Source organism: Eschrichtius robustus, chromosome 13 (genome assembly GCF_028021215.1).
Source record: "Eschrichtius robustus isolate mEscRob2 chromosome 13, mEscRob2.pri, whole genome shotgun sequence".
Classification (NCBI taxonomy): Eukaryota; Metazoa; Chordata; class Mammalia; order Artiodactyla; family Eschrichtiidae; genus Eschrichtius; species Eschrichtius robustus.
This window is the reverse complement of record NC_090836.1, coordinates 95,878,692-95,948,827: the sequence shown is the minus strand read 5'-3', so window position 1 is coordinate 95,948,827 and position 70,136 is coordinate 95,878,692. Positions and strand designations below refer to the sequence as shown.

The 70,136-nt window shown below is 54.1% G+C and overlaps 1 protein-coding gene across 1 annotated transcript; it reads right to left on the bottom strand.

The window, feature by feature from the left end:
* Positions 1–25,857: 25,857 nt before the first annotated feature.
* On the bottom strand, positions 25,858–54,078 carry CYTH4 (cytohesin 4). Its single transcript, XM_068560558.1, has 13 exons — positions 54,045–54,078; positions 45,554–45,636; positions 43,552–43,616; positions 42,279–42,345; positions 40,642–40,760; positions 38,886–38,966; positions 37,204–37,316; positions 35,222–35,370; positions 29,361–29,472; positions 27,846–27,922; positions 27,398–27,469; positions 26,733–26,887; positions 25,858–25,930 (listed from the first exon to the last, which is right to left on the bottom strand). Exons 1-13 carry the CDS (start codon positions 54,061–54,063, stop codon positions 25,858–25,860), a joined length of 1,185 nt encoding a protein of 394 aa, XP_068416659.1. The 5' UTR covers positions 54,064–54,078.
* Positions 54,079–70,136: the final 16,058 nt, after the last annotated feature.

Genomic DNA, 70,136 nt, shown 5'->3' with positions numbered 1-70,136 from the left:
GCTTCTGTGAGGGGGTTAGAGCTCCTGCGTGTGTGTGTAGGTGTGTGTGAGTTTGAGGTGTCTGTGGGGTAGTGTGTGTGCGTGTGTGCGCGCGCGCGCGCGCGTGTGGACAGGGCTGCGTGTGTGTGTCTGTGGACGTTTATGCCTGTGTGCCTGTGTGTGTGTGTGAATGTGTGTGTGTGCTGGTGGTGGTAGGTGTGGACGAGATACAGCCAGCCCAGGGCGGGAGGGTCTCTGTCACGCAGAGTCTGCAGAGGGCGGTGAGCCCTGGGGGCCGGGCAGTGGGCGGGCTGACTCTCCGAGCTGCTGGTTCCCTTGGTCTGGTAGACAGGTGGGCAGGTGGGCGAGCAGTGCTCAGCCCCTCCACCCCTTCTCCCCCATCCCCACTGCTCTGCCCCGCCCCCCCCATTTGGGGGAGCCTAAGGGATCCAGAGGCTTGAGGCAGGGGGGCTAGAGGAGACTGGGAATGGCTAGGGGGCAGGAGGGTTGGGGACATCAGGAGGGGTCTGGACAGGGCTGAGGGGCTGGAAGGGTCTGGGGATGGGGGACTAGAAAGGGTGGGGGGCTGGGGAGCTGTGGGGGGCTGGAGGAGACTGGAGACTGGAAGGAGTTGGGGGCCTGCAGGGATCTGGGGGCTTGGAAGGGGGCTGGTGAGGGGCAGAAGAGGGTGGGGCGCTGGAGGTGGAGGGGGGAGTCTGAGTAGGTGGGGACCACAGAGGTTTCTGAGCCACAGTGAAAAGTGCCAGCGAGGCTGCTCTCTGCCGCGCTCCCTCCCTCCCTCCCTGGTTGGCAGCTGGGGTTTTGATCATCTTCACAGCACGGAGCGCGGAGGGAGCACGGGGAGGGGGCAAGGCGGGTTAGCGGCCGGAGGGAAGCCCGCCAAGGTGGAGGTGGAGAAGGCAGGAAACACACACAGCGGAGCCATGGGGGCTGACGGAGAGACAGACAGAGACCTCAGACTGGAGGCGGCCTGGCGGGGGGAGGGAGAGGCGGGCACCTCTCTGTGCCAGGTCCTCACCGCAGGCCAAGGATTCGGCTGGGGTGGTGCCCAGTTTCCCTGGGGAAACTGAGGCTCAGGGAAGGTGGCTAGTCCAGCAACCCTCCAGTCAGAGCTGGGATCCCAGGGCCCACAGGGCTCCTTCCTCATGGCAGGAGGGAGAGTGCAGGGAGAGGGTGTGGGTGTGTGTGGTCTAGACCTTTGGGCTGGAGACGCCAGGGCCTCCCCACTGGGGATTCCTGGATGGAGGAAGGAGGCTGACCTGAGGGCAGGAGCCCTTAGTTCTGCTCTCCGCCCTGCCGGGGCCTCACTGTGTGTCCTTGGCAGGTCCCTGCCCCTCAGTGGAGCTCAGTTTCCCTGTCTGAAATGGAGGAGGCCTTGGACCAGACCATCTGCCATATTTCTTTCAGCTTTTGTGACTTGAACCCCACAAGACTCACCTTGCCAGCATGAATGGGGTGCTGAGTGGGCCCAGCTAAGCTCCCTAGCCAGGACTGTCCCTTAGCTGCTGTGGGACCTTGGGCAACTCTCTCAAGCTTTCTGTGCTTCAGTTTCCCCTTGCTTCAATGGGGGACTTGAAAGGGATCTGTCTGCCCAGCTAGGCACAGAGTAATGGGATGAATGCGGCTCCCTTCGCCTCCCCTCCCCACTCCTCACTCCCCATCTCCTAAAGCCTCTGCAGGGGTTGGTTCTGATGAAAGGTTCATTTTCCTTTCATTGAGCAGGTGACAAATTCTGCCGCCAATAATCACTTGTGAAAAATCAACAGTGAAGCCCAGCGGCTCCCAGGCCCCTGGAGAGATATGAATGGATTTCCAGAGGAGCAGGGTGGAAAAAACCCAGGGGTGGCGCTGGGATTTGGGAGGGGGGGGGGCCGGGGTGGGGCAGCCACACTCAACAGTGTGCCCAGGTCCCCCCTCCCACGCCCCAACCCTTCTTATCACCACCGGGAGCCTTTGCACAGGCTGGTCCCTTCCATCGGCAATGGCCCAAATAAACCAGGGTGGTATGGTGGGCGTGCTCCGAGGATGGGGGTAGGCAGGCCTGGCTGGAGGGGAGGTTAGAGCCAGGGAAGTGATGGTGGGAGAGACAGACAGAAGGGAGGTGGCGTCCTGTTCTGAAGGCCCTGAAAACCCATAGAAGACGGGCTCATTTGGAGGACAAGGAGGAGCCACAGAAAGTTTTGGAGCAGGAGAGACACAGGTGTGTAAAGGAATCTCTGTTTGCCTGTCTCCTCTGCACCCTTTCAGGAGGGGGCCTTCCTGGGAAGACTCAGCCTCCAAGGACCTAAGCCCGCATCCTGGGGAGGGAGATGGGGAGTGCGTGGGGCAATGGGTCAGGGGGAGGGAGGCTGGGGGCAGGCACCCGCCTAACACGGAGGGGACCGTTATCTCAGGGATCCCCACAGGGTGACGCAAGTGCTAAGTGGCTGAGTCTGACTTTGAGCCGAAGTCTATCTGAAAATAGGGCCCCAGCAGGAAGAGGATCCCGGTTGTGCTCTGTCTGGGGGGGAGATTCCCCTAAATGGTCTCGTTTGTGCTTCTTCCTCATTCTGAGGGAGAGGCTCTGCCCTCACTGGCCTATTTTACAGATGAGGAAACCAAGGTTCAGAATTGTTAAGTGTTAGAGGTCACCAAAGAAACCAGTATTTCAGTATTTCCGGTCTTTCTGGACCAGTGCTTGGCACACAGTAGGTGCTTAATGAAAGGACAAGAGTCAGGATCTGGACCCCCTCTCTGGACTCCAGAATCACTGCTCTCCTGATAGCACCAAAGAGCTTTCTCTGAGCTGGCGCTGTTGTCAGCACGAAAGCCCCACAAATAGAACCATCTGAGAAATGTTCAACCATCTTGGAAACATGGCCCAGAGAGGGAAAGTGACGGCCCAAGGCTGTACGGTAGCAGAGCAGGGACCAAGATCCAGGTCTTCAGACTTTCCCCCCGACTCTGGGCCCAGGTGGTGAGCACCCTGGACTCAGCCCTGAGCTGGGCAGGAAAGGCTGCCCAGCTGTGATGACTGCTCCCTGGCTCTGAAGCTGGGCAGGAGGGCCCTGGATGGGCAGGGAGGAAGGGCAAGTGCCATGGCAACCAGCCACAGTGATGGGCAGCAGGTTACAAACTGGACAGCAGTGTGGGAGGAGGCGCTGAGCCCCCTTCAGCTCCTGGGCCCCCCAAGCTAGAGCCCTCAGACGCAGGCCTGGCCAACTCAAGTCCTCCACCTCCACTCAGCACCTAATTTCCATTTATATGGCCGCCCCCATGGCTGTCCGTGAGGACAGTGGATTTCTCTCCTCAAGATCCTTCTTGCTTGATCTTTCTATCTCTCCATTTCTCTCTATCCCTCCCTCTCTCCATTTCTCTTCATCTCTTTCCCTCTCCCCCTCTCTCCCTCGCCCTCTCCATCTGCCCTTGTCTCTCAGACTTCAGCTTCAGACAGATATGGATAACAAGTCCCAGCCCGAGCATTTTTCAGCTGTGTGACCTTCGTGGAGCCATGCCCATCTGACCACTGCCTTGCCCGGGCCTCACTTTTCTCATCTATACAATGGGGTTAATACCCATGGTGCCAGCCTCTCCAGGCTCACCATGTCTACAGAGGCCCCTGAGCATTCAGCAGGTGCTCGCTCTGTGGTAGCTGCCAGACGGTGATGGGGATCTGTGATAAAATTCACTGGACTCTGAGCGCCTCACCGCCTACCCACCACCTGACACCCGCCTTCCACCTCTCCACCACAGCGTGGGAGGGTGGGCAAGCTCCCCACTCCTGCTATTTCTCCTCTGGAGCCTCCCAGGAGGTTAAAAGCAGCTTCTCACTGGGATGTTTGGCTTTTTTCGGAGTGTCCTCTGCCTCTTTCTTTGCTGTGAAGATATTCCCAGGGTGGCTGCGGTGGAAGGAAAGGAGGGGAGACTCGAGGCATTTACCGACTAAGAGGGGCACTTAGGGATGGGAGGGGGTCTGGTCTGGGCAGGACGTGGACCAGGCAGTGCCTGTTTCCAGAATAGCTCCCAGATGCTGGGCTGGGTTTAAATGTAGCAGAAGAGGCTCTGGAGTTGGGTCGAAGGTTCCATTGACCCTAGCCCAGGTTGTTGGACTGTGGAGGGGTCTCTGAGTCTGTTGGGGCCTCAGTCTCCTCTCCTGGAAAATGGGCCTGATGAGCCATGCCCTGCCCCCAGGGAAAGCACAGAGTTTTGCGAGTTGCAGACAGAGGTGCAAACGACGTGCTGCGGTGACAGGGTTGGCTGGCAGAGCACCGAGGAGCTCCCTGGCTTATCACTGGGTCCTTGGGCTCCTGCTCTCCACCCGCCCTGAGCTCAAGGCCGGCCCCAGGCCCGAGGAGGAAGGCAGAGCTCCGAGCAGCCCTTCTGCTGCCCCCGGCTCAACACAGCCCCTCAGAGCTCGTGTTTCCACACCCTTCCCTGGCGGGGGCCCAGCCAGCCCTGCTTGGTAAGGGCTGACCACTTTCTTTGTTTTGCATTTTTTAAAAAATGTGGTAAAATATGTGTAACAAAAAACTTACCAGCTCAACCATGCTAAAGTGTACAGTTCTGTGGCAAGTCCTGTGGCACTAAGTGCATTCATGATGCTACACAGCAATCACCATCATCCATCCCCAGAACTTTTTCACTTTCCAAACAGAAACTCTACCCATTAGACAACACCTCCCCATTGTCCCTCCCTCCCCCAGCCCCTGGTAACCACCCTCTACTTTCTGTCTGTATGAATTCACCTATTTGAGGCACCTCGCATAACTGGAATTAGACAATATTTACCCTTTGGGGTCTGGCTTATTTCACTTAGTGAAATCGGATGGTCTCTTTTAACGGATGAGTAAACTGAGGCACAGGGAGACCATGGGGCTTCCCGAGCTGTGCCCTATCCCATATCCCTTCCGCCGTTTCTTTTCTGTTCCCCCATAGTCCTGTCACTGGCCCAGTTCGCCCGGCATGCCCCCATTTCACAGAGAAAGAGAAACTATGAGCTCCGAGGCCCCAAGGGGCTAAGAACTCCTGGGTTCCAAGTACAGTGCTCAGTCAGGGGAGCCACCCAGCTCTGCCCAGGAGGGGCCAGGGGCTGGTTCAGTCCCAGTGTTTGATGGGGAACATGCCAGGGACTGCCATGTCTCTTTGCAGGTCCCAGCGTCTTTTGTCCTCCCCGAGACTGACCCGGTAACCAGACCCTTCGGGTTGCCTTGGGCTGTGCTGACATCACCCCTCCCTGGGGCTCTCAGGGTAAGGGAGGGGACAGGCTAGCAGAGCAACATGGCCTGAGGGGCCGCCCTAGGCAGGGAAGAGCCTGATCGGGGCTTAGGCCTCCCGGTGACCCCCACGGCCTGACACAGTCCCCTGTGCCTCCTTCTCCAGCCACCCAAGCTCAGTACGTGTGTGCTTGGAAAGGGCCATGGTGGCTGGGAAGCTTTTAAGAATTGGGAAACACATTTACTGTGCTCTCAGTGTGAGCTTGGGGACATAAGCAAGTCAGGCATCTGATGAAGAAAGAGAAGATGGAAAGATGTTCCCCAGGTCCCACTCACCTTCTTAGTCTAACACTTAAGGCCTTTTGTGATCTGGTCCAGCCCATGTGTCCATCTGCAAATCCTGCTATGCACTGACCCTTTCATATATTCATTCATTCGTTCAGCAAGTATTGACTGAGGATGGCTATGTCCAGGTGCAGTATCAGACACTGGGGCCACGGCCACAGCTGTGCAGAAGACAAACATGCCCTACTCGCCTGGAGTTCCTGAGCATGTGGTCCAGTGGCAAAACCCGACATTTAGCAAACAATCAGATGATGTGTAACCACAGGCAGCGTCCAGGGCTTTGAGGCAGAAGGCAGGGCCTCATGAGGGACTAAGAAGCAAGCTGGATTAAGATTGGGAGATGGAGGGGGCCTTCTTTAAGCGGTTGCTGAGCAGAGGGATGGACAGACCAGCCAGGCAAAGAGCTTCAGGAAGAGTGTCCTAGGCAGAGGGAACAGCATATGAAAGGGCCTAGAGGCACCTGGTGAGAGACTGGGGAATCTACCCGAGGTGAGGGAGCAGCAGCCATAGAGAGTGAGAGTGGGGGGCAACGGGGCTGAGGTCTGGACACACAAGACTCACCACAGGGGGCTGCTTACACAGGGTGACTAGAAGAGTTAGAAGGGGACAAGGAGAAGAGATTCCCCTAGGCTAGGGGGACAAAGGAGGGGTAGAATTACTGGAGTTTAAGGGCCTTGGAACCAGGCCGAGCATTTCCAGCAGGAGCTGGAGGCTTGGAGGAGACACAGTCATGCCCAAGGCAGACAGAGAAGGAGAAACACCCCGACTTCTCCCTTCTTCCCATCCTCCAGGCTCCCAGCCATTGACCAAATCCAACTGGAAGCCAGCTGATATGGGACCCCAGGAAACACGGCCTGTGTGGCCTTGAACGAGTCATTTAATCTCTCTTTTTTGGCCTTGCCGCATGGCTTGTGGGGTCTCAGTTCCCCAACCAGGGATTGAACCCTGGCCACGGCAGTGAAAACCCGGAATCCTAACCACTAGGCCACCAGGGAACTCCTCCTTCTCTTAATCTGTCTGAGCCTCAGTTTCTTCATCTGTGAAAGGGGCCCCTTAACACCTGCATTGTGGGTGTCGGCCAGGAGGGAGTGAGGCTGGAGACAGAGAGACTAGTGAGGGGGTTCTTTCTAGGGGATCCCCAGCCCGTCCCACACTGCCTTCCTGGGGCTGCTAGTTGATCCCTTCTCCCCTGCCCTGGAGCCCTGACAGATGCTGCTGCCTGGATTCTGGAAAGGTTCCCAGTTCCTGGACCAGCCCCACCCTGCTGTGGGTTGAGGCCACACTGCCACACCTCAGACTGGGCCCAGGTACTGATTACTTGTTGCCATTTCTGGGTACAATCTTGCCCTTATGGGAAGAGGAGAGGTGGAGGAGGCTGGGGAGGGGAGGGGAGGGGAGGGGGAGCCTGGCCATGAGAAGAGGGACAGCGAGTGGGCCAGGGGCTCTGCAGTGTGCAGCATGATGGGGTCCCCATGATGCTGTGAGAGGCTGGTGGGAGGCGCATCTGTCCCCTTCCCTTCCCCTGGCTCCACTGTCCCTCCACACATCCCTGCTGCCCTCCACCCTCCAAGGAGATAGGCTACGGCGGGAGTGGGTGGGGTGGGCGGCAAGGTGCTTCTTTGGGGAGGAGAAGAGGAGAAGGGGAGGGAGACGAGAAGAGGCAGGGAGGAGGTGGGGGAGAAAAGGAGAACAGAAACTGAGAGCAGGCAAGAGCTCTAGCGAGCGGGCAGTGACAATCAAAATAGGGACGGTTCACTGAAACTTCCCTGTGTCTGTCTGCTTCACACACACACACATCTCACAACACATTCAGGTACCAGTATTATTTCTAAAGTTCAATTTTGTAAATGTTTGCGTTTTATTTAATCTATTCATTGGAATTGCTAATGCATTTATACCTAAGTATTTAAAAGGTAAGTGTGTGTTAGCCGGGTCTCTGTCTTTCCGTCCCTTCCCTCGGAGGACCAGGCTTCTCTTCCTGGAGGCAGCCGGCTATGCCTGCGACTTTGCTTCCCTTCCAGGGTGTCTGCGCCGAGACAAGCAAACACGCAGAGGAAAGCAAATATATACACACACATTTCCCCTTTTCTTAACCCATTAAATGTTGGCATTCCATCACCGGTGTCTTCTAATTTTTTTTCCACTTAAATCTATACCGGAGGCCACTACTAAAGCTCAGAGAGGTTAAGACACTTATCTAAGGTCACACAGCAGGGACACAGAAGTGGGCCGAGACTGCGGTAAACCAGCCGGGTGGGGTTGGGGGCGTGGGAGAGGACCAGTTTCCGGAAAGAGACTGGGGAGGAGGAGGGGAGCTCTCCGTTAGCTGGGAGGCTGGCGGAGGCGCGCGAAGGGGGAGGGGTGGACAGCCGAGCGCGGAGGCGCTAGCTGGGGAGGGAGCGGCGGCGCTGGGGCAGGCGAGGCTCAGTCTCCCGCCGCCTCCGCTCTGGCGGGTGCTGGGGGCGCCTTCCTGGATGTCCTCCTACACCCGCTTCCAAACCCTCTTCTAAGTGCCGGTCGGGTCCTCGCTTCCTCCCCTCATCCCTAGTCTCTCGATGAGGTCTGGCAACTGGGTGGAGAGCAACTTGGTTCTAGTCTTGCTGCCGCCCTAGGAAGAACCACCTGTAAAATGGGTGTGTGGCGTGAGTGGGGGGACGCAGTAATGGGATGACGGAAAGTGGACGTTCTGGGGCTAGTCTCTGTGTTGGCACCGCACCCCGATTTGGTGTCCCCCCCATCCTCCTCCCCCAGTGCACTCGCGCCCTTCCCCCCGCCACCGCCGCCTGGCTTGGAGGAGGGGCGGTCCCCGAGTGTAGGGCACTCTGCCGCCCCGCCTCCTACCCCGCGCCGCCTTCCCAGCTGTTCTCCCGCCAACGCTGCGGGTCTGTGCCGGGAGCGCCTGGGCGGGGTCGCCGTCGGCAGCTTCCGCGTCGCTGAGCTTTAATGAAGGCCCCCGGGGCGCCCTGCTAACTAGCTTGGGGCCCGGGGTACGCGCCGCCCCGCCCCGTCTTCCGTGCACCGCCGGGTCCTAGAGCGCTGCCTCCACTGACTGAAACTGGGTTCGAATTTGGCCAGAGCCGATTCTCCCAGCTTGATCTGCTGTGAAAGATCCCTCCCTGAGCCTCACTTTGCTACTCTCTAAGGGTTGGCGGGGGCAGGGGGAGGGTGGAGAAAAAGAGAACACCTCTTAGATGGTTGAAAGGATAGACAAATCCATGCCGATCGCTTAGTTCAGTGCCTGGACTTAGTAAATGCTCAATAAATGTCTGCCGGGGGGTGGGGGGTGGGGGGGAGGAGGAGGAGGAGGAGGAGGATGATTCCAGCTGGCCTGACTGCAGGACTCTGGAGCCAGAATGGACTTTGGAGAGACATCATGCGAATCCCCAGCCCCCTCTACATTCAGCGATGGAGGAGTGACTTGCTCAGGATCACAAACAACACTGGGGAGGGAAAGTGGTTCCAAGCGGAAATCTGAGTGTTCTCAGTTCTGGACCCCTTGGCAACACTTCCTCTCCCTGGCAGTGGGTGCCGCACCTGAGCCCCATTCACTCTGTCTTTGCCACCTTCTTTGAAGTGTTTAAACTGGAAGGGCTGTTAGGTCATCTGGCCTAACCCTCTGGTTTGCTGTGTGACCCTGAGCTAGACACTCACCCTCTCTGGGCCCACATTCACACCTGTCAACTGAGGGGGCTGGACTAGCCTGGCAGTTTCCAAATGCCCCAGCAGCATATTAGAGTCTTTTGGAGAACTTAAAAAAAAAAAAAAGTCAGCTCCTGGACCCCTTTTAAGACCTGGTGAGCCAGCATCTCCAGGATTTGAGCTAGTGAATGTGCAGCCAGCTGAATCCTGGTCCCTGATCTGTTCCTGGGAGGCACAGACCGAAGAGCCTTCTAGCTTTTGACTCTGCCCCTCCCCTGTCTCTTCTTGAGACAGATGAGGACCCTGAGACCCAGAGAGGGGAGGTTGGCTGCCCTCCTCCCAGTCTCTTCTCTCACTGGGCCCACTGTCCAGCCTTCTCCCCATTCTCTTGGGCTGAGCTGAAGCATCTAAGGACCAGACTGACCTGGTGGGAGTGGCGGGAGCATCTGCGACCCTGCCTGTGGCTGACCCTCCTTGTGCCCCTGTCATCTGGTTATTTCCTCAGCGCTGAGAGCCCTGCCTCACTTTTCTGAACCCCCAACTGTAGGAATCTCTTGGGTGGTACCTGGAAAGGACAGATGTGGTGCTGGTGGGGGAGGGGGAGGACAGGCATGTAGGAAGTAGGTTCATCTGTCTGTGGCCTTGAGGAGCTTGTGTTCTGGTCCTGGCTCCTCTTAGGAGGGATGGTTTGGGAGAGGAGCTGATTGAAATGTACTTTTCGTTTCGGGAAATTAAAGTCCTCAATTTGAGAGCATGGTGGCAATTAGCGTTTAATCATGGGACGGTAGAGCATAGGGGAACGTTCCCAGCGCATGGATGGGTGGGCTGATTATCAGCCATGCTTCCTCCTGGGGGGGCTGAGGCTCATCCCTCCCCTTCCCCAGAACAGATTAAAGGTGTAGTTTGATGAATCAATTTGTTTTCTGGAGGAGGGAAGAGGGAAGCAGAAATATGATAATAACTCGAATCGCGTTGCTCCATCCTGCCCTACAGGAGTCATTAGGAAGGGGGGCAGGGAAAAGAGGCCGATCCAAAGGACGGGGCCCTGGGGTCTTCCTAGGTATTTGCACTGCTGTGTCGGCCTTTGAAGTCTCACAGACCTGATTTCAAATCCTGGTTCTGGCCTGTATCAGCTGCGTGACCTTGAGAAATCCACTTCACCTCTGTGTGCCTCCATTTCCTCATCTCCAAGAGAGGGACAGCTCAGCAGGGTGGCTGGACTAACATTTGTAAATGTGCCTCATGCAGTCTCTGGCACATAGTAGGTGCTCAGGAAAGGTGACAAGAGAGAGATCACTGGGTTTGGAGTCCAGCTGGCAGGAAGGAGAAGGAAGCTGGAATCAGGTTGGGTGGGACTGAGACAACTGGTGCCTACAGCTGGGCCTGCAGTGCTGGGCCAGATGGCTCTCTCTGCAGCACATTTTGGGTTCCAGCAGACAGAGCACAGTGATGGGGGACTTCTAGGCAGAGGGCAAACAATCCAAACAGTGGGTAGCAGGAGCAGCTTGTGTGATGCTACTCCCAGCCTGAGGAGTGAAAATAACCCCTTCCTTCCTCCCAGAAGTCTCCCCATCACACTAAACCAGGTCTGGTCCCCCAGCGCATCTCAGCATCCCCCTGACTTCCCTTCTGTAGCTCTGTGAGTTTTGGTGGGCGCCTAGTGAGCTCGGCACACAGCAGGTCCTCAATCAGTGTTGAACACTGGGGAGAGCTGGGCAGCAGTGGCACAGGGTGATGGGCTCTGGCTGCAGGTGGACTGGCCAGGAGAGGCTGGGCTGCAGCAGAGAGGGCTCAGGTCTTAATCGGACAGACCTGGGTTCGAATCTTGCCTCTTCCTTGTTGCGTCGGGGGCGGGGCAAGTTGCTTCTCTTTTCTAAATCTCATCTGTCGCTTACATTTTTCTGGGTTGGTTATTAATAACGGTAGCATTTGCCTCCTGTCTCCTCCTAGAGAGGGTACCCTAGAGGAGCCTTAGCTCAGCTCCAAGGGGCCCTCTCTCCACTTACTGAGTACAAGCCACATACCAGGCTCTGTCCTAAGGTCTATACACCCTTTGTTTGACTCCACCACTCCCCTGTAAGACAGGAATAATTATCCCCACTTTCCCAACAGAGAAACTGAGGCTCAGAGAGGTTACCTAGCTTGCTGAGGCTCACCAGCAAGGAGCCAGTTGTCAAACGTGGGGCTCACTCTGACTCAGAGTCTGGGCTCTGTCCAACCTGGCTGGCACTGTGTGGAAGATGGGAGATCGGGCTGGAGGCTGTAGCCGGGTGTGGGTGGGCAGCCCGTAGATCTCAGCTAATGGTCCCTGATGGGCCTGGTGCTAATGGCTACTGCAAGTGTCAGGCATAGATTTAGTGGGAAGGTAGGTGCTGGCTGTAGTGGGGTCAAGAGCTCCTCTGCTTCCGCCTTTCCTGCTCCCACTCTTCTGGCCAGGAAGGAGAGGGTTGAAGGTAGGGTCTCAGGGAGGGAATATATGCCCAGTTTCGCCACCGACTCTCCAGCTGGGCCTCGGCTTCCCCTTCTGCCCAGGGGGCTAATGATCCCCACCCCTCAGGCCTGTTCTGAACACTGAGGGCAGTAACATATGGGAATGAAGCTTGTGGAAATCAGGTCAGAAGGAGTGGTCGCTCTGTCCCCCCACTTCCCCCCCCGCCCCGAAAATGCTCTCTCTTTTGGGATCCCTGCGTCTTGAGGATGCAGGCAGGTGCCCGCAGATTATGCCAGGGCCCCCTTGTCTCCCCCAGAGTAGTCCTAGGTGAGGGACCTGCACAGCCTGGCCTGAGTGGGTGGGTGGGTGGCTCTGGCTCAACCGTGAAGTGCCTGCTTCTGATTGGAGGGCTGGTTGCTATGGTGACCGATTGATTGCCTGAGCTGCAGAGACTCAAGGGGAATGAGCAATGGGCCTTTCTCCCAAGCTGGATAGCTCAGGCTTGGGCCGAGAGGCCAAGGCAGCGGAGACACCCACGACTCCTCTCAGGACTGAGGGATCCACTGGGAACAGAAGGGCACCTCAGCTCAGCCCAGGAGCCACTATTGGGCACATGCTCTGTGTGTGTGTGTGTGTGTGTGTGTGTGTGTGTGTGTGTGTGTGTGTGTGTGTGTGTGTGTGTCCTGAGCTACCAATGTGATGGAAGGAGGGGGAGGGACAGCATTTATGAAGCACCTACTGTGTAAAAATGAAGCTGCTGGACAAATGTCATATGATATCACTTATATGTGGAATCTAAAAAGAATGATACAAATGAACTTATTTACAAAACAGGAACAGACTTCGAAAACAAACTTATGGGTACCAAAGGGGAAACGTGGTGGGGGGAGGGATTAATCAGGAGTTTGGAGTTAACATATACACACTACTGTATATAAAGTAGATAATCAACAAGGACCTACTATATAGCACAGGGAACTCTACTCAATATTCTGTAATAACCTATATGGGAAAAGAATCTGAAAAAGAATGGATATATGTATATGCATAACTGAATCACTTTGCTGTGCACCTGAAACTAACACAACATTGTAAATCAACTACGCTCCAATATAAAATAAAAAATTCAAATTAAAAAATGAAGTTGCTGGGACTTGAGCCTGGCCCAGCAGAATCTCAAGCTGTTTGTGAGGACTAAGCACATTTATGGGGGCCCAGCATGTACCTTTGGTCCATCAGAATGTAATCCCAGTAGCATCAAGCTGTAAGGGTGAGGAAGAGACAGTCATTGCTGAGGGAGTTCAGGGCTGGAGTGTCTGAGGGCCGGAAGAGTCAGGGCACACGGACTGGGGATGAGTTGAAGTGTTTGGAGTGGGGGAAATAAAGGCGTCCTTTACAGGGGGTGGGGGCACTGACTTAAGCAAAGGCAGGGAGGTGGGATGAGCAGGGCACGTGGCAGGAATCCGTCCCGCCATCTGTGATGCCGACTTGCATACGCTGAGAGGGATGGCATTGGTCTCTCTGGTTTGTTAGCCCCAGAAGTCTGTGCTGGTCCTACCCTGCCCCCTATCTTAGCCCCTCCCACTCCCCTCCTTCCAGCCTCCTCTCTGGATCTGGAGATAAGCTGGTCTCCACTGTGCTTCCCCTTTGCCAGGGCCCCGGTGAGTCCTTGGCCCTCTCTGGCTGCACTGGTCCCACCTGCCAAGGGAGGAGATTGGCACAGGTGAGACTGTCCCCAGGACTCAAGTGTCAGTGGCTTCCTCCTCTCCTCTCCCTGCTCTCACTCTCCTCTTAGATTCCTTTCCTCTCCACCTCTTTCTCAAACTGCTTTCTTCTCTCCCCTGACCTGGGAGGACCCCTAACTCTCTCACAGTCTCTGTTTCTGCCCCCCTGGTGGTGGCATGATTTTGTCCTGATCCCTGTACCAGCCCCATCTCCCCAGTGAACCCAAACCCTGCTCCAGCCCTTATGGTTCCTGCCCCAGCTCTGCCTCATCCCAGCCCCATTCTGCGCTTCTGCCAGCCCCTGCCCTGCCCTGCCCTGCTCTGCCCGCTCCTATGCAGCCTCTGCCCCATCTTCATCCAGAACTCCTACCCCACCCGCTGCCCCTCTCCTACTCCTGCCTCAGTCCTGCCTCTCTCTGCCTCGTCTTCATTCTGAGGCCCTTTTCCAGCCTCGGGTTCCCAGATACGCTTGCTTAGGTCTTGGCCTCATTGTCATTCTGTCCACCGCAGCATCAGTTGCTGGCTGCAGGCGCTGTCGGGGGTGAGGGAGAGAGGGGAAGAGAGAGGTTGGGGCTGCAGGCTGCGGGGACCTCTAGGTCTGCTCCCTGAGCCCTTTCTCTGGGCAAAAAAGCTCTGACCAGGACTGGAAGAGCTGCTGTTTACTGAACACCTACTGTGTGCCAGAATCTTTAGACCACAGCATCTCTAACCTCCCAGCAGCCCTATGAGGCAAGTGTTATTCTCCGTTTTACTCCAAGAGGTGAAGTGATGTCCCCATAGTAGATGGCAGGATTCACCCTGGACCCAGGTCCTCGTGGTCAGAGCCCCTGCTCACTGGCTTTTGCTGTGGGATCTGGGGAATGTGACAGTAGTTGGCTTCCCTACATCAGGTGCCCCTGGGTCCCTGAAGCCCTGTGAGGTCTCCAAGGTTGGCCTGGGCTCCCATAGGCACAAATGGGGGTGAGTGAAGAAGACATACAGGGAGGGGGAAATGCATGGGCAAATGCTTGGAGGTTAGGGCTGTTTAGGAAAGACAGGCCTGGAGGACCCAGTTCTGTTCCTGCCCGCCCCCACCCCCCCAGGGGCGTATGTGATCAGAGCCACTTCATATAAGGCTTGAAGACCAGGCTGGGTGCCTGGCCTTTATATGGGAGAACTGGGGAGCCACTGAAAGTTGTTGAGCAAGGGAGGGACGAGATCCCATATGTATTAATCCTTTCCTTCCTTCATTGATGCATTTATTAAAAATTTTACTAAGAGCCTTCTCTGGGCCATGCCTTTGCTGGGATTGATGGTACAGAAATACCAGTCACAATCTTGGTCCTCAAGGGGCTCAAGGGCTTACGAGGGGCATGCATATTCATGCATATTCATAACAGCACTGAAATCCCACTGGTGCCAGGATAGCTTTGTATACTGGGGGCAGTGGAGGTGGGTGAGAGATCTGGAAAGTTTTCAGGAGGAGTTGGGGCCTGAACTGAGTCTTGGGGAGGGATCGAGTAGAAGATGCCGGGCACATTGGGTTGGAGGTAAGGAAGAAGATTCCAGGCAAGAGGGAATAGCAGGAGCAACCGCCTGGAGGCTAGATCCAACCTTTTGCGTTCTGGGATGCGCTAGCGGTTTAGATATTTGGTAGGCCTGAATAAGGGCGGTAGGTCAGCTCTTTGTGTGCTGCACTGGGGAGCATGGCCTGAACAGAGACAGCAGTGAAGAGCCAGGGGGGAGGTGTGACACAGGCCGGTCACCCTGTCTGTAGGGTCAGAGATGGAATGGAGAGAGCTCGACGGGGTCAGGGAGACTTGTCAGGAAATGACGGAGGTCAGAGCAGAGAGAATGGAGAAAAGAGAAAGACTGCAAAGTATCCACTCATCCATTTATCTAGACCGTGTTTGCTGAGCACCTACTGTGTGCCAGGGACTGTGCTGGGCGCTGACGGGGAGCCAGCCAGCCTTGGTCACTGATTGGGTAGGGGGCTGGGGGCTCAGTTGATAAGGATGGAATGAGGATGAGCAGGATTAGGCAGTGGGAGGTGGACACTTTGAGTTCAAGGTGCATTCATCCAGGTGGCTGTGTTTTGGGATGGGAGAGGGAGCAAGTGGCAGGGGCTAGGAGAAAACGAAAGGTATTTCCAAGGAGGGGGGTGGGTGGGAAAGAAAGGAGCTAACTTCCTGGTGCTTTGCTGGTCTTTTCATTTAATCCTCATTTAATGTTAGTCCCGTTTGTTCAGATGAGGAAACAGGCTCAGAGACTGCATCACTTGTCCCGTTAGTGCAAGGGTGGGCAAACTTTTTCTGGAAAGGATTTAGGTTGTAAATGTCTTTAGCTTTGAGGGCCATGTCTCTCCATCAAGACGTTTCAACTGGGCCGTTGTAGTGGAAAGCAGCGATTTCAGTAACCAATATTAAAAGGGTATAGCTGTGTTCTAATAAAACTATACGTATGAACATTGAAATTTGGATTTCGTATAATTTTCACACGTCAGGAAATCTTATTCTTCTTTTGATTTTTTTAAATATTAAAAAATGTAAAAACCATGCTTAGTTCCTGGCAGCTTGGTGGACAGAATTTGGTCGGTGGGCTGCAGTTTGCTTACCCCTGCTTGGCAGGTGGTAGAGCTGGGGTTCGAACTCGGCTCTGCAAGCCCGGTGGACTTCCAGACCAGATCAGCTCCAGGTGCCGTGCACAGCCTCGGCGTCCCTCCTGCGGGCTCCGCTCACTCCGTCTCCAAGGTCAGCTCATCTTGGGATGCACGCGCGCAGCCGTGCTCTTGGGAGGAGGCCACGAGCTCTGGATCTTCCAGCCGGGAAGGGGGTCCCTGCTCAGCCCTCATCAGCTGGGAAGACCCGAAACCTCTCCGGGCCCCCCTCTGTTAAGTGGGGCTTAGCAGAGAACCCACTCTCAGGGGCGCTGTGAGAACCTGCCTGGAGACGTGCCTCTGCCCTTATCTGCCTCAGTTTCCCTCCTCTGCTCCTGTCTCTGAGGCTGGTCTATAATCGAGCCTCGGCCTCCCCCCCCCCGCCAACCCCCTTAATGGCGAGAGCGACGTCCCGGGTGTCTCGCAGCTGCCTCCCGAGCCCACGGTATCTCGAAAGCTTTTAAGAGTGAGGCTCCCTCCGGGGTGGCGGGATTGGTCGGGAGAGGGGCGCCCTTCCGCCGGAGCATCCTTGGCGGGCGGCGGCGGCCGCTCCCGGTCTTTTCGGAAGATCTGCGGCTGATTATTATGGAAATCAGGCCCCAGCGGCGCGCCTGGTGGCGGTGACGCGGGAGCGGGGAGGCGCGCGTGGCTCGTCTGCAGGCCGCTCGGCGCGGACTCAGCTGCCCTGGGGAGGTGGGGAGGGGCGCAGCCCCTTCCGCCCTCCCGGCACTACTCTGGCCTCTCCGAGCCCCGGCGCCCCGGCGATGCAGTTCCCGGGCGGGGCTGATGGGCTGAGCTGTCCCTGGAGGGTCTGGGGTCGCGCTCGGAAGCCTGAACGGGCAAGGGCTCTTTGAGGCGTCAAGATTCACTTCTGCGGAGACCTGGGGACTTGGGACCCGCGGTGCTGGGTATTTTCAGTCCAAACAGAGGAAAAGGCTGTGGGACTCATGCCCCCCGCCCTGGGAACAGAATTGGGCATAACGACAAGACCCATTTATTGAGTGCTTACTTTGCACCCAGCAGTGTGCTAAGCGCACTGTGGCTGGTGATCTATTTAAAATTTTCCATTCATGCGGGCATTATCACTCCCATTTTGTAGATGAGAAAATAGAGTCTCAGGCGAATTCACAAGGCAAACACTTGAGAGATCTGAACCCGAGGCTGTCTAAGGTCTATGGCCAGTTCTTACACCCTTGGTCATCCTGTCCCCTTGCATTTCCAGTGGCCCCATCCAACCCTGAACTGCCCAGTGCCTCTCTGGAGGGGGTGCCTGCAGATGGGGAGACAGACAACATGGCTGTGTCTGGGGCAGAGCTGAGGGTGCGGCGTGGTGGGTAGTGCTAAGAGGCCCTGGGTTTCTGCATGTACCCAATACTCTGAGAGAGGGTTTGAGGTGAGCCAGGAGGGCACCCGCTCCCCACTCCCCACCCCCACCCCCAACTGTCAGGGCACACCAAATCCCATCATTTGAAATCCAGTTCCTTTATATTTTTTTCACATTCTGTGGAAGGGAGACAATCTCAGCTTAAAAGTGATAGAGGGAATAAAAATGGAAAAGTCAGATGGATTTGGCCACTCTGTAATATGACCAGAAAAACGAACTCAGTAGAAAGGCAGGCAGCAACCCTGGAAAATTTTTGTAGCAAACAAGACCAGCCATGGGGTCTGTCTGTTATCTTTGCTCTCTAACGAGCTTGGGTAGACCACGAGGAAAGACAGGGAAACCTGTGGGCGAAGGACAGGAGCTGACGATTCGTATTTAAAAGGAAATACAAATGCTTCACCACCGCATGGAAAAAAAAAATCATTCCCACTCAGAGACATAAAAGGCACGAAAACTTTAATAAATGCAATTCTATTCAAATTAACAAATATCTTAAAACATGAAGTTATTTAATCTACCGCTGAATAACTGTAACTATCTTTAACTGAGCTCTTGTGACACGCTTTTAAGAGCTCTCCAAATGTTAGCTGCGCTCATCCTCACAATGGCTCCAATTCACAGATGAGGCAACTGAGGCTGAGAGAGATGTTACGCAGTTTGCCCAAGGTTACACAGCTGGTGAGTAGTTGAGCAGAATCACCTGTCAAATTACAAAGCAGGGGCATTAAACCACTAGGCCAGTGGTTCTCAAAGTGTGGTCCCAGACCAGCATCATCCATCACCTGGGAACTCGTTAGAAACACAAAATCTTGGGCCCACCTCAGGACTACCGAACCAGAAACTCTGGGGGTGGGGCCCAGCAGTCTGTTTCAACAAACCCTCCAGGGGATTCTGCTGCTAATATTGGAGAATGATTGCTCAGGGCTCCGGGTGAGTGTTCAGGAGTGGACCTTGCTTCTGCTGTAGAAGGCAGGTTGTGTTGTTCCAAACTCTTTTGAAATACGAAGGGACGGCGGGTATTCTGAGACTGAAAAATGGCCAGTAATTGCACTTCTGAGAAGCTATATGGACAAGGTTTTATTCATGAAGCTATTAAGATAGTGGATTTATAAACGTGTAAAACTGGAAACAATCTAAGTCTCCAACAATAGGGGATTAGGGAGGAAAACCATGACTCATCTGCTAGATGGACTGCTGTGCAGTCACTGAGAAATGAGTTTGTGAAGAATATATAACATGGTACAGGGAGGGTGAACAACTCATCCTGGTTTGCCCTGGACTTTCTCAGTTATGGCTCTGAGAGTGCATTCCAGGAAAGCCCTTGGTCCTGACAAGTGAGGACAATTGGTCATCCTAATTACAATGGGCATTAGTGCTGCAGTCCAAGTATTTCTATTCTCCCTTCTTGATAAGCAGGTGGTAGAAGGGTAACTCTCTGGCTCCTTGAAGTTAGGTGGCCATGTGACTTGCTTTGGCCAATGAAATGTGAGCAGAAGTGATAACATGTCCAGAGAGTACTCCCAGTGGCCTGTGTCAGGATGGCACCTCCCCAGCCCGGGTCCCTGAGTGACTGTGATAAACAGAGGCCCCTGTCCAACACCCCACTGAACATACAGTGTGAGCAAGGCGTAAACTCTTATGTGTGAAGCTGCTGAGATCTGGGGGTTATTTGTTACCACAGCATAAACTAGCCTGTGCAGACTGGTACACATGGGGAAATATTGATTCCATGGAGTTAAGGACTTGTTACAAACTTGTCTGTGCAGTAGAAGCGTTGCAGAGATGTAACATATAGAGTGTATAGGTGTGCTGGAAAGAATCTGAAATGTTTATGATATCAGGTAGAAGAACTCTTGATCTAAGTTTTTTTTTTTTCTTCTTGATCATTGCATTTTCCAATTTTCTCCAATGAACATGTTTTATTATTTTTTAATAGAGGATATTTTATTCAAAAAATAATTTCTTTGGGTCAAAGCTGGGTCCTTTCTGGGCTCTTTCATTTTACTGAATGAAAATCTTTTGGAGGAAACAGGAAGAGAAGAGAGTTAAGCTTTAGTTTCAAGAGATCAAGGGGATTGTAAAGGTCATGGATTAATCCTCCACTTCTGCCGGAAACTCCCTGCAGGTTCCTGGCTCCTCCTGGCCTCAACAGCTCAACAAAAACAAGTTGATCAGATGCTGCTTCCTGGCCATGTAACTCTGGGCAAGTCACAAACTCACTGAGCCTCCACATCCTCATCTGTTAAATGGGAATAATCCTGTCTCCCTTGTGGGCTACTGGGAGGATAGATGAGATGAAGGATGCTCAATAAATGTTGGTACCTTCTGCCTCTGTCTTCCTCGCGGAGCCTCGTGGTGGGTGACCCCTTAGCACATGTCCTTTGACCTCTGTGAGCCTCAGTTTCCTCATGAAGAAGGGGAAGGATGATTTTACAGGCCAAGGAATTCCTGGATGGAGCTGGAGGTCTCTTTGTGGAAGCAGAGAGATGGGGAGAACGAGGGGGCTTGTGGGCCTTGGAGTCCAGCAGCAGAATCAAATCTCACACCCTCCTTTGAGCCTGGCAGCCCCAGGCTACGAAGCCAGAAGGACTACCTGCAAACAGCCTCCAGCTCCGCCTGTCTCCTGCTGTGACCTCTTCCCCTTCCCCATCCAGATAGTCTAACTGCTCGCTGGCCAGCCTGGTCCCAGCTTCTATTCAACTCCAACTGCTGCTGTTCTAGGCACAGGCCCCCTCTGTGCCCAGTGAACAGTTCACCGCTCCCCAGCCGTGCCACGCTGCTGTGTGAGGGCTCCAGGCATTTCCCTGCACAGCCCTTGCCATGTCCCCCCAACTGCCTGGCAGATGTCCCTCCTCACCCCCGACAGCCCCTCTTCCACTGGTCCTCCCAGGCGCCGCAGGCCCCCTTCCCACACCCCTACTGCAGCCTCCAGCCCTTTGCCCCGCGAGGAGATCATTCCTCCCTCCGCTGTCTGTCCTGCCTCCGGCCTCTGACTCTGATTCATTCTTGTTTCTCCTGGAGCCCAGTACCAGCCTGGAACCTGGTGCTGGAAGAGCATGTTCTCCGGAAATGAGGCCCTGTGGAATCTGGCTTGTCTCCTGGAGGGAAGTTGGTAGATTTCAGGCAGAGGAGGCTGTGCTCACAGCTGTCTGGAAGAAGCCAAATTAGGTAGGAATGACACTGCCAGACAGGGAGAGGGAGGAAGGGCCCTGGCTTGGTGGGCATCTGTCCTCCCTGGTGAACGTGGGACCAGAGAGGGTCAGCCACTTGTCTAAGGCCACGCAGCAATTTGGGGCCAGGCCAGGACTTCGACACAGATCTTTCTCACTCTGAAGCTTCACTCTTCAGCCATTCTGGGGAGGTTTGGTGGGGTGGGGGGCGGGCAGGGGATGCTGGCTGGAGTGGCTAAGTCTCTGCTGCCCCTTGAGGACCAGGCTCTCAGGACAGTTGGTGTGGTCCTTCCATTGCGGAAGGACGGCTCCAGGCTGGCAGAGCCCGGGTGGGAGGAGGCCTGTCTTTGATTATTTGATGCTCACACTTTGTGGACCCCTGGGGAGCGCCTGAGTCATCACTGAGCTGGCAAACATATTTAGCTCCTTTCATCGTCTCTAATAAATCAATTTCTCCAGGTCTCTCACACCTGCCGCTCGACTCCTGGCTGCCTGCCCCCCATTTCCTGGCCCTGGGCATCCGGGCGCAGGGTCCCAGGGCCAGCTCTGTGCTGCCAGGCCAGAAGCGCTCCTACTTCCCAGGCACTGGGCAGGGGTCCCCCTTGCCCCCTCCTGCTCCACCCCAGGCCATCCAGTGCCAAGCTTGTTCTCCCTCCTTCTGTGATGGCCTAGTTCAGCAGCCATGTTACTGGATCCCCAGCCAGAGCTTCATGACAAGGGGCACGATGGCCTTGGAGATGCAAGGGACTGCAGCATCGTGCACACAGCTCAGCCCCTGGCAGGGCCCAGCCCCCCTCAACCTTTCTTCCTCTTGCTTTGGGGGCTTGTTTTGGGGGCTCAAGGCAGTTCCAGAAATACATTGCCTTATCAAGCATCTTTGTTTTGGCTCCTCCCGGCTGGAAGAGCCAGGCCTCCATTTATCTTACCTTTCATGGGCACCTCTGCCAAGAAGCCTACCCAGGGCTTCCCTGGTGGCGCAGTGGTTGAGAATCTGCCTGCCAATGCAGGGGACACGGGTTCGAGCCCTGGTCTGGGAAGATCCCACATGCTGCAGAGCAGCTGGGCCCGTGAGCCACAACTACTGAGCCTGCGCGTCTGGAGCCTGTGCTCCGCAACAAGAGAGGCCGCGATAGTGAGAGGCCCGCGCACCACGATGAAGAGTGGCCCCCACTTGCCGCAACTAGAGAAAGCCCTTGCGCAGAAACGAAGACCCAACACAGCCATAAATAAATAAATAAATAAAATAAAATAAAAATTAAAAAAAAAAAACAAGGTGTTATAGAAGCACTAAAAAAAAAAAAAAAAAAAAAGAAGCCTACCCAGATCTATGACCCCCCAACCCCCCCCTGAATCTTTCCTCCTCCAGTGGTCCAGCCTGTTTTGTATCTCCATAAAAGCATGTACCTAGTTTACCTTGTGATGGATAATAATAGTAGCATGTAACCCTGAGTAGGTACTCAACACTGTTCTAAGTATTTTGCATATATTCTATCATTATCATTTTATAGATGGGAAATCTGAGGCTCAGAGTGCTTAGGAAACTTGCTTAAGACACAGGGTAGAGTTGGGCCTTGAACCCAGGGCCTCTGGATGGCCTCACTACTGCCCCCTGTGGCCTATTACAGTACGTGGCTTTTGTGGCACCTTCTCACTTGACACCCACCCTGCCACACACAACAGTCTCAATTCATCCCAGGGCAGGCGCTGCCTGGTACCTATGTCTGAGACTCCCTTGCACAGAGAAGTCCCCGCTAAAGGTTTGTGTCCTAGAACTCACCTGTCCTAGAACCCTTCAAGGAGGAAGATCACATCTAGAGAGGGTAAGCTACTAGTTCAGGGTCCCACAGCCAGAAAGTCAGAGCCCAGGGTATCCCGACTCCTAGGCTGTGCAGGGCTGACTGCGCCTGGCATGAGGGGAGAGGGAAGGCCCATGCTTATCTGTGCCCATGGGCATCTGGGCCTGCTCGAGCCCGCAGGTCCTAGTCGACCAGGTGCATCCCTCTCCGGGAGGCCCAGTTCAAGGCTCTACTCTGGGTTGAGGCCTCATCCCTGAAAGGGGCAGCCGGTCCCATCTCCGGTCTGGCCGCGTCGTGGAACCTCTCATCCACGGGTGGTGGGAGCCCCCTGCTGCCCAGAGTGAAGAGTGGCAGAAGGGTGGGAAGGTGGGCAGAGGCCACGGGAGCAGGGGAGTCCTGGGCCGGCAAGTCAGAGCTGGACCAGATTGCGATGTGGCCCTGCCCGCCTCTCTAGCCACGCCCCCGCCCCTCACCGCCGCACCACCGTTCCCACAGTTCCCTGCACCCCCAGATATTTGCATTTCCTGATGTGGAGCCCCAGAGGGCCTTTTCAGTTGACTTCAGTCTAATCAAGAATTCTTGTGTAACCTCCTGTGTGCCAGGCACGGAGCAGTGACAGTCTGGCGTGTGAGGAATTTGCAGTCAGTGTGTGTGTGGTGGGGAGGAGCAGACATGAGGTGAGCTCACTGCAACATCAAGTGTGTGTCCTTTCTCCCACCTGATTGCCAACACTCAAGCACAGCTCCTTTGTGAAGCCCCTTGGATTGCATCTCCGGGCAGCCCAGCCCAGCCCAGCCCTCCACCAACCCCTGTGCTCCACTCTATATAACAGGCAAGTGTTGGCCTGGGCTGTCACTGCTCGTTTGCACCTGTCTTCCCCAGCAGACTGAGCTCCCTTTGAGGGCAAGGGCTTTACCTTCATCATCTTTGGATCTCTGGTTCTGTGTGTGGAACCTGGTACATAGTAGGTGCTCCATAAGCCTGGGCCAAATGAAAGCATGTTGATCAGTCCAACACCTTAAGGTCTTCAAGGAGGGGCTCAACGGTGGAATTTCAGGCAGGGGCCACCTCAGTGCCTTACACATCTGAGGGTGCTGCCTAGAGTCCTAAAATTCAGGACCACCAAAATGTAAGCTCCATGCGGACAGGGATTCTGTCTTGTTCCACCAGTGCCTGGAACACTGTAGGTACTTAATAAACATTGTGGAAAGTACAAATAAATGAAGATGACCAAATTCAAGTCCCTCTGTAACACCCTAAGTGATCATTGGAGCCAATCTGTACTTGCATCCTTCTGCAGACAGGGAGCTTATTACCTATCTCCTGAGCAGCATTCTTTCTCTCTTTAGACAGCGCAGCCTATTGGGAAGTTCTTTTGCTTTCCCCCGGCCTTGGCAGAACCAGTGCACTCCTGCCCATGCTCGGAGGGACCTCTGACACAAATCCAGCCCCTGGAGATCTGCCCAATGTGGCAGCCCCAGTGCCCAGAGGATGAGGGTCCAGGGTCCTTGGAGTGTCCACTCTTCCCTGTCTGGCCCTCCTGCACTCTGGCTGGGAAAAGGATGAAGGTGAAGGGGCAGGGTGGGCTCAAGGATGGGAGATGTAGTCACAGGCAGGACAGAGCCCCACTCACGAGTTGAATCATGAGCTTTATTCTCTATTCTGAGTGATTCCCAGAACAGCCACTCATGCCCAGAAAATCCCCTGTTCCACCCTCTCAATGATGGGGGCGGGGGGAAGCTGAGGACCAGAGAGGGGAAGGAAGTGGACTAAGATCACACAGCCAGTGTATAACCAGTGGCAGGAGAGAACCTCAGAGCCCATGACGCCTGGCTGCCCCTTCAGGGGCCAAATGAGGCAGCAGAGGTGGCGCTCAGCTCCCAGGCTGACATGGAGTCTGTGGAAGGCCTCAAACGTCCTGTAAGGCTTCTTCCTGCAGATGCCCAACCAGATCCTCCTCAGTGCAATATCATTACCAGGTTCTTGCACACCTCCAGAGACAGGGGTCTCACCACTGCAAGGCAGCTACTCTATCCTGACACCCTGGAGAGTGTGCATGTGTGTGGGAGGTGGAGGGGAGGAGAGGTTGCCTCCCTTCCCGGGGGGAATCCACCTTGCTCCGGCTTGCCCACGCAGGCTGGGAGTGGGGCAGAGGTAACCCCATATCCTGCTTTCCTGCCAGGGAACTTCCCTCCAGGGACACCCCCAGGGCCTGTGCGACAGGGTGAGAAGTGCTACTGAGAAGAAACCTGTTCGTGGAATCCTCCTCCAGGCTGGAATCTCCCTGGAGAGCTGCCTGCCTGTGGGCTGGGAAGTCAGTTCCACTCTTGATGGTGCTACTCCCGAGGATCTCAGGATGCTGGGACCCTGCTCACCACCACGGGAGCCCTGGGCAGGGGTCCAGCAGGGAAGCTGCAGCTGAGACTCTGCTACAAGCTTCTGTGTCACTCACTGGCGTGGCCGCTGCCTCCAGGCAGCCCTCTTGGTAACCACAGCTCACAAAGCTCTCTTCTTGACTTCTTGGTTGTACCGCCAGTTCCGCCTGAGTACATCTGTCTGGGATGCTGTCTGCCATTTTCTTGAGGAGTCCCACCCGCCCCTTCTCTAAGATGGACATCCTTGAGGATGGAGCCCACTCTGCTCTCTGCCTCCCAGCAGCCTTCAGTCCAGAGCCCCCTCCAGCTCTGGTGCAGACATCTCCAGCCAGAAGCTCCTTGGGAGACCCAGTCCAATCCTGTCCTTCTACCGAGAGGAAGCAGTCTCAGAGGAGGGAGGTGGCCAACTCACGCCCTGCTGGGACCTACCTAAGGCCATTGCTGGCAGGTTGGAGGTTGCAGTGGGGGCGGTGCACAGAGCCAGAAGGGCCAAGACATTTTTCTCCAAACACCGCACTTTTCCAGGAACCAGAGAAGGAGGGTGACTTGGCCGAGGGCACACAGCAAGTTGGAGACAGAGCTGGGACTGAGACTGTGGCATCAGGGCTTCTAGTCCAGTGCTCTCGGGTCTCCCAGAGGTCTTATCGGTGGGTCTGAGATGTGTACTTGTGTCCCTTGGGCAGGGAAGGCCAAGCCCCAGCTGAGGACGGTGGAGGGGCTGGCCGAGAAACGCCCTAAGCAGAGGGAGGAGGCATCACCATGGCAGAGGGTAGGAAGCACGCAGGCCCCTCCTGCTCTGAGGGCTGACAGCATTTCAGAGGGCAAGGAGACGTCTGACAGGAGAGGAAACTGAGCCCCAGAGAGAGGGCAGGGTGCCGGGTTCTGGGCTGCTTTCCTCACCCCTTACTGCGGTGGACTTGGGGCTGGGGCGGGGCCTTTCCTGGGTGTCCAAGGCCAGCGGCCTCATGGTCGGGCTTTGAGCCCTCGGTGGTTCCCACCCACCCTCTTTCTTGAGCCCTTCCTCCCCTCTGCTGTCAGTTTGAAGTGAAGGGGGTTGAGGGAGGACGTCTGCGGGCCAGGAAAGGGTGCCCTGGGGTGGGAGGTAGGTCTCCAGGTACCACAGGTCACGGGGTTCCCAGGACGCCGGGCACCACCTCCCAGGAAGCTCACTGCTTGCTGGCAATCTTCTTCTTCCGAGCAGAGACCAGGTCGTAGAAGGGGACACGGGTGATGCTGGCTCTGGAGTGAGAGTAGGTGAAAAGATCTCAGGGCTGGGCAGGCTGACTTAAAAGAGTCTCATATCCCAGGGAGGGGTCGGCCTGCCCTGCCTCAGGGGAAAAGCCAGATGACCCCAGCAAGGACCAAGCCAGGGTGTGTCCAGCTTTGCGGGCCTAGCCCAGAGTCCCACGGGCGGGGCCGGAGCAGGTGAGGCTGAGACCTGAGAGCCTTGGGAATTCTGCCCCCAAATGTCTTTGGACCCCTCTCCAGGCTCCCATCAGACTCTCAGAAGGAGGTGACAAGAGCCCAGGTGGAACCAGCAGAACTGCTTGCTGGTCCCAGCTCTGCCCCTCACTGGCTGTGTGGCCCTGGGCAAGTCCCTCCCCTCTCTGGGCCTCAGTCCTCATCCGTAAAACGGAGGTGAGCGTGGCTTTGGCCTGACGTGCCCTCTTGTTTTTGCCTGCACTGCTCATTCCACCTAGAAAGGCCTCCCCTCCACCTCCACCAGGTCTTTCCAGGGCCACTTTGGATCCTGATGTTAACAGGCGCTGGGCAAAGAGCTTTACATGCAACATCTCCCGTGATCCTCCACCATCCCTGTGAAGTCGGTGCCTCTCTCCCCTGTGTCCTGGACCTGGCACTGTGCCGGCCCAGAGGGGATGCTCACAGAAGGGATATGTGTGGAAGGGATTTGCATGCCAGAAACGGGAGGGAGATTCTAGAGTTAGCCCTCTTTACAGACAAGGAAACTGGGCTCCAAGAGAAGCAAGTGCTTCTGGAAGGTAACAGGAGACACCTCCCCGCCAGTCCGGCCACCCATTACCGAATGGCCTTGATCCATTGGTCCCGCTCCTCAGCGCTGGAGGCTGAGATCCGGTAGGACTCGTGCTTGCCCTCTACCACTTTGCCGTCGCCATCTGTCTTGCAGGCCTTTATCTTCTGGCCCCGGCAGCTGGGGTTGTAGAGCTCCAGGCAGAACTGTGGGGAAGTGGCCAGGTGAAGGCAGGGCAGGGGTGAGAGGAAAGGGCTGCTATACTGGGCTCTCCGGGAGGCTCAGAGAGGCCTAGACACTTGGGCAAGACCAGTGCTTGGATGAGCGGCAGGACATACCCGACCCCCGAGCCTTCCTGTGAGAGGCAAAGGGGCAGAAGCTGCAGCTCCTCACGTTGAGAACTTATTACGTGCCTGGCTCGACCTAAATCCATGATTCTTCTTAAAATCCCCAGTTGACAGATGGGGAAACTGAGGCTCAGAAATGAGCAGAGACTTACTGAACGTCCCTGAGCCAGCGTCAGGAGGAGGCTCTGAGAGTCAGCGAGGCCAGGCCCCCTTGATGCCATTGACCTGCCCCCAGGATCCACAGCCCCAGGAGGGAGACTGAGGCAACCCTGAGCCACCCGGAAGGTGTGATGGGCACGCCCTCTCCTCCCACCCTGTTTTGGAAGTTCCGCAGCCGCTCTGGCCTCGGGCCTCCGTACCGATACCTACTGGCTTCTTGGGGTCATCCACCTTCTGCACTGAGAGGTTCTCAAGGGGTATGATTCCCCGGGGCTCCTTGTCCTGCAGGGGAACGGGAGACAAGGTCAGGATCTGCAAATGGAGCTTCAAAGCCAAGGGCAGGGAGTGACCTTGGGGGCTCCCTAGACCCAGAGAGAACTGTGCCCATCTCCCCAGACTCTGTGCAGTCCTGGAGAGGGCAGGGGAGCAGCACGGGAAGAGCCCCGGCTGGGAGTCAGGAGGCCTGACGTTAAGCCCCGGCTCTGCCTTGCACCTTGGCCCAGCCCCTTCCCTTCTTTGTAGCTCAGTTCTCCCCATCTGTAAAATGGGCATGGAGGAGGTCCGAAAGATCTCAAGGGGCCCCAAGCTCTGTCAATGGACCGCTTAGTGGGAGTCTGGAAAGGGTTTGGGGGGAGGGGCGGGGCAGGGTAAGGCTCACAGTGGTGAACTCAAAGTAGTAGAGGCAGCTGTCCGTCAGGATGAACCAGCGTCGTTTCCACGTCTTCACGCGGCCGCCTGTGAAAGCCAATGGCGGAGTCAGTCAGCCCTCCTCTGCCCTGGGCCACCAGCACTTCCCTCCACGGAAGAGCAGGGCTTCAGATGCTCTCCTCTGGGCCCCGACTTGAGCAGCAAGCCCCCAACCCCTTGCCTGCCGCATCTTCCCCCTTATCTATCCCTTCCCGACTTGAAACCTGAGTGGCTCTATCACCCCCGCACTGCCCCTGAGCTGCCTGACCCAGGCTCCTCCATGATCAGGCCCTGGGGCAGGCTGGTCATTCCCTGCACTTTCCTGCTGCCCTCACCCCTCCGTTCATGCCTTGGCCTCCGTTCAGGCCGCTCCCTGCTTGGCACTGTGCTAAGCCTTTCGTCTTTCATTTGCCAGGCAATGTTCTAGAGATTTCAAAAAACTTTCACTTACTAATCCCTATAACCACCTATGAGGAGGGGACCATTATTAACCCCATTTTACAGATGAGGAGACTGAGGTGCAGAGAGGCTAAGTCATCTGCTTGAGGTCTGGCTGCAGAGCTGGGATTCGAACCCCAGTGTCCCAGCCCCAGAGCCCAAGTGCTTGGCTTCCCACACATTTAACTGTCCCAGGGATGATTATCCCCATTTTGCAGCTGTGGAAGCTCAGGCTGAGGATGGGTGGAGGAGCTGGGGTCTGTGACTTAGAGCCGCCCCGGGACTGAGGACAGTCAGTTGGGCAAGAAAGGAGGCTTCAGTCTGCAGGGGGGTCAACTGGGAGGTGGGTCTGGAGAGATGGAGGGCTTGGATGGGCACCCCAGGCCAGGGTCCCCGCTCCAACACGAGGCATCTGTCCTCCCCTGCTCTGGAAGACCACTGTGCCTGGCTGGGCTGCCCCTGCTGGGGCAGCGCCCAGGAGTGTGTGGGGGTGGCAGGGGCATGCGGCCGGGCCCTGCAGTTCCCCTGCCAGATCCTCCAGCTGCAGCTGTGGCACCCGCCACAGCTCCCCTCTGCAGGCCCGAGGCCCTCCGTGTCCCCTAGTCCCATTGAGGGGCGGCTCCCCGAGCCACATCCTGTCACACTCCCTCCCTCTGTCTTTCAAGGACACCCAGCCCTCTGCCCACCAAAATCCGCCACTGGCTGGCTGTGTGGCCCTGGTCAGATGCCCTAACCTCACTGGGTCTGGGCTTCCTCAGAATCGCTGCAGGAAGAATGACCTGCGGTTGAAGCGTTTATCTATGAATCAGTCAGCTTCCCGTCCCCACTTCCTGCTTACCGTTCCCCTCCCGCACTGTCCCCTCATCCCCAGGACAGACAGATGGACGGATGGGACAGGCAGACCGCTGCTCCAGGGGTCAGGAGACCTGGGGCTGACCTGACTGCACCCCCGAGGCTGCATGTCAAGTGCATGAGTGTGGCAGCCGCGTTGCGTGAGGGTGCAGGCACGTCGGTGCATGTCCCCCAGCGTGCATGAGCACGTTCTCACCCAGCTTGAGCAGCCAGCCCTCGCGGTCGGGGTTGAAGAAGGTGTGAGTGAGGTCGTTGCCGTCGTCCTCGGGGATGGAGAAGGGCTCACTCTTGATGCTGTCGAAGAGGTTCTGCCCCGAGAGAAGGGAAGGAAAGACCCGCTGTGACATTCATCCCAGTCCAGGGCCTGGGTCCAGCCTGTGTGGCCTCGGGCAGGTCACTGGCCCTCTGGGCAAACTCTTTCCCCTCTTGTTAGCTCCTCGTTGGTCCCTGGCTTTCTTGGGGAAACCCTCCCTGGCCCCCCAGGCCCAGTGGTGCTCCCCTGTCCCCAACCCCATGTCATGCCTCCCCCTGTGCTATTGTAGAATGGAGCAGGTGTGGTGAGCCCCGCAGAGAGACTGCGCTGGCTGCCTCACCCATGGTCCCCACGCTGTCAGTATTTTGCTGTCAGTCTGCTTGCTGAGGCTGACTTCCCCAAGTAGATGGGGAGCTCCTCCAGGAAAGGCCTGGGCGTCATAACCCCAGAGCCTCCCCCAGGGCCTGGCCTAAAGCAGGTTAGCAACTGTTTGCTGACCGAGTGGCTGATGGTTCCCATCCCCCACCTTCCCGCTGGAATCCCAGCCAGTGGCAGGAGAACGTGGCGGAACAAGAGCACCTGCTCAGTGTCAGGCCACCTGGGTTGAAATCCCAGCTCGGTCACTTGATGGCTGTGTGACCCTGGGCACATCCCTCAACCTCTCTGAGCTGCTCTGTCTTCATCTGAAAAATGGACAATGCTGACCCCCAGTGTTCTAGGGAGAGTAAATGGACTACACTGGGGTCAGAGCCCCTCCCTGCCCCCAAGTCAAGGGGAAGATGATGAGGAGGAGAAGCCCCCACCTGCACCCTGACCACCCAGCACTGCTTAAGGGTCAGATGAGTGAGTCAGGGTCCATCACCCCCACGTCTGAGAGTGTTGGAGACAGGATGCTTGGCTGGGATGTGTACACCCACACACAGGTTCACCAGTGTGCGTGCATGTGCACGTGCGTGCGTGTGCGTGCACACACACACACACACTCACTCACTCTGGGGCACAGCAGCCAGATTCAGGGCCTCTTTGGACAACATCTAAGGGGGAAGGGGTCTCCTCTTCTCTTAGGTGCAGTAGCTAGACTTCCAGGTGTACCGTGGGTTAGGGGACACAGAGGACCTGCTAGGGAGTTGGAGATTGGCTGCCCATGTTGTGACTCAAGATGGGATGCTGACCTAGGCTCTTAAAGCCCCCTCTCCTAGGCAGAGACCAGAGACCTGTTCTAGGGGGTAGGAATTTTCCAGAAAGCAGATTTTAGTTCTCTATGGAGGACTTTCTAGAAGTTGGAGCTGCTAAAATACGGAAGGAGCAACCTTGTAGGGGTAACGAGTTCCTTGTCACTGGAAGTATGCAAGCCAGGGCGAAGACCTCCCTGTGGGAGAGTTGTGGATATTGGCAACAGATCACCCCTGTGTGTTTTGAACCCCCTGCCGTGGGGCACTGCGTTCCATAGATGACCTGCCCAGATTTCCGAGTGTTTGGAAAAAACATTCTAAATTGTCTAATTCTGCTGATTAAAACCAGACACAATGCTGGGTCTCTATCGTTGAGATAATGAAATCATTTCCTTCTGTTGCGGTTGTCCGTGCTGCTGTTCAGATGCTTTCCTCGAAATTTTAAACGAAAATTTTCCCAAGTACTGTTCGACTCCCCAAAGTTTTAGAAATGGTGTTTTCTGGTTTTTAAAGGTCTTTTCTGACCAGGAGCTTAGCGGTGGCGGAGGGGTAAGAGATGGGGGGAGGAGAGTGCCGGCTGGAAGCAGGTTTTCCTGGGTTTGATGGAGTGGGCTCCGCTGGCTGTGGTGGGGTGAGTGGGGAAGAGCAGGGACCACTTTCTCTGTTTGGAGCCCCTGCATCCCTAGAGCAGCCGGGAAGCCCCGCTTTACCCCTCCTGCCCTGGCCCAGCCTGGCCCTGGGATTCCCCAAGTGGCGGTGGCCGGTTGAACAAGGTCTGTGGTAGCAAGGCCTTGTCAGTAAAGCTGGCAGCACAGACAAATATTCCGAAGGCTCAAGGAGGTGAGCAGGGGGACAGAGAGGGCCTCATCCTTCATGACACCCACAGGGAGCCCCATGGCAGCTTTGGCGGGCGCCCTACAGCCTACACATTCTGCCCCCACAAGGGAAACAGCTCAGTTCACCCACATTTCCTGTAGCTTGTAAACCCCAGGCTCCCCCCGCCCCCGCCCCCTGTACTAAAACATCCTTGCACCTGGACTTTCTGTCCAGGTTGCTCAGGGGTTTGACACTCACTGCCCACCCGCCACGCCCCCAGGCTCCAGGAGACTGCGAATGACTCCCATCTGGCTAATCAGAGCATTTCATCCTACTGGTCACAGTGACGGGTTCAGAGAGTGACCTGTGACCCATGCCAGTCAATAAGCCTTAATTCAATAAGCCTTAATTCCGGGACTCTAGTTTAAAGTATAAAGCAAGATGGAAGCCTGGAGCTGCCCAGGCCATCTTTGCTGCAACTTGGGGAACGCCCATTTAAGAGGGAAGCCGACTTGGAAGAGGAGGTTGCTCAGAGATGGAGAGACCAGACTGCGCTCTTCTGACCTCACTGAGCAACTGGATCTAGCCGAGCCTGAAGCCAACCATCAATCCCCCATCTTTTCCATGATATGAGCTGAGATTCCTCCAGCCAGGAAGAAACTGGAAGCTGGGAAACACGGCCAAGATCTCCATCCCCTAATCTTGCTTTCTGGTCTCTGCAGAGGGAAGGGCTTTGGAGTCAGACAGACATGGGTTTGAATCTGGACTCCTCACAGACTGAGACCCTTGGCCAGTTACCTCTGTTGGAGCTCAGTTTCCTTAGCTGTAAACTGGGGATGGTACCTGCTGCCTAAGGTTGTCGAGATGACTTAATGGGCCCAGTATATGGTCAGTTCTGATGGAGACGCTTGGACAGGAACCCAGGAGGTCCGGCCTTGCCTGCAGCAGAAGATGCCCTGAACTGGGAGACTGTTCCCTTGCCCAGACCTCGGTTTCTCCACCTGTGACACTGGAGAGTGGACAAGCCCTCCTTCTATCCTCTCTGCTTCTTCCCCTCCTCCACCCTGGCTCCCTCTCTGGGCAACCCTGTCAAGGTGAGTGGTGCCAGGTGCTTGAAGTGCTTTGTCTGCTTCTCAGGAGAACAATGTGAGGTCAGTGTCATCAGCCCACTCTGCAGATGGAGAAACTGAGGCTCACACTCAAGGGCACACAACCATAAGGGCAGAGCTGGGATTTGATCTCCCATCTTCTGAGTCTACACCCTGTACCTTTGGGCTGAGTTTCTTAGGCACTCGCCCCGTCCCCATCAGGGTGGCCAGGGCAAGACCCGCTCAACATGCCTGAGCCCCAGCTCCCATCATGCACCTCTTTGAAGCCTTTCCCAGCTGCGCACCCTCATGGTCACGGGGTGACCTCTCTTTAGGTGATGTATCTGTGTCAATTTAATTTCATAAATCAGGTCACTTAAAAATGTTATGTGTCCTGGAGAATCCTTCTGCAAAGCTGCAAACTGAATACCTGAAGGTGCTTAAAGCTGAGTCCTTGCTTAACACATGGGGAAGATGAGACCCCAAGAGAAAGCAAGAGGACCCCCGGTCCTGAGCAGCTTCCTGTGAAAGCCTTGAAGAGCAAGGACCAGGCCACTGTGGTTCACTTTGTGTCCTGGGAAGCTTCTGGATTAATTAGCCAGTCCAACGACATAGGTGCTGTGCTAAACACCTTACTAATCCTATAAGCTTACCTACACTAATCCTATAAACCGGGAGCTCAGAGAGGTCAAGCCACTTACCTAAAGTCACACAACTTGAAAATGGGGGAGCCAGGACTTGGATGTGGCTGTGACTCCAATTCTTTTCCCTGCTCAGTGCCTGCCCCTCTCGGCTGCCCAGGAGGATAATAAAACCCTTCCCAGACCTCCCAGGAAGAGCTTGAAGCTAAATTGAGATAATAGACCGGAAAGCCCTATGAGAAGAAAGTTACAAGCTCTATAAAAATGCGGTGCATTGTTATTAACAACAGGCTTGAATTGGGAAAAATACCTAAGGAGGGAGCTGCTGAAGGAGGCTTTTTGGGGGCTGAAGCAATAAAGTGGCACCTGGGAGATCCAACAGGACTGGTGCTGGCATGTCATTAACTCATTACCTGCTGGACAAGGTGCGCCCAGCTTCCTGCCCCAAGTACCACAATGAGATGCGTTACCAGTTTTCAAATGCTTTTCACGTTTTAGGCATTTTACTAAGGGCTGGGGATTTTAAATTATTATTAATTACTCTTAATAGCGACCTAAGCTACCACTTAGAGCTTGTGCTATGTACCTGGCATGGGCTATGCCCTTTACATTTTTAAAAATTACTACTCACAGCGGCTCTGTGACGCAGGCATCATCATCCCTGTTCTCCTGGTTGAGGAAATGGTGGCTCCGAGAGGGTGAGTCATTATTTAAGGTCACCCAGCAGGCAAATGGGGAGATGGGACTTGACCTGGGCTCTAACCTACTCTCAAGCCCTCATTTTATGTCGTGCCCCCTGCCTACCAGGATAAACTGTCTCTGGGGACCAAGGAGTGGGGTGGGCTAAGGGCGAGGCTGTTCTCAAACACCGAGGGGCACCAGAATCGCTCCAGACTCAGGCTCTCCCCCCACCGACCAGACTTCTGCTGTCGGAGGTACACAGGGTGCTGAGCTGCCAGGGTGGGGTTCACACCGTCTCCTCCCCTCCTGCCGTGCTCTGACCTGGAGGGAACTGAAGCTGTATTGAGCTCTGGGGCGTCTCTGGCCCTAGAAATGAAACGTCAATTCATTTTTGCAGAGCCAGGCTTTGAATCTCACTCCTGTGTTTCTAAAACAGCTCCTGGCTCCACTTTGCCCATAGGAAGTAGGCAAGCTCCTAAGGCTGTCGTTCGAAGCTATGGTCTCTCTGGCCCAACCTTGGTGCCCATCACTGTCGGTATGTATCCAGCTGGCCACTCTGGAAGCCCCTCCCTTTACCAACCAGGTCAGGTGCTGGCCAGTTCCTCTTTCTGGAATGTCCTTTCCCTGCTTCTCCTCTGGGCAAACTCCCACTCAACGTTCAAGGCCCAGTTCAAAAGTCACCTCCTCTGTGGAGTCTTCCAGGATGGCACCCTTCCCCTGTTCCCAGGAGAGTGATAATAGTGTCCTCTGTGTCTCCACAGCCGTGTCTCCTACGGTCAGCGCAGCATGAATCACGCAGGGTTATAATTCACATGTGTATCATCCTCCCACCAGACCCTGAACGTGGGTTTACTCATCCCTGGGTGCCCCATGCCAGGCACAGGGCTCGGTGCAGCGTAGCAGGGGTGGGGGCTGTTTGAGGAGGGGATGGGAGGCCTGGGTTCTCGACTCTCGAGCTGATGTGTAGCCTGTGGAAGACCTGTTCCCTCCTCTCTGAAAGAGGGAGGGGTTTGAGCAGAGTCTGGGGATTTTCAGCCCTGACCCACTGAGAGTCTAAGAATCTGGGATTCCAAAAAATAGACCTAGGCTGCGTGAGGCACCCTTTCTGGAAGGTGTGAATGATGGGTGCCCAGAGTTCCCCAAAGGCTGAGGTCTGGGAGGACCTCCTGGGTGTTCAGTCTTGGACCTCCTTCTTAAGATGGGCCCACTTGGGAAAGCCCTTCTCTGGACCAACCTCTTCTGTGATGGTCCCTATCAAGACAGTTACCAACCTGGGAGGCCCATCTCAGCAGCGCCCTCTCCTGGAGCGACCTATCTTAGAGGAGCCCCTCTTGGGCCATGGACCTAAGGACAGGCTCTTCCTGGATGCCTGGGGATGGGGCTGGGTGGGGCCACACCCTTCTTACCCGCAGCTGCTCCTCAGGCAGGTCACTGCCGTCATTGATGCCACGGTTCATGGACACAAAGCGCTCGAAGGGCGGCCTGTCCCGGACATTGGGGTTGTGGAGGCTGGTGTTGAGCATGATGATGGAGAAGGACAGGACGTAGCAGGTGTCTGCGGGACGGGACAGCGGTCACAGTCTTGGCCCTGGCCACTCCCCCCTCCCCTGCCCCAATCCCTTCCAGGGGCCAAGAATGGGCCGTTTCAATGTCCTGAAGGTCCGCTCTGTCCTCCCGGCTTGGCATTTGACGCCTGGCCTCGCCTCCCACGCTTATGGGGCTCCCTGCTCCAAACAAGCTTCAGTTGTCAGTTCCCGAGCCCCTGTGTGCCTTCCCACCCTGGTACTTCTGCTCCCGCTGGGCCCCCTGCCAGGCACTCCCTCCTCTTCCCTTTCTACCCACTTAAACCCTCCCGCTCTTTGGGCTCGGGCTCCAGCCCTCCTCCCCACCGAGCCCTTCCAGCTCCCCTGCCCACTCTGTTCTCTGCCTTCTTGGAACTCAGAGGATGCTTATTGCTGGCAACACTGTTCAGGGCTTCGTCACGTGTCACTTGGTAATCTTATTAGCATTGTGGGGCTCCCGGAGCCGTGCTCCTGTTCCGTCATTCAGGCTTTCATGTGCTCGGGAGCGAGGCTGGGCTGAGCGTTTGGGAAGGAGGTGATCGCTACTCTATGATGTTTTAAAGCCCTGGGTCCAGAGCCAGGGAAGTCCAGCTGTGTCCCCAACTCTCCGGTTGACCTTGGAAAGTACCTGAGTTCCCAGAGCCTCAGCTTCCCCATCTGCAATATTAGGAGGTTTAACTTTGAAGTAGCTTCATGTTCTAGAACACTGATGCTTCTACCTCTGGTAGCAGTGGCACTAATGTTGGTGCTTGCCCTGTGCTAAGCTCTTTACAGCCCTTGACAACACTATGAGGTAGGCACTGTTACCACCACCATTTTACAGATTAGGAAACTGAGACACAGGGAGAGTGAGTTACATGTCCAAGGTCACAAAATTAAGTAGTGAGACTCTGATTCAAATCTGGTGCTTTAAAATTTCTTCCTTCCTACAAATATTTATTGTGTACTTCCTAAGTGCTACAGAATGGGGATTCACTGGTGAAAAAATCTGTATGGTCCCCACCCTTGTGAGACATTTAGACTTGTGGGGCTGACAGATGACAAACAAGCAAATCCCTAATTTGTATATAACTACAAGGTAGGCAAATGCTCTGTAGGACTTGCCCATGGATATACTGCTGAAAAGCTCCCTTCACATCTCGGAGTCTGTGTTCTGCAGGGATGAGAACACTGATGACCTTGTAGAGTGGATGTAAGGATTACATGACTTTGCATGAGTAAAGCACTTAGCACATGGGGAGTGCTCAATATGTGGACTTGGTTATTGCTATGGTATCTTCAGACCCAGAGAAGAGGCCAGGACAAGCCTGCCATGATGACTTTTCGCCCACCATGTTGGGGGATGTGGAGGACTGAGCTTTGCTGATATCTTTCTATACCCCTTTGCGCCCTGCATCCTGCTCAGGCTGTTTCATGCTTCTGTGCCTTTGCTCAAACTAGAACTCCTGCCCAAAAGGCCATTTCTCCCCTTGACCTCCTGGAGAACTCCTATTCATCCTTCAAAACCCCATTCAGACCTCAGGACCTCCGGGAAGCCAGCCTGGACACGCTGAGTCCCCCATCCCTGCCCTCAGATGAGGCACTGATGCCTTAGCACCCTGTGCCATTATTTCCTGCCTTCTCTCCCAAGGATCATGCCCTGAGGCAGCTCTGCCTGACAAGCACCCAGCAGAGGGCCTGGCACAGAGTTGGCACTCAGTGAGGGTTCATGAGGGGATCTGAGCTCCCAGGGTCTGGATGCTTGGGAGAGACCTGAGGGGGTAGAGAGGCCGAGGTGCCTCGGAAGGCAGATTTGTGTCTGGCAGGGTCCCCTCCCACACTGGCACCTGTGGATTGGAAGACACCTGGGTTGCAGAGGCAGTATCGGGTGGCAAAGGTCTCCATCATGCGGTCGATCTTCTGGGCCTCGCCTGGCAGTCGGAAGCTCCACAAGAATTGTCTGGGGGAAGAACAGAACCCTGGGCAGTGGAGGTGGGGGAGGCTCTCAGAGGGGGCTTAGGGGCTTCCCCATCCCCCCACCCCCTAAGCTGTTCTGTGTCTCCCAGGCTTAGTCTCTTTATCCTGTAAATGAGAGACTCTGCACCTGTCATCTAGGCTCATGGGTGTCGGGGGGGTGGGGGGGGGTCAGTGGAATTTGTTCTTCGAGCACCAAGACTGCAGGAGGGATCCAAGAAATGCTTTATCTTCTAGAATACAGGAGCTGAGCGGGCACACCCCTCTGCCCATCTGAGACCCAGCACCATTTGCGTGCCAGTCCACCTTAGCCCTGTGGATTCCCGGGTTCTGAGGCTCCTCCCCGCCTGGCCACTGGGCCCTGGGATTTGACTGTGGGACCCTGGAGGAGTGTCTTCCCTTGGCTGGGCACCCCTTTCTTAGAAGTGAATGATTTCCACAGCTTCCAACTAAGTTCCCCAAGGGCAAGGGCAGTGCCTGCTCCTCTCACATCTCCTGCTGAGCTGGGACAGCCAGTAACTGCTCAGTAAAGGCTAGCTGAGTGAGTGAAAGAATGAACAGGTGAATAAATGAATGAATGAATGTTGGAGACTCCCAACCTACCCCTCTCCTTTAAAAAGCATGGGAGTCAGAGGGAAGGCCACATTGCTTAGATGGTGGTGGCTTCTTCCTTCTCTGCCTAGCAAACTCCTAATCATCCATCAAAGCCCAGAACAAATGCCCCCACTCACGAGCTGATTTTCCAGGCATCATCTGCAGCAGCAAGACTTACTAAGCACTTACTGTGGACCAATTCTAAGCATTTTCTCATTTAGTCCTCATCACCCTATGAGGTTGGTACTGTTAGTATCCACATTTTACAGATGAAGAAACTGAGGCATGGAGAGGTATTTTTTGTGTGTGTGTGTGTGTGTGAGACTTTCCCAAGGGGTGAGTAGCAGAGGTAGGATATGAACTGAGCAGTCTGGCTCCAGAGCTTGTGCTCCTAACGCATATACTGTAATGCCTCCCATTGTTGTAAAAATGAGTAGCAACAATAATATCCTAATTAGAAAATAATAAGTAATAATAAATGCAGTACACACTAAGCTGCATTAATAAAATAAGTAAAACAAGCACTAATCCAAAGAGCAGTGGGATGGGAATGGCATCATAATAGTAATAATGATTATGATTAAATATTATTATAATAATGATGTAATATGATAACAGTAGTAGTGGTAACGAGCCAGGTGCTCCTCCAGGCAGCCCACACCTATTATCTCATCTAACCTCAGCTCTATGTGGGGGATGATGTCATTAATTAAGTTTATTTATTTATTTATAAAAAAATTTTTTTTTTGGCCGCACCACGCAGCTTGCAGGATTTTAGCTCCCGGACCCTCAGCGATGAAAGCGCTGAGTCCTAACCACTGGACCGCCAGGGAGTTCCCTCATTTATTCATTCTTTCTCCTGATGCCTTGTTTGTGCTGTTAGCCATGTGGAGGGTGATGCCCCAACCCTTCCTGCCGTACCACCCTCGAGGGTCAGGCCCCTGCCCCCTGGACCACTCACCTGAGGGCCTGGACGAGGTTGAGGTTGGCGAACTCGTGGCAATCTACGAAGGCCTGGAGGACCTGCAGGTTGATGGGGTCCCTGGCGAGGAGGCAGAAGGGAGGGCGGGACACACTCGGGCATTTGCTGGCACCCACCTCCTGGGGCCAGTCGAGGTGGGGGAGGCCAAGGAGGGGAGAGATGTCCTCCTTCTGAATCCAGCCACCATCTGGTCTGTTCACATCTGTCTGAGCCCACATCACTGTCCCCCCGCCCCCTCCCACACACAGCAGACGCCCCACCCCCCCGACGGCTCACCAGGACTGTCCTCACCCGGGAAGGGAGCTCTGGTTTCAGAGCAGCCTGCCCTGAGTCAAATCCTTCCTCTGCCACTTCCTTCCTGGGTGACCCCACACGAGCCACTCGACCTCCCCAAGCCCCAGTGTACACATCTGTAAAATGAAGAGAAAATGCCCACCCCCATTTCCTTCCCCTTCCCAGATCTGAAATCAGAAAGCGCTGCCCTTCTTGCCACCTGGGCTCCCTGCTTGCTTAGGAGAAGGAGAGTGTCCTCTGGGGAGCCTGGGGGAAGGGTTCCTGGCTTGCTGGCCCGGCTCCACGCCTGTCCCCTATAGTCTATATGCCACCCAGCAGCCAGAAGGGTCCCCTCAGACCACTCCTCTGCCCAGAACCCTCTCAGGGATCCCCACCTTGTCACCTACTACTTTCTCCCTTCCTCTCTCTCTTCCAGTCTCACTAGCCTGCTGTTCTTTAAGCAGGCTTCTGCCCCAGGGCCTCTGCATGCACTGCTCCCTCTGCCTGAAATGCTCTTCCCCCAGAGCTACACTGCTCACCTCCTTTAAATTTCAGGCAAAGTTCACCTTCTCTGTGAGACCCTTTGTGTCCACACTATTTAAAGTCACAGCCGTCGAAGCATGGTTCCCAGAACTTTCTCATCTCCCTTCACTGCTTTATTTGTATTCCAAAGAATTTATAATTTTCTAACTTATTTTACATATTTTGGGATCTGTCTTCCCCATTAGAATGTACCTCCTTGAGGGCAGGAATTTTTTGATTTTGTTTTGTTTTTGTTTTTGGCCATGACACGTGACTTGCGGGCTCTTAGTTCCCCGACCAGGGCTGAACCCAGGCCCATGGAAGTGAAAGTGCCGAGTCCTAACCACTGGACATCCAGGGAATTCCCAGTAGTTGTTTTTTTTTTTTTTAACTGAAGTATAGTTGATTTACAACAGTGTTATTTTCAGGTGCACAGCAAAGTGATTTGGTTATACATATATATGTATATATCTGTATTCCTTTTTTCAATTCTTTTCCATTATAGTTTATTACAGGATATTGAATATAGTTCCCTGTACTACACAGTAAATCCTTGTTGTTTATCTGTTATATATGGTAGTGTGCATCTGTTAATCCCATACTCCCAATTTAACCCCCCTGCCGGCCCCCCCGACCAGGAGTTTTGCCTATCTTGTTCACTGGTGTAAATCCAGGGCTTGGAACACTGCCTGGTACACGGTAGATACTAAAAATATCTACTTGTTTTCTAAATGAGTGAAGGAAGGAATGAAGGCAGGCAGGCAGGCCTTGGTTCAGGGTCTGGAGGGGCGTGATCAGTTAGCCTGCTCAACCCCAGGAGTTATGACTTTCCTAACATGACTCATTCCCTTACTTACCTGCACACACAACCCCCTCACCCACACCTGTGCACACCTGCACACCCTCATTCTCTGCCTCCCTAAGGCCCCACCCTCCTTACCTCTCCCCCAGGTAGGTGCCGATGGCCGTCTTGTTGAGGCCCTCGCCCTTGTACAAGAACTGGGCGATATCTTGGACATCAGGGGTTAGCAGCTTGTGCTCAGTGAGATACTGGATGCCCTGGAGGTGGTACACAGAGCCCGTGAGTAGCCCCGCCCAGCGGCTGGCCTGGGAGGAGGGAGGGAGGGAGCCCCCGTGGCCAGAGCCCTGGGCCTGGCATTCTAGCATTGGCAGAGCTTGTTCCGGGAAGTTGTGTCCCCTCCATAAAAGAAGTTGCCTTTGTAAGGTGGTGAGTTCCCCATCAGCAGAGGCGTGCAAAGAGAGATGGCGTTCCTGCCTTGAACCAGGTTCATGCCAGGTGCTCCCCAGGGTTCCCTTCAGTCTGACACTCTTTTATGATATGCTTCGGTGATTCTATGAGTTTATAATTTTAAGATTGAATGATTCAGCCCTTCCTTTTGTCCCCCTTAAAATTCATATTATTTAAACATAGTGTTTCATTTTTTCTTACAAGTAATCTATGTCCATTGTATAAAAATTAGAAAAAAACTGCTCAGTCAAAAGGAGAGGAAATTGCTCAGTCCTACCACTTGGAGGTAGATGGTTTCCTGGGTGGTCCTTTCCTCCCTTTTCTGTGTGAAAATGGGAGTGTGCCTCGCCCGATTTTCTGATTTGACAATATCTCAGACATCTCTCCCCACAACCCAACCCAGGCACTTGAAGTCTGTCATCTAATTTTAGGAGTTGGAGGGGTTGGTGTCTGGTTTTCCATGATGATGCCTTCGAGCCCCTATCCCTTTTGGAGAAGAGGCTGCTGGGATAGGGGGGACAGGTTGTGGAGGGCTCTGAGTGACAGGCAGATGGCCCAGGGGACCCCTCAGTGGCCCCTCCCTGAGGGGCGCTCAGGCAGGATCAGGTAGGAAGTGAGTTAGCGCATGCGTGCGTGCGTGCGTGTGTGTGTGTGTGTGTGTGTGTGGTCTGTGTGGTCCCTGTGGATGGGGGCAGGGGTTGATTGCTGTGCCAGTGGGACACGGGAGGCCTGTGATGGGGAAGAGGCAGCCTTCTAAGCGAGAGCAGTAAATTTCCAGGGACCCCTTGGCTTCCCTGACCCCACCTCCGTGTGTCAACTTGTGGCTTCCTCCTGTCTCAGCTCCTACAGGAAAGGAGCCCAGGGCCACCTGGCTGGGCGAGGGGTGGGGACTGGGGGTGCTCTGAGGCCAGTGGGGGTGGGGCCGGGGGTGGGGTTAGAGCGTAGCTGAGCCCTGAGCGCTCAGGGCTCCACGCCAGCGTCCCAGGACTGGCTCCCCCAGCTGAGGGGCTGGAAGACACTTCCGGAGACTGAGCCCCAGAGTTTAAGGGCCCCACTGCCCAAAGTCCAACTCACAGAGCGGGGGACAGACATCACAGACCCCACCCCATCCTCCTGGCTCCCACCTCATGCCCTGGGGCTACTATGCTGTGGGATGGCGGAGCCCCCAGCCATAACAGGCGCAGGATAAGATGCTGAGCCCCGCAGGGCTTCAGTTTCCTCATCTGTAAAGTGGGTAATTGTGTCAGTTGAGGGGAAGAAGAGGACATTGTGGAGGGACCCAGCATGTAGCTCTCCCGGCCCCCTGACTCGGCCCCCGCACTGCCTACCTTCACGGGGTCCATGTTGAATTTCTTGCGCCCGATGCCCAGCTCCTTCTCCTTCTGGGCCATGCGGCTGTAGACAGGAAGACATCAGCCTGGACGCCCCCGGACCCCGGGACACCCCTCCAATCCCCGAGGATGCTTCCCTCAGCTAGAGCCAGTATTCCCTAAGGGCCTCCAAGTGGGGCTGGAATCACCGGGGAAAATGTGAGAAATGCAGGGTCTGGGCCCCTTCCTGAGCTACGAGACGATATTTCCAATGGGCCCAGCTCTGGAGCTGTGGCCTCAGGAGCCAGAGATGCTTCTGGGGGGTGGATTTAGAGGGGCCCCGTGCTTAGAGGGGGAGCAAGATAACAGGGAGGTTGGGGGTGAGAGCACAGGCTCTGGAGCCAGGCTCCTGGTGCAAATCCCACTCATCTCTCTGGGACTCAGTTTCCTCATCTGTAGAATGCGGTGACTCTACCACCTGCCCCCCAAGCATTGTTGAGAGGTTAAAGCATTGAAAATAGCTAGTGTTAGGTGCCGTGTAAACGTTATGTTGTTGTCATCGTTGGGGCTGGAGACACAGGGGCAGTGCACGTGTGTATGCGGGCGTGAGTGCATGCACGTGTCCGGGCTAGGAAGGTGGAGATCAGAGGCATCAGAGAACTGAAGGCTGGCAGGGGCAGGGTGGGGATCTCCTGGGACACCGTACGGAGGAGTCAGTGCCCTGGGGCCCTAGGGGATTATGTAGGGACCAACCTTCTCATCGTACAAGTGGGGAAACTGAGGCCCAGTGAGGGGAGGACCAACCGCAGGTCACAGAGCCAGGGGCAGTCTTCCTATAGAAGGGGTGAGGTTGTGACATCTTATGGGTGGAGTGAGGTGGACCAGCCTTGGCCTTGCCACAGGCCAGGCTCCTGTCCCCGTAAGGCCCCTGGCTTCCTTGTCCTCATCCTTGGGGCTGAAATTCCCCTCTCCCTGGCCCATCCCAGGATGCTCCTGGCCAGCGATTGGTCAGGGGCTGGGTCAGGGTGGGTTAGGAGAGACTTTGGGTGGAGGAGGTGGGAGAACGGGGTTGCTGCTGAAGAGACGGGCTGTTGGAAGCAAGGACCAGACCAGACCACGGGATGGAGTGTCAGGGCCGCCCTGTTCCTATTTCACCCCCCTATGCCTCCCCTCTGGGGGTCCGACCCCTGATTTCACCAGGGCCTGGGCTCATTCACTCTCGCTCATGGCATGTGACATCCTCAGGAAGCCACTGTAGCAGCTTCCCAGGGTCCCCTGCCGGGCCCCTCACCTCTCCTCTGCTGTCTCGAAGCAGTCGATTTGAGCAAACACATCTGCGATCTCGTCCTTCAGCTTCTGTGGGGTGGCGGGGGCAGGGTGGGGAGGTAGAGTCAGGGGGCGGAGCCTGGGACAGAAAGGGCTTCACGACCACCCCCCCCACCCCAAACACAACCATTCCCACTTCCAGGCGTGATTCCCAAACCTCTGTCTTGAGCTGCCACTAAGGGACCCTCCCCCTGGTGGATCCCTTTCCCGAATATCTCATATCCTCAAAATCCCAAGCCAAACTTCTTGCCTCTGTTTATACCTAGTTCTCCCGGGGCTCCTCTCTTGGGGTGAGAGAGTCCCCAGTCCCTAGCCTTTCCCCCACTCTATTTCTGGTCTTCCCATCTCTCACCTCTGCAGCTGAAAAGTGTCCCACCCTTGAGCCAAAACTTCCCGACAGGCCCTCCTCCACCCAGCTGCCATCTTTCTGAAGCACAGCTTGGTGCCAGCCCTTCTTCCGCTCAAACTCCATCCATGGCTCCTTACTGCCTCCCCAGGCAGGAGGTACAAACTCTCACCCAGTGGTCAGGCCCCAGCTCCTCTCTGGTTTCCCTCCATCCATCCATTCACCCTGTCCCGCTCCCTAGACTCTGTGGCCACTACGAGCCAGGTGCTATGGGTCAACAGGGTACAAGATGGCACAGGACCTCTTCTCAGGGACTTTGCAATTCCTGTGAAATTTACAGGACACTGAGGCCCAGAGAGGTGAAGGGACACGTCCAACAACTGACTCCAAGCCTGTGCTTTCCCTGACACCCCCCCAAGCCTTTTCCATCTTGACCTGGCGGGAGGTGCCCAGTGGCAGAGGAGACCCCCTAATTCAGTGGCAGCAGCAAGAGCCCCCAAAGGCACCCCAGCCTTCCCTCACCTCCCTCCAGATCTTTGGGATGGGGGTAGTCCTAATAGGGGTTTGTCCTGGGACCCAGGAGCAGCATGGGGCCTGGAGCCTCTTTCTGAGCCGAGTCAGCTCCTGTCCATGTGAACTTGGCCAAGTCACTGAGTGGCTTCCCCACAAATAAAATGAAGGTTCACTCGTAAGTATTAACTGAGTACCTACTATGCTCTGACTATTGGACTTGGGATATAGTGGTGGGAAACAGACCCAGGCTCTCCTTACATGGAGCTCACCCCACTGGACTTTGGATCATGGGGCAAATGAAATGACCATGCAGAAAATGGTCAGAGTAACGGTCTAGAAAGAGCCTGGCACATGGTAAGTACTTGCTGAGGGAGTTATCTTGTGCCTTCGTCTTTCTCTGGAATCTTAGGTGTACACGTGTTGGGATGGGAGGTGGGGTCCCACCAGCTGCAGCCAGAGTGGACAGGGCGGCCCCTAGAAGGAGAGGCATTTGGGCTGAGAATGAACTAGGAGAAGAAGGAGCCATGAGGAGGGATTAGGAGAGTCTCAGGCAGAGGGGACCGTGAGTGCAAAGGCCAGGGGGCAGGACTGAGCATGGTGGCACATTCCAGGAGCAGAAGCAGGGCCTGTTTCAGAAGGTGGCTGAGAATCAGATGAGCTGATGCCTGAGAAACTGGTGAACTGACAAGTGCCGGGCAGATAATGGTGTTATCTTGACCAAATGGTCTACATTTTCGGGGGGATGAATCTGAGGTCCGGGTTGGAGATGAGACCAGACTGAGGCTATGCAGGCGGGGCTCTGCACATAGTAGGTGCTGAACTGATTGTTCCCTTTCTCTCCCCTGCTCTCCTGGCTCTCTCTGAGCCCTGGCAGCTGAACCCAGGAGTGGGGACTCCCCTGGGAATTCTGTTCTCCCCACTCCTGGGGGCCGAGGCTGAGGCTACATGTGGGCTGGAATCTGGCCCCGCTCTTGGCCCAGGCTGGGTCAGGAGGTGTGCGAACGTGTATGGCTGCTTGCTTGTGGGTATGTGTGGTTTGAGGGTGTGTCAGCACGAACATGTGGGTGGACAGGAGCATGTGTATTTGTGAGCGTGAGTGTGAGCACACCTGGATGTCCTCCAGAAGCTGCTTCCGATGCCATTTGATCCGCTGCAGCTCCTCCGCCTCCCCGCTGCTCAGCTCCCCTGGGTCTGGAGAGGAGAGAAGAACTGGTGGTCCCTGGCTCATTCCCCGCCCTCCCCTCCATCACTCGGCTCCAGCCACCCCAGCTAGCTCTCACTTCCCCAGGGCCCTCTTCCTTCTAGAAACCCATGACTTGCTTGCCCTCTTCATCCAGGCCTTGGCTCAGATGTCACCTCCTCCAAGAGGCCTTCCCGGACTGCCCTGTCTAAAGCAGTCCCTCCCCACACTCCCCTCCTACCAGCTTTATGTTTCTTCTGCCCCTCTGGGTACAGGCTGCCTAAGCCATCTTGTTTACTTGCATCTTTTGTGTTCTACTCATTCCACTCAGCCCCATGAGAATAGGCACGTCAACAATTTTGCTCACTGCTGTATCCTCAGCACCTAGAAAGAGCCTGACACATAGCAGGCGCTCAGTGCAATACTTGCTGAAGGCATTCATCGTTTGCTGCATCTTTACTTCTTCACTGGATCGCGCATCTGTCACTTATTCATTTGTTTGTATGACCAGGAAGTGGTGATCATTTTGCCTCACATCCCATTGGCCAGATGTAGCCACACGGTTACAGCTACCTTCAAGGGAGGCTGGGTAATGAGCCTTTAATAGGGTGGTCCTGATATCCTTACTATGTAAGATGGGGAAACTGAATTTGGGGGGACATTTCACAGTGCCTGCCCCAGACACTCAGGCGCAGAGAAGTGAGGTGACCTGGCCAGGGTCCCAAAGGGGCAAGTTGCTGAGCCAGGGTGGGACTTGGGTTGGGATGACTACGAAGTCTGAGTTCTTTCCTTGTCACCTGGAAATGAATTAAAGGAGACACAGGTGTGCCAATGTTCTGGCAAGGTGCTATGACCATTTCCCCACCTGGGTCAGCTGACCTACCTCTACCCCCCCCCCCCACCCCCCCTTCCTGTCCCATCCATAACACTCTCCTGGTCAAAATCTCCATGGAATCCTTATTCCATAGGGGGAAAAGTCCTCATCCAGCCAGCCTTATCCCCACCATTCTCAACAAGAGCCTGCCAGCCCAGCCTGCCTGCTCCTCACTGCCCCCAAATGGTCTAACCCTCAGTCTTACTTCTCCACCTTTGCCTCTACAGCTCCTCCACCCTGTGATGCCTTTTCCTGTCTGCCCATCCAAATCCTCTCGACTCTCAAGTCCTTGCTTTGGGAAGCACCTGGTCACGTTTCTTAAAGGTTTTGCAAGGACAGATATGATCTCTTCCAAATAAAAGCAGAGAATATCAAGAGGTCCCTTTCCCTACTTCCCCTCCTGTTGACTGAGCAGTCATCTTGGACTTTGAGATGTTAGCTGGGTATTGAGATGGCAGAGCACCAAGCTAGAAGGGGGCTGGGCCCTGGGCAACCATGTGGAGAAGAGTCATCATGTGCACCTCCACCAGCTACCCACTTGGACTTTTCAATGAGAGAGAAATAAGTTTTGAGAATGTCTCAGTCACTGTTATGCTGAGTCTTTTTGTTACATCAGCCACACCTGAAACTCAACTTATACAGTGTCCTTGACTCTGAAGCATGAACCATAACCTAGACGGTGGTTGTCAGGATTAAGAAAATCTGAATTGCGTCAAATGCTCAGTGAGGATCTGACATGCGGTAAGGGTACAACACATGTATAATGGGAGCCATGTTGTGTCACCCAGTTCTCCCCCTCAGGACCAAGGCACCCACTCTCTCAGCTGCTGGGTGTGTGTGTGTGTGTGTGTGTGTGTGTGTGTGCGCGTGTGTGCGTGTGTGTAGCCTCCTGATGACTCACAACTGAGTCCCTCCCCAGGAACTTACCTCAGCCCAAATGGAGCTGCCTTGCCCAAGGATATGCCCCTCCCAAAGGGCAGTCACTACATGAAAAGCCAAGAGCCCTTGCCTGGTTTGTGGACCTGAGCAGGTTTTAGATCCCAGGCCCTATTGACTGAAGGAGAGGCCAGGCCCCCGGAAGGAAGGCTCCTGCAACACTGTGGCAAGTGTAAATGGTAATGATTCCCCTGTCAAGCAGCCAAGATGGGTCTGACCCACCGAGTCATAAAGTCAAGTGGGCCCAACAGCAATCCTTTGTAAGTGGTTCACCCAGGAACAGGTGTGAGCAGAGACAGAGACAGAAGGCTCCAGGAAGCCCCAGGGACAGGTGACCCAGACCCCCGTGTCATCCACTTGCTGTCATTCTGTTGTACCAGGTCCCTCAGCTCATACTATGTCTTTATGGATGGGTCCCTTGTGACCTCATGACAAAGGAGAAAAATGCCTGAACTCGGTTCCAGGATGGGTGGCTCAGTGTTTGTGTACAAGTAAAACTGGACAGCTATTGAACTGCAGACCTGCTCAAGGTGTTCCAGAAAGAGAGTGGTGAGAAGTCCTCCCAGTGAGCAGAGCTTTGGGTAGGGCACCTGGTCATCTATTTCACGTGGAAAGAGAAGCAGCATGAAGTAAGAATATACATGCATTCACGGGCAGTAGAAGATGCCTTGACTTCTCGGTCAGAAAGAAGGAAAGAAGGAAGTTTGGGAACAGAGAGGTCCGGGGAAGAGTCAAGTGGGTGGCCCTATGGGAGTGGGCACAGAGTATGAAGATTTCTGTAAAGCACACTCATGTTCCCCAGGAAACAGCCACCACAGGAGAGGCACTAAATCACCAGGCAGATAGAATGACTCAGCCAGTTGACATCAGCCAGTCTCTGACTGGCTAGCCCAGTGCTGGTACAACGGTACACGAATGAATGTGGCCTCTGTGGAGGTTCTGCGTGGACCCACTCACCCAGGCTCTCCAAGCTACCACCGCTGCTGAATATCAGACCTGCCAGCGACAGAGACCCATTGTTTCTTGAGAAGACCAAACAGCAACTTGGTGGCAAACCGATTACATTGGATCCCTTGTTCTGGATATGGTGGCCTTTCCTGCCCACAGAATCTTGGCCAGCACCACTACCCAAGGGCTTGATCTGCTGACCCAGAACACTGCAACACATCACATTAGACTAAAGGACGACCCTCTTTACAGTACAGGAGGTGTGGGAGGAGCATGTGGCCATGGGATCCAATGGTCCTCTTACACATTTCACCACCAGAGGATGCTGGCCGGATGGAGGGATGGAGCAGCCTATGGAAGGTGCTGCCGAGGTGTCAGCTTGGAGATGATAAACTGCTTGGGTGGAGCATGGTCCTCCAAGATGTACTATACACCCTAAATCCATGACCATTAGATGGCGCTCTTTCCCCAAGAGGTAATCGCCTGGGATTCAGGAACAAGGAAGGAATAGGAGTGGTACTACCTTTCTAGTGACCCACTTGGGAGTTTTCCTTTCTGTCCCTGCAACTATGAGGTCTAGAGATCCTGGTTTCCTGGGGGGTGGGGGGAGGTGGCACTTTCACCAGGGGACAAAGCAAGAGTCTCATCAACCTCGAAATTCAAACACACCTACTCCATGCCAGCAGCTCCATGTAAATTATGTCATTTAATCCTCACAACTCTTTCAAGTGGATCTTTCTCAGTTTAAGACACTGAGGGTCAGAGAGGTGAAGTGACTTGCCCTGGGTCACATAGCCAAGAAGTTGGCAGTGCTGGGATCAAAACATTAGTTTGTCAACACCTAAGCCTCCATCCCAGGAGAGGTGGATTCTGCATGCCTTTGGGGACATGCAGGGACAGAAGGAGCGAGGGGCCATCCTCACCGAGACGGGAGTAGGACCATAGCAAGGGAGGCAGCGTTAGAGGCTGGGACCCGGAACTCCTCTGTCAGGAGTGAAGGGAGGCTGAGTTCCACGGTGGAAAAACCCAATCACCTCTAGTTGACTTTGGGGTGAAAGATCAGACTTTTGTGTTTTGTGTGTTTGCTTTTCGTTGTTTTCCTGTTGGCTGGGGCTTGTGTCCTGAAGGCCTGTTTCTGGCCCAGGGCACACCTGCTGCTGGAGGCCACATGGATTCCAGACAGGCTGCTTGTTGGAGAGAAGCTGGGTGGGAATTCCGTGTTTCTATTGATAATCCCCGATGTGGATCCCATGGCTGGGTCCCAGGCCGACTTCTCCTCTCTCCCCGCGGGGTCTCATTAATCCCCCTCTCCCCTCCTGGGCCAAGGAATCACACACATACCCTCAGCTCCCAGCTTCAGACCCTTCCATCCCCCTGTGTCCTGACCATCAGCCCATTTGTCACTGTGACTGAAACAGAACTAGAATTTCCCGTCAACCTGGCCTTCTTCCTGAGTCCTCAAGCTCTGGGAATGGCTCCCCCAGATACCCCAGCCAGAACCCCAGGAGGCACCTTGACATGCACCCCCTCTCTCAACCTTGTGTCCATCACCAAGCCCTGTCCATCTTCTTTCTGTTTCCATGGCGTCCACCCCCCACACAACCCTGGACTCCGCTGTCTGGATGACTGAGGGCCTCCTGAAGTCTCGCTGCCTCCACTCTGCCCCTCCCATTGTCCTGGGGATAAAGCCCCCAAATCTTACCAGGTCCACCAGACCTGCTGGTGCCCCACCCTCATCTCACATTGGGCCTGCCCCTGCCCCAGGCTTGAGGCCTCCTGGCTGCCCTTCATGTGTTCCAGTGCGCTCTCTCCCTCCACGGGCCTTTGCACATGCTGTTCCCCCGTGTCTGGAATGCCCTTCCTTCTCCTTTCTGCCTAGCGGCTCCTACTCATTGTCTCCATCTCCTCTCAGGGGCCCTCCTGTGCCCTGTCTGGGCACACCCCCTCCCTCACCTCCTTCCCATCCCCGCAGCAGTTCTGAGATCTTGCTCCCGAAACAAGCCAAGCTGTTGGCTAAGGAAAGACATGCTGGTTGAACACCTACTGTGTTTCAGGCCCTGGGGGCTCCAGGCTCTTGCCATCCACTCTCGTGTTTGATCCTGACCACAGCTCTGGAGGAAGGTATTTCTAAATCTCATTCTATAGATGAGGCACTCAAAGCTCAGAGAGGTTAAGTGACCTGCCCGAGGGGACACAGCTGGAAGGGGGCAGAGTTGTGATTCACACTCATCTGGGGCTCCAAGGCCACAACCCTCACATCGATCTTCAGAAGCCAAGTATCTCTGCGCAAATCATCAAAACCCCATCAGGACGCTAAGCTTGGATATTCTGACACAGAAATGTTGACCACGGCTGACCACCAAGGAGAATGAAGACAAGGTGCTGGATGATGTCTACAGTCTGAGCCCCTTTCTCTTTTTGGGTAAGAAATAAAACAAGGCCAACATGGTAGAGCTGGGGAAAGTGCTTTTTTCTTTTTCCTGGAAGAGTGGGTTGGCGTGAGGGTAGACAGGGGTTATTTGCCTTTTTTTTCATGCAGCTCTTTTCGTGGTTTGACAGGCGCATTCCTGAACCCTCTCAGTCCACTGTCCCCTTCTGTCAGGTCCTGACCCCAACAGGTGGCAGCTGGCCGAGTGCATCTGAACCCTGAAACAGTGCTGACAGCCCGAGCCTGCGGCACTCATCCCATGGTGCATGGGGGGGGGGGTCTTCCAACCCTTCACCTATTTGTTTAAAAGCAGGGATTTCTCTCCATTTCAGAGCTGACGACACTGAGGTTCAGGGAAGGTGACAAGGACACAGCCTGAGGGGGGTCACTTCTGATTCCAAGCCTAGTGATGATGGAGTTTCAGGCACTGGTGCAGCTCATGGGAGATGGATTTTAATGATAATAATAGTGACTATAATGATAAAAAACACAAAAGTATTAAAACGATGGTAACAACTGCCACCACCGCCACCGCCATGAGCTCTGTTTACTCCTCACTGGGCTGTGCTTCCCACACCTCGTGAAGGCCAGCCTTGGACACCGAGCCACACACCCCGCGGCTGGGCTGCCCTCCGCACCCCGTGCCCAGGCCAGCTGAGTGTGCCCAGGTGCCTCCCCGGCCATCTCCCCAGCTCCTGTCTACTTCCCCTCTGTCCTTCCTCTTTCCCATCATATTTTTAGAAATAGAAATCTGCTCGCAGCCCGGCTTCCAGGACAGCTGGCCCCGCTTCCCCTTTCCAGGGCAGGAGGAGGGTGCGATCCTGGGGCCCTGAGGCGGAGGATCCTCAGGGTCTGGGTGCGGGGGGGGGTCTGAGATGGGGGGCGGCTAGTAGAGCTGCACCCCGCCCCAGCCCCAGAGGGCCTGCAGGCGCATCAAATCGTGTGGCTTCCTCCCCCAGCCCATCTGCCTCTATTTTTAATCTGCAGTCTTGCTGCAGCAGCCCCACGGCTGTCTTTGGTCACACTGGGACTTTGTTGCCTGGACCGCTCAGCTTTTCAGCAGACGTAGGGGGAGGGGACCTGCTTCTGGGTGTCAGACGCCCACAGCTGGAGGAGGGCAGGCCGCCCCTTTGCCACCATCCTGTCCATTGTATGAGCAGGGAAACTGAAACCCACAGAAGGAAGAGGCCCATCATGACCACTGGCAGGTTGGTGCACAGCTGGGATCTGAGCCAGGTCGGGCTGACTCCAAATCCTTGTTCTTTCCCCACTTCCCCGGGGTGAGGCCAGGAAGATGGTGCCCACTTAGAGATGGCAAGTCGGAGCTCAGAGAGGGAAAGTCACCAGGCTGTGAAGGACCTCCGGGTAAGACCCAGTCTGGGTGGCAGAGAAATGACCTTCCCTCCCTCCACTTCCTCCAGGAAGTCTTCCCAGATCTCCCTTGCCCCGGGTAGAGAGAGTCGCTCCCTCCCTGGCTGCAGGTCTGTGCCCATTTGCACATGTGCCCTGGGTCACTGTCCTATAGGGTTTTTCTCCCCCTCCCTCCAATCCCGAGCCGGCAGCTCCCTCAGGGCTGGGCCTGTGGCTGGGTCTTTGCTGTCTCTAGCATTGCACAGCCCAGGACTGCTCACTGAATGAATGAATGAATGAGTAGACGAACTGATCAGTGGAGTCCTCACGTCTCCCAAGAGACTGCCTGCAGTGACTCCATCGATCCCTGTCGTCCCAGGACCAGCCTGAAGCAAAGCAGTGACGCACCTCTTGGCCTCCCTGGGAGGCCTCGCCCCTCCCCTCCGTGACAGCCCAGGCTAAACTGGGCCTCTCGCTCCTCTCAGATCTTGTCCTTATTCTGCCACTTATTGGCCGTCCGACTTTGGGCCATTCCTTCCTCTCCTCCAGTTCACCTCTGTGGGCCTCAGTTTCCTCCTTGCATTATGGGAACAACCATCCTAAGGACTTCTGTACATGAAGACCCCAAGAATAATGGTGGAAAGACAGGCAGTGTGCGGGGGGACGACTCCACCGTTTCTTGTCACCCTCGCATCTGCTGAGTGACCTTGAGCCAGGCACTGCTCCTCCTGGGTCTCCTCTTGCGTCCCTACTTGCCCCTAAGATGTGTTCACGGAGCCGTACAGTCTGTGAGCCACCTGCCCCCAAAAGCCCCCAGGAGAAACATGGGGTTCGGGGAGAGAGCACTGGACAGGGAGCTAGGAGGTGGGGAGTCATCCTGCCTCCGCAAGACTGTCCCTCTCCTGGCCTCCTTTGTTCCAGCTGTTGAAATGGGTCAGTGCTTCTCTGTGTTCCCCAGAACACGTGGGGCGAGGGGAGGCCCAGTGGGTGGGCTCAGACTGCTTTGTTTTAGGTTTTGTTTGAAGAAAGGGGTCTGTTGCTAATAGGGTTCACGTCATCTGGACCTGGGGAACTGGACAGCTCCTGGCACCCCTTGTCTTCTGGAGTTCCAGGCCATGCTGGAACATTCTGAGATGCAGGGCGCAGAAACTTGGCTGCTCTCCTCTCGGCCTCACAGAAACACAACACAACACAGTCCTGTCCCCTTCCTGTACCAACTGACAGCCTCCTCTCCTGCTTACCAGGTAGGGTCTCAGCCATGGTCCCCTGCTGCTCATCCCCTGCTGGCCCCTCCACTGGCAAAGGTGGTGCCCTCAGCCTCCCCAAAGGCCACTGTCACTCACCAGAGGCCAAACGGGCTGCAGGGCCCTTGTGCCACCCAGACAGTTATCATTCTCGCAGACATCATCATCTTCGACACAAACAACCTTTCTCAGTCCCACCTCAGGGCCTTTGCACTGGCTGTTCCTTTGCCTGGAATATTCTTTCCCCAGAAATCCACATGGATCACTCCCTTCCCTCCTACAAGTCTCTGCTCAAACGCTGTCTCCTCTTGAGGACTTCCAGCCACCCATCTTCCTTATCTCACTTTACTGGTCTTCATCCTGCTTGTCACCACCTGACATGGTACATTCATGTATTTACTGTCTGTCTCCCCCTCTAGAGCGTAAGCTCATGAGGGCAGGGGCCACGCCTGCTTTGTTTGCGGGACTCCCAGCATATGCAACACAGCTTGGCACCTAGCCTAAGCTCATAAATATCTGCTGCCTGCTTCTGCATGTCCCATCTGTGTTATATCTATTTACACACCGATTCCTGTGAGGCAGGCACTATTATCCCCATTCTACAGAACAGGAAACTGACAGGGCGGCCCAGGTGCTTACCTGGGTGGCACAAGTCCATTCTGAAGCCCCCGGGGAAAGGTGGCCTGTGCTCCTGAGGCCCACTGACCCAGCTGCGGCTCGGGCTGCTCAGGCAGGGATCCGTCATCTCAGCTACAACAGGCCCCTTCCCGTCTGCCCCGCCCAGCACAGTGTGGGGAGGAAGTCCTGTCCTGCTGGGGTCTGGTGCGTAGTCTCTTGATGTAGCAGCACTTCCTAAAAACCAGCAGTTTTGAATAGCGGGGACTCTTTGCATTTTGGGTGTGGGCAAGGGAGGGACAGAGGCAAAAGAGACAGAGAGGGATAAAAAGAGAAAGATGGTGACACAGAGAAAAACACACACACACAGATACACACACACACACACACACACACACACACACACCAGAGGAAGATGATTACTGGAGGACAGAACGTCCCTGCATATAAGCTTAAGGATCATTCAACTTGGACTGTCTAAGCTGAGCCCCATCAATTCCACCCCACAAGCTCTCTTTCATCAACTCTCCCTTGAGCAAAGAAAAATTGAGTGCTAGGAAGGGCTTTGCTTCCCCTCAATGAAATGCCTGGCTTTTTCCTGTCTAGTGATCAGTCGGGCATTATGTTCAGTTTCCCTTTTCCCCCAGGCTGCTAGGAAGCTCAGTCAAATCTGAAGCTCTTTTACAGCTGTTCTTTTGTAGCATACAGACTTTAAGGCCAGACTCAGCAGTGTGATTCAGCTCTGCCACTCAGGACCTGTGTGAACTTGGGTGAGTCACTTATCTGCCATGAGCCTCAGTTTGCTTAACTACGAAAGGGGAATAATAATCCTCACCTCAGGGTTATGGAAAAGATGAAGGGAGATAATGTGTGTAAGATGCTTGGCTATTCAATAAACACTATCTTCTTTACCCTTTTGGTTTAAATTTTCTTTGGGGGTTAAAATTCATAATTTTATTGCTTGTGCCTTTTTTTGGCAGGCTGATTCCATACTTTATGGAAAAAGGTGCGATGTAAAGAAAGATCTATAAAGTAAATGCTCATTCCTTGTAACTTTGTGGCACATATCGGTTTATTCATCTGTCTCCCCCACCAGTCTCGAGGCCCCATGAGGACAAGGTCACCTCTGTGTCCCATGTCTGGTAAATGCTGGGAACCTAGGGGGTGCTCAAGCGTGCAAACGAATGAATGCATGAATGAATGAATGAATGAATGAAGGGCACACAGGGGAGATGGTGTGGTTGATGCATAAGTTGGCTACAATTTCCACCACTTCCTGTCTCCACACCCCTTTGTGCTGTGACGCCGTCACTCTTCCCATCAAGAGGTGGTGTCTATTTCTCTTCCCCTTGAATCTGGACTCGGCTGTGTCTTCCTTCGACCACTAGAACGCGACAGAAGTAATGTTACATGACTTTCGAGGCGAGACCTTAAGAAACCTTGTGGCCCAGCTGCCCCGGGTGGCCTGCTGAGGATGGAGACACGTGGAGAAGAGAAAACTGAGGCTCCTTTCGGGGACACGCTTGACCAAGTTGGAACTTGAGTGAGTAGCCAGCTCAGGACCAGCAGCTGGGCCTACCCACTGCTGGTCTAGAGCTCTCAGGCTCTTCAAACCTGCCCCCACGCCAGCACCCCCTGCCTGCCACTTCTTGCCTAGCTCAAGGTTAGTTCCTAGGAAACTTGTTGAAATTATCTTCATGGTAAACTAGAATTTTCTCAACACATCAGGGCCTCAGGCACAAAAAAACCATTTCCTGGGTCACTTCAAAAAGAGAAATGGAGAGAAAGGTGTCATTCTCTGTGCAGAAAAGTGTTAACGGTGGGTCTGAGACCATTATTCTTTTAAAGGTCTGCTTGCACTACTTACAATAGTCAAGACAGGGAAGCAACCTAAGTGTCCATCGACAGATGAATGGATAAAGAAGATGTGATACACACACACACACGCACATGCACACACAATAGAATAGTACTCAGCCATAAAAAAGGAAATGAGATAACATGGATGGACCTAGAGATTATCATGCTAAGTGGAGTCAGACAAAGAAAGTATCATATGATATCACTTATAGGTGGAACCAAAAATAGATGATGCAAATGAACTCATTTACAGAAGCAGACTCACCAACATAGAAAACAAACATATGGCTACCAAAGGGGAAAGGGGGAGGAGTAGGGATAAATTAGGAGTTTGGGATTAGCAGATGCATACTACTATATATAAAAGAGATAAACAACAAGGTCCTACAGTACAGCACAGGAACTACGTTCAATATCTTGTAATAACCTACAATGGAAAAGAATCTGAAATCTGAAAAAGTATATATCTATACCTATATCTGAATCACTTTGCTGTACACCAGAAGCTAACACACACTGTAAAACAATAATACTTCAGTTAAAAAAACCCCCATATATACGTATATATAAAAGGCCAACTTGCATTTTGGCCCCCGGCTGGCATCTGGGAACTTGGATTTCAGGAGGGTTCCTGCTGTCCCCTGGTAAGAGTGGCCCAAACTGTTTGTGCAAACAGTGTGGTGGTTTGTGCTGAACACCCGTTTTCTCCCGGGACTCTGGGATTTGGGTATGTGCTAGGCAGAGAGTGCCTACGCGAGCAGCTCCCAGTAAAAACCTGGGGAGCGGAATCTCTACTGAGCTTCCCTGGTTGACAACACCTCTCATGTGTTTTCACAAGTTTTTGCTGGAGGAATGAAGCGCCTCCTGTGTGACTCCACTGGGAGAGGATGCTTGAAAGCTCATGCCTGGTTTCCTCTGGACGTCACTCCACGTGCTTTCACCGATTTTGCTTTGTATCCTTTTGCCGTAATAGAGCACAGCTAGCAGGTAAGACTATATGCTGAGTTCTGTGAATCTTCCTGGTGAATCACTGAAACTGGGGATGGCTTTGGGGACCGCTGACACATGTTCTAATGCTACAGCCAGGTCCAGTAGGTGTCCCTTGCCCAGGGCCACAGTTTGGCATCTGGGACTTCCCTTTTTGTCTGAAGGACTGGTTGAATGGTTCAGTATTATTACTGTCTCTTTCTCTAGGACTCAACTCAAATACCACCTCCTCTGTGAAGCCTTCAGTGATTACACTTTCCTTCGCTCTTCCCCTACAGCCCCAATCATGTCTAACAGCTTGTATGCAGGTAGCCTGGGAGGGAGGGTACTCTCACTGTGGGTGGCAAAGGGTTTGGTAGAGTCAACAGTAGGGGAGCTGTGGAGACCTGGATTCAAATCCTGACTCAGCATCTGCCAGTTGCGTGAACTTCTACCCTCTGAGCCTTGTTTTTTGTCATCTGCAAAATGGGGACAGATAAGATTAAGTTTGCTTGGGCTTCCTTGGTGGCGCAGTGGTTAAGAATCCACCTGCCAGTGCAGGGGACATGGGGTCGAGCCCTGGTCCAGGAAGATCCCACATGCCGTGGAGCGACTAAGCCTGTGCGCCACAACTACTGAGCCTGTGCTCTAGAGCCCGTGAGCCACAATTAGTGAGCCCATGCGCCGCAACTACTGAAGCCCGCACGCCTAGAGCCCATGCTCCACAACAAGAGAAGCCACCGCAATGAGAAGTCCACGCACCACAACGAAGAGTATCCCCCACTCAACGCAACTAGAGAAAGCCTGCGCGCTGCAACAAAGACCCAACACAGCCAAAAATAAATAAATAAAATAAATAAATTAAAAAAAATAAACTTGCTTAAAAAAAAAAAAGATTAAGTTTGCTTACATGAAAAAGAAAACCCGAATAACAATGGCTTAAAGAAATTAGAGGTATATTTATCTCCTACGAGAAAGAAGCCTGAGGTAGGTAATATAGGACTGCCCTCATGGGAGCCTGGTAATCAGGGATCCAGGCTCCTTCTAACTTACCACTTCTATCCTTAAGGTCTCCTTATGGTCCAAAGTGGCTGCCTGATCTCCAGCCGTTATGCCTGAATTTGAGGTAGGAAGAAGGATGAAGACGGGAAGGGGTCCCCTTAAAGGGCTCTTCCTCTAGTTCTGTCTGGGCTGAGGTCAGAGTCTCTGCTTACTTCATGTACACTAGGTGGAGGTCCATAATTGGTTACGGGACAACACACAACAGTCCCCAACGGTGGGGTCTGGGAGGTCCCCAAACAATCACCACAACCATTTATGGAGTGCTCACTACCTGCCAGGTGTTGTGCTAAGTGCACATCTCACTTAATCCTTTCCACAACCCAATGAAGTGTATTACAATCCCTATTTTATAGTTGGGAAACTGAGTTCAGAGAGGTTAAGTCACTTGCCCAAGGTCACACAGCCAGGAAGAGGCAAAGCTCAGATTCAAGCCCTGTGCTCACTTCATTCTCGTTCTGAATTTGTGCAAGCATCATTTTAAACATTTAGAAAGAAACTCAGCGGCCTGCCCACCCCTCAGGGGAGAGAGATAAAGGTCCAGCACTTGAATTGAATTGTAGCAAAACTACATGAGTGACACTCTCTGTTTGCCCCAAAGCTCAGAATCCTTCACCTTGATACCGATGGCTCTAAGGAAAGAGATCTAGAAGGAGCTTAGAGGTGGTCTAATACAATGACCTCATTTTACACGTAAGGTAACTTAGACCTGGAGAAGGAAGAGACTTAGAGTGGGTAAGGGCTGAACCCTTGAACCCCTTTGGGCTGCAAAGAGTACTCCATCCATCCATCCTTCCATCCATCCATCCACCCACCCATCCATCCACCCATCCACCCACCCATCCACCCATCCATCCACCCACCCATCCACCCACTCATCCATCCATCCATCCATCCATCCATCCATCCATCCATCCATCCATCCATCCATCCATTTGTCCATTCATTCAGTTGGTGTTTACTGAAGACCTACTATGTGCCATGTGCTGTTTTTGGCATTGGCACATGACAGACAAAAATCCCAGCCTTCATGGGACGCATGGTTAAGTCAGTTGGACTGGGTGGGACGTGGTAGGTGGTGGGCAGGGTGAGTGCCTGGGATGAACCATCTCTGAAGTCCCCCCATTTCATAATTTTCTCTGATTTCTCATTTTATCTCATGACTCAGAACTGTAGATAGCCTCTGTCTGGTGGGTGGGGCATCCCTACATCCTGGGGCTGCTGAGGGTCTTGCCTATAAGGCCTGAGCGGCAAGCAGGTCTCCAGAAGCCCACGGGCTCTCCAAATGTTCCTGATTTCCATCATACCTGTCACTCCTCATCTGGGTTTGGCCACAAGACTTACCGGGAGCCTGTAGGACAGAAGGATAGAGGGAAGCTAGACCTGTGGGAGGGTCCACGACTCAGCCAAAGACAGGGGTGGGGGTTAAGGGCAGTGAAGCACACTTTCATGTACAAGTTCACATCTAGAAATTGCCCCTAATGAGATGATTGCACGTATGTGGGAAGGGGTGAGCAAGCACACAGCATCACTGATAACTGGGGACTTTGGGAAGAGTCAAAATGTACATAAGGGACTAAATCGTTAATAAATTATTTGGGGTCCAGATGATGGGCCAGTGTGAGTCATTAAAGAGAATGGTGATATTCCAGAATTCAAGCATCTTTTGTTTTTAAGGAAACATAACTCAGTCTGGCTTAAACTGGAATTTACTGGCTCAGTTCCTGGAGAGTCAGGGATGGGGTTGGCCTTGGTGATATGGATACCAGAGACTCAAGATGTCCTTGTTCTCTCCCCCTCTCTCTCTTCTCTCTCTCTGTCTGCCTTAGCTGTTTCCGTCTCTGGTTACAGATGGGTTTTCTCCATGGGGCAGTCAACCTGGCCACAGAAAGCTCCAGGCTCACATCAAATTACCTTTGACTTCAGAAAGAGGGCCTACCCAAAAAGATTCTCAGGGAAAGATTTTGATTGGCTAGGCCTAGGTCATGTGTCCATCTCTGGACCAGTCACTGCCACATCACTCAGCAAGGGCTTCACAGAGCAGGGGTGCTTGTCTGGAGTCTTGGATATTTGTACAAGGAAGGAAAGAATCCTCTGGAAGATCAAGCAGGAGTTTGTGCTTCAGAGAAGGTGAGGGAAGGGTGTTCCAGGTTGGAGGAACAGCATGAGCAAAGGCTCAGAGGCTTGAGATGGAATGGAGGGAGGGACTTGGGATGAATCCAGGCCTGGATTTGGTTTTGCCTGGGGTCTGTCCCTTCCCTACACTTCCTCCTCCTCCTAGGCCTCTGCCCTCCACTCAGGGGCTCCCTGACTCCCACTTCCCCTTTCCAAACCTTCATAATTTTCTCTGATTTCTGATTTTGGGGTGGTAGTAGTTTGGGGACAGTAGTTTCTGCTGGGCACAGGAGCACACACTTGCACATCAAGTGCATGTGTGCATATCTCACACACACACAGGAGGTGGCCCAGGCTCTACCCTCCTCCCAAGCTCACAGAAGCGGGGGCCTGGAGGAAGCAGAAGGTCTCCAGTAGGCCCGAGTGGCCAGAGGCCACGTCTCCCTGTGTCCTGCCTCCCTCGTTGTCACCAGATGGCTGCAGCAGCTCCAGGCATCTCATATCTATTTGACCGTGCCCACCAGGGCTCTGCTCATCCCATTTGGCCAAGGTGGACCCATGCTCACACCTCGATGCAAGGGATCCCAGGAAACAGAGCAGCTGGTATTTGCAGCATCTAGGTGGGTGGTGGACGCCCCCGGCCGGGGAGGCGGCTGCTGGTGGGAACTAAGGCGTTAACCTGTGGGGCCCTGGAGAGAGATGCCACCACAGGGAAGGAGGGGGAGCAGTCGGAGAGACAGGAGGAAACCCAGGAGTGGTCAGAGACCCCAAGATGAGGGTTTTTTTATAAAAAAATTAATTTATTTTTATTTATTTTATTTTTGGCTGTGTTGGGTCTTCATTGCTGCGTGGGCTTTTCTCTAGTTGCAGCAAGTGGGGGCTACTCTTCGTTGCGGTGCCTGGGCTTCTCATCATGGTGGCTTCTCTTGTTGAGGAGCGTGGGCTCTTGGTGTGCGGGCTCAGTAGTTGTGATTCGTGGGCTCAGTAGTTGTGACTCATGGGCTCAGTAGTTGTGACTCGCGGGCTCTAGAGCGCAGGCTCAGTAGTTGTGGCGCACGGTCTTAGTTTCTCCGCGGCGTGTGGGATCTTCCCGGATCAGGGCTCAAACCCGTGTCCCCTGCATTGGCAGGCGGATGCTTAACCACTGAGCCACCAGGGAAGCCCAAGAGATGATGGCCTTTTAAGAGTTGGTCATCAGTGTCCCCGGCAGGGTCAGGGGGCGGGGGGAGGTGAAGGTCCCTGAATGTTCACTGCGTTATAGCCGGGTGACTGGGGTGGGAGGTGGCCAGGCAGGGGCCACAGGCCGGGGAGCTGAGGAAGTGGAGGCAGTGAACGGGGGTGTCGAGGAGGGAGTGAGAGGTGGGGTCCGCTGATGGGCAGAGGAGGGCGTTTTTAAGAAGGGAGTGGCTTCACTTGAGCCAAGCCACCGGAGACCCAGGGCGTTTGTGACTGGAGAGGGTCCTGGGCAGGAGGAGAGGATGGCCAAGAGTGGAGGGGCAGCCTGAGGGGGGAGGGCCAGAGGAGTCCCCCGGCCCGAGGGCACCTCGGGTTCCCGCTCTACAGACCAGGAAATGGGCTCAGAGGGATGCTGCCGCCGGTGCCCCTGTCGCCGCCAGCAGGCTGGGATTTGGCTTGGAGTTTGGTTCTGACTTTTGGGTTATTGTGGTTGACATCGAGTCATCTTCCTGGGACATCAGTTCTACTTACTTTGGAGCCGCTCCTCTTTTAGCTTTTGTCAGCCCTTCAAAAGATGGAAATCTGATACTTCGTATGTAAACTTGGGTCAGGTTCCGTCTATCGTGGAGTCTCCTTTTTTGCTCAGAAGTGTAATTACAGAGCTTTACCAAAGCGTTCTGTTTACACGTGTCCTCATGGGTGCCCCCCAGTCCCCTTTTCTGCCATTTTGGTCTCATCTCTTTGGCTGTCGTGTCCACGTTCGTGGGCCCCGTGGCATGGGGGCAGGCCAGGGCTACCCAGCTGCACCTTCTGGGTTTGAGTCCTGGCCTGTGGGGTTGCCACACCATCTAGAATCACCCCCACCCCCGGGTAGGGCTGGGGCTCCCCGGGACCTCCTGCTTTGAAAACCAACCTGGTCAGAACCGTTTCTGTGAGCTCAGAGGACAGGGCTCGGTGTTTTTTGTTTGTTTGTTTTATTTTATTTTATTGGCCGCACCATGCAGCATGCAGGATCTTAGTTTCCTGACCAGGGATCGAACCTGCACCCCCTGCAGTGGAAGCGCAGATTCTTTTTTTGTTTGTTTGTTTTAAACATCTTGGAGTATAATTGCTTTACAGCGGTATGTTAGTTTCTGCTTTATAACAAGGTGAATCAGCTATACATATACATATATCCCCATATCGCCTCCCTCTTGCGTCTCCCTCCCACCCTCCCTATCCCACCCTCCCCATCCCACCCCTCTAGGTGGTCACAAAGCACCGAGCTGATCTCCCTGTGCTATGCAGCTGCTTCCCACTAGCGATCTATTTTACATTTGGTAGTGTATGTATGTCCTTGCCACTCTCTCACTTCGTCCCAGCTTACCCTTCCCCCTCCCCGTGTCCTCAAGTCCATTCTCTACGTCTGCGTCTTTATTCCTGTCCTGCCCCTAGGTTCTTAAGCTAAGAACCTTTTTTTTTTTTTTTTTTTTTTTTAGATTCCCTATATATGTGTTAGCATACGGTATTTGTGTTTCTCTTTCTGACTTACTTCACTCTGTATGACAGACTCTAGGTCCAGCCACCTCACTACAAATAACTCAATTTCGTTTCTTTTTATGGTTGAGTAATATTCCATTGCATATATGTGCCACGTCTTCTTTATCCATTCATCTGTCGATGGACACTTAGGTTGGGAAGCACAGATCCTTATCTTAACCACTGGACCGCCAGTGAAGTCCTTGGCTAGGTGTTTTAAAATGTTACCTGGGATCTGGTTTTATTCAGGTATGGTGAGGCCAACAGAACAGGAGATGACTGTCTGAAAAGACGGTTTGTTATACGCACAGGTTCCCAAGAGAAGGGGGCACGGCAGGCCACGCAGGGCCACACAGAGAAGTAGCAGGGCCAGTCAAGGGGGCAGAAGAGTGAGAGGAAAGCATGGACAAAAGCCTTTATTGTGGTTTTCCAGGGAAGAAATGGGTGAGGCAAGGTAAGCATGGAGCAGAGTTAGGACTGGCTAGTTGGAATAATTTTGGCAGGCTCTGGGCAATCGGGGTGGTTGCTGGTTGTCTAGGAAAGACTATTACATCCTGGAATGTAAAGCCAGACAGAGGAAACAGATGGGGACACGGACCCAAGACTGGTTGGTTTGCATCTGAAATTCATGCTGGCAGGTCCCTTCATTTACTAGCTCTAGAAATTAGCTAACCCTGGTGCAGTGGAAGTCGCTTCCCAGCAGTGAGGCCCCAGGTGCCAGAGCCTCAAGAATGCAGAAGATAAGGAAATATGGTTGGTATATCAGTTAATACACTGGGTTGGTTTGGTTCCCTGCTGCTTCCGAGGGACTTAGAACAGACTGGGCACACAGTAGGTGTGCAGTGCATGCTTCTTGAAGGAATGAATGTGACACTGTCACCGGTGAGGCTCAGGATGTTTATGAAGGGTTGACGTGTGTTTCAGCTGGGAAACTGGCCTCTTCCTGGCGTCAGCCTGTAGCTCAGTGGGTCCTGGCTTTGAACCTCAGTGCCTCCACCTATGAGCTGTGGCAGTATCCTCTGGGACTCAGCATTCTCATCTGTAAAATGGGGATACTGCGGAGCGTCACGCTGGCTTGTAAAGATTGGAGGGCGTGGTTGTACAGTGGAAAGGGCCTCAGTGGAGGCAGCTACTGGCCCTTGTCTGTCTCCCCATGGCTCGTCTAATTTCCAGAGTGCTCCAGGGCCCCAGTGCACAGTAGGCCCTGCTTTACTGTCTGTTTTCCTGAGATTTAGGAAAGATTCTCTTTGGCAGGTGACCCCTGGATATGTCCCCCTGGGAGCCTATTAATGTACAAACTACCAGGCCACTGACTCCTGGGTCCATCCTCTGATGGAGGGGCCTGAAATCATTATTTTAAATATGTGCTCAGATGCTTGCAACCCCGGCAAGGGAGATGTTGTCCTTCTCTCTGTAATGACGTCAGGATACACTCCAGGCTTCAGAGCTCTGGGGTCAGCCTTTAGCAAAGAAGTTATTACAGGAAATAAGGAGACCACTTCTGTATTTGCTGTTGAAGGCATGACGTCACTCAGCGCTCCTTACATCGAGAGCACACAGAGCTTTCTTCTAGCGGGGTGTTAGGAAAATGCAACTCACCGGAGAACTGGCCTGTTTCCCCTTTTCCAGTAAGGAGAACTGAGTAAACTTGCCCTGTTCTCTTTTTACTCCAGCTGCCCGGAAACTCAAGCAAATCTGAAGCTCAACTGCAGCATCATCTGGCACATTTGCCTTCTTTTCTCCTGGACCTGATTGTATACTTTCCTATTCCTAGTTTTTTGTATATATGGGCGATAGTCTGGGAGATACAAATTCTCATCATAAAAGAAAGGAAAGAAGGAAGGAAGATAGCATAAAAATCTCGGGCAAAACCCAAGTATAGTGGTCAGAGGAGACCAGACTTAAAGTTTTGGCCACCAGTCTGCTGTGTGCCCTTGGGCCACTCACTCACTCTCTGACTCCTGACCTCCTAACCACTTCCCAGACACCTCTGCAGGCTCCCCTTTCTCTATGTGTCCTGAAATGTCTGTTCAACACATTTATGAAGTGCCGATTGTTCTGCTACGTAACAAGCCACTCCCAAACTTCCTGGTGGATCTAAATGACATTTATTCTGCTCATGAATCTGCAATGTAGGCAGGGCTCAGTGGGGATAGCTGGTCTCGGCTCTACTTCGTGTCAACTGGGGCAGCCCAAGAATGGCCCTGGGATACCTGAAGGCTCGCTGTCTTGCATAGTTGGCGGTGGGTCTGTGGGCTTGAACATCTAGAACTACTTGGTATCTCTCTCTTGCTCTCTGTGGGCTCTCCACGTGGCCCCTCCAACATGGCGGTTCCAGGTAGCCAGTAACCTTGGGAGCCATGAGAGAGCCAGGTGGAAACAGTCGCCTTTTATGACCTGGCCTTGGAAGTCTCTCAGTGTCACTTGCACCATAGTCACCGGGTCATATTATAAGATTATGTAGATGGGAGATGTTGGTGCCGTCATCTTTGGAGCATACCACTTGCCACTCTTCCTCACGCCAAGCAACGCGCTGGTCCCTGGGGACATGGACACAGTGGTGTGTAGGATGCTGGGGTTCCTTCGGGGCCTGTCCCAGCACCTCTTTCTTTATCACTCAGGGTCCGAGAGTGCGCACCGACACTCCCGCCCAGTGCTCTGTTCTGACTCGTCCCCTACGTTTCCAGTTTCCCACCTGACAACTCCATTTGGGTGTTTCCTCCGCTCAGTGGGTCCCAAACTGGCCCCTTGTATGTTTTCCAGCTCAGCAAACAGCAGCACTGTCTCCCGCCCCGCCACCAGTCACCCAGGCGGGACCCTGGGCATCGATTTAGACCCCTCTCTTCCCTCCTCCCTGCCTGCATAATCAATGTTCCCTAGAGTCTGGTGTCCCAAATGACTCTCGGAGCCATGGGCTCCTCAGGCACCCTCACTGCCACCTCCCTATTCAGGCCACCATCACATCATCTTTCCTCCGGTGACAGCTTGAGTAGGTTTTTGGCCTCAAGCCTTGCCCCAGCCCCACCCCAAATCTTTGCCCTCATAGTACCCAGACTGATTTTTCTAAGACATATCTGGTCACGTCACTCTTCTGCCTAAAAACCTTCAGTGGCTCCCTATTGCCTTCAGGATGGCGTTGAGACTCCATAGCATGACCCACAAGACCCTCTGGAGGCTGTCTGCTGTCTGCTGCTCTGCCCTCTTCTCCCATCCACTCTGTGCTACAGCTCTGTAGGCCATCTTTCTTTACCTTGATCAGACCGTGTACTCTCATGCCCCAGGGCCTTTGCACATGCCACTCCTGCCACCAGATGTGCTCTTTCTCCTTGTCTTCTCTGGCCAATTCCTCCTCAAGCTTCATGTTTTGGCTTAATCTGTTTTCTCTGGGCAGTTTTCCCTGACCCACATGCTCACGGCTCTCAGCGCAGCCTACCAGAATCCTAGGACCCATCAGTATAATTACTTGCTCAATATTTGTTTTCATCGCTGGATTATAAACTCTAGGAGGGATGGGGCTGGTTCTATCTGGTTAGCCTGTGGCACATGGTGATGCTAAGTATTTGTTGTATGAATAAATGGCTGGGGTGAGTGTCAGGGTTTGACCAGATCAGCTCTGAGGGCCTTTTGATCCCTGACCTTCTACGTCCTACAACCATAAAGTTCCATCTAACCAGAAGGCAGGTGGCCAGCCGGCACCTCTTCTCCACCTGCAAACCACGGTTTTGGAGGTGGTAACACTCCCAACAGGGCCCTGGGATGAAATGAGAGCCGCTTCTAGTGTCACTCTGAGGTTGGTCATCGCCATACGAGCATGGCAACTCTGTTAACCAGAACCTTCAGTTATCAGGAAGCCAGGTCCCTGGGCCAGGCTGGGCTGTGCGAGTCATGTCCAGGAATGGTGACATAGAGCAGCTTGTGAGGGCAATGAGCTTGCAGTCCTGGAATCCCAGAATGTTCTGCTGGAAGGCCCCTTAGCGTGTCTGAGATCTCTCTCCTTGTGGTTATGGAAGAGAGAACCGCGGAGGTAGGGAGGTGTTCCCAAGCGCCCTGAGTCCTGGTTTTTATTCTTTTCCTCCTGTCCGTCCTGTCCCCTCGGCCGCCCCTCATCCTCTGCCCTTCTGCCCACACCAGGCTGTCGATGTGCTGGGAGGAGGCCCCATCTGGTTTCTGTGACCCCAGGACCACAGGGTCCTGAGATGACCCTGGGACCGACGGAGCACATGACCTGGCCAAAGTCAGCACGGAGCGGGGAGGGACAAAGGCTGCTGACTCCCACCTGCTAGAACTTTCTCTCTGGGCCCGGCTGAGTCTGCAGGCCAGGACACAGGGCCTCACAAGTGGGGGTCACGCTGGTGGGGTCAGGGCATGGGATGGTGCTGGGCAGTCCCAGGTTCCCCTGCTTCCTCCGTCCCTCCCGGCTGTGTGACGGGAGCTAAGGGACTCAGTCACGCGAGCCTCGGTCTCCAACTCTGCAAGATGGGTCTGTTTGCGCATTTATTCCCAAGACCGCCCAGAGTGCCCTCTGTGAGGCATGGGGCCTCTGGGCTCCCGGTGAGTGGTTGGCGCAGGTCGAGGAGCCCTGCAGACATGGCCAGGTCCCCACCAGGTGCTGCCCACTTTCCCTTTCTGGGCCTCTTTTTCCTTCTCTGTAAAAATGGGGATAATGACAGCACCTCCCACGAGGGAAGGTGTGAGGGATTTCATGAAAGAATCCACGTCAAGCAGCCAGCACCCATCGCGGCCTTGGGAGATCCAGGAGGCTCTGACCCCCTTCCCTTGTCCCCTTCCGCTGGTTCCTCGGAGACCAAAATCAGCCCACGGGCTCCACCCTGTGGTGGCCGGGGGAACGCCACGCAGAGGAGCCACGGCCTGTGTGTGGGGTCTATGGGCGGTGACTGTAGGGGCGGGGGCGGGCAGGGCTGGGCGCTGGGAAGAGCGTGGCAGCCCCCTCTCTCGGCCTTCTCTTTCATTCTCCATCACTTCCTTCCCCGACTCTCCATTGCCGGCCTCAGGGTGGCGATGGGGGTGGTGGTGAAGTGATGGGCTGGGGGTGATGGGTCGGGGGTGGGGAGGTGCTGCGATGGTAGGTAAGGCCTGGACTAGGGGGAGGTCGTATAAACGCTGGGGCAGATTTGATCTTTATTTAAATTAAAAAATATTAACATTATTTTTGATATTTTGTTCATTATGGTTTTTTTTTGCATTGATTTTGATTTCTAAAGATATCACCTAGGGCTTCCCTGGTGGCGCAGTGGTTGAGAATCTGCCTGCCAATGCAGGGGACACGGGTTCGAGCCCTGGTCTGGGAAGATCCCACATGCCGCGGAGCAACTGGGCCCGTGAGCCACAATTACTGAGCCTGCGCGTCTGGAGCCTGTGCTCCGCAAGAAGAGAGGCCGCGATAGTGAGAGGCCCGCGCACCGCGGTGAAGGGTGGCCCCCGCTTGCCGCAACTAGAGAAAAAGCCCTCGCACAGAAACGAAGACCCACCACAGCCAAAAATAAAAAAAAAAAAAAAACAAAAAAAACAAAAAACCGTTAAAAAGATATCACCTAAAGGATTATTTATCTTGATTAGTGACTTTGGCTTCCCTTTAGATTCTGCACCCGAAGTGAGTGCCTCACGTGCCTCACCCTATCCCAGCTCTCTTTGGGGGCTAGGTGGGGAGAGGCTGGGCTTCAGCTGGGAAAGCCTCACATGGAAGCCTCCTGATTCTATCCAGTGACTGGTCCACCCCGCCCCCGCCCCCCACCCCAGCCTCCTTCCATCATCCACCACCCGTTCTTCCCTCCATCCCGCTACCACCTGTCCGTCTATCCATCTTCCATAGTGGTTAAGAACTTGCATTCTGCATTTAGATGACCTGAGTTTGCATCCTGGCTGCCCATCCTGGGTGAGATATAATGTTCATTCAACACCCACACTTCCCATCTGATACAGTTTTACATTTAAAATTATTCATATAATACTTGAATACATTGTTAAAAAATCCGTTGGCCTCTGATCTTCACAAACATTCAGTGAAATAGATATGATTATCCCCATTTTACAGATGAAAAACTGAGGCCCAGAGGGTGAAGTGTCTTGTCCAGGGTCCCAGGGTCTGTAAGTGGCAGGGAGGTGAGATCCCAGGAGTCTGAGTCACAAGGCCATGTCCATCTTTTCACGTCACTGCCTCTCCTCAGGACAGAGTGAGATCCAACCAAGCCCTGGGGAGCCAGTCCAGTGGGGCAGATCATCCTCTGATGATTCTACAGGCACGTGATGAGTTCTCGGAACAGGTATGTAGGTAATGATGGATTCCTGGTGGGGACCACAGAGGAGGAGGTTATGTGAACTGGCTTGGAGGAGAAAAGGCAGAAGAAGGAAGGGCATCAAGTGGTGGGAACAGCGTGTGCGGACTGAGGAGGTAAGGCTGAGCGGGTGACCTCTAGGTGCATCCATGGGCCAGAGCTCACGCTGTTAAGTGAGTGAATCTGTGCGTGTGGCTTTAGTGGGGAGCGGGGAGATGAGCCTCAAAAGAAAAATGGGGGCCAGACTGTGAGAGGCTTTGCATGCCAGAACACAGCGTACATTTCTTATCTTACCTGACTGGTAATGAGGAAGTTAAGAAAGGAACCACCCTTGGTAGGAAATCTCTCTTGTGCCAGACACCGCAGAGGGTGTTCAAGTCTTTTGTCTCAAGCGCTCCTCACCACATCCCTTTGAGATGGCCATTGTGATCCTGTTTTGTAGATGAGTGAGGCTGAGCCTCAGAGAGTTTCTGTAACCCCGCCCCCCGGGTCACACAGCCACATGCGGGGAGCTGGGAGCCAATCCTACCACTGATTTGCAGTTTAGAAAGGTTGCTCTGATGACTATGTGAAAAAAGGACTCGATAAGACAGATTAAAAGCAGACAAAGGAGCTAAGACCATTCAATGGGGAAAAGAATATTTTGAACAAAAGGGGCTGGGAAAACTGGAGAGCCACATGCAAAAGAATGAAGTTGGTCCCTTACTTAACACCACATACAGAAATTAACTCAGAATGGATCAAGGACCTAAATGTAAGGCCTAAAACAAGAAAATTCTTTGAAGACAACATAGGACAAAATCTTCATGGCACTGGATTTAACAATGATTTCTTGGATAAGCCACCAAAGGCACAGGTAACAAAAGAAAAAAATACACAAATTGGAGTTCATGAAAATTAACACGTTTTGGACATTAAAAAAAAAAACCACTATCAGCAGAGTAAAAAGGCAACCCACAGAATGGGAGAAAATATTTGCAAATCACATATCTGATAAGGGATTAATATCCAGAATATACAGATAACTCCTAAAACTTGACAACAGAAAAACATACAACCCGACTCAAAAATGGGCAAATGGGGCTTCCCTGGTGGCGCAGTGGTTGAGAATCTGCCTGCCAATGCAGGG

Coding starts and splice junctions, on each gene's coding strand:
- CYTH4 (XM_068560558.1), bottom strand. Junction 40,761..42,278: donor TCAACATGGACCCCGTGAAG/GTAGGCAGTGCG, acceptor TACCACCTCCAG/GGCATCCAGTATCTCACTGA. Junction 26,888..27,397: donor TGGATGACCCCAAGAAGCCA/GTAGGTATCGGT, acceptor ACTTCCCCACAG/TTCTGCCTGGAGCTCTACAA.